The following is a 72,089-nucleotide window of genomic DNA, read 5'->3' on the forward strand; positions in this document are numbered from 1 at the left end:
CTGCCCTTCTTTTTTTTTTATTTTATTTTATTTATTTATTCATTTGACAGAGAGAGATCACAGTAGACAGAGAGGCAGGCAGAGAGAGAGAGAGGGAAGCAGGCTCCCCGCCGAGCAGAGAGCCCAATGCAGGACTCGATTCCAGGACCCTGAGATCATGACCTGAGCCGAAGCAGCGGCTCAACCCACTGAGCCACCCAGGTGCCCCCTCCTGCCCTTCTTAATGTAAAAACTCCTTTACCTTAATTGCTAGGGCATGTGACCAAGTTATTCACAGAGTAATACCCCAAAGCTTAGTAAACTAGGTGAAGGGAAATTCTGAGTTTTTTTTCACCTTCTTTAAGATTCAAAGAAAGTGCAAATTTAAGTGTTATAGGTGAGAAAAAACAGAGAAGATAACAGAAAAAGCTGATTTTCATGATTCTAAACACTGAACTTTAAGGAAATACATAAAATGTGAAACTGTACTTTATAATAACTATAGATTTTAACTTCCAAAATCCTCTTCGAGAATGAGGATGATACTAGCTCTCAGGTATATCATAGCCCCAGTATAAGCACTGTTGAGAGAATGCATGGATGAACATTATTCAACAGGAAGTTTTAAAGGTACAGAAAGGTTGATAAATATGGATTTATGACACGCAATGAAAATACAGAAAGAGTGTCTTCACAGAATCTCTGAATAAATTTTCCATAAGGAACTTTAGATATTGGCAGGAAAATAGCTGATTCTATTACATAATTAAAATAATACATAACCAGCTGGAATCTCTTTGCTATTCAGATCCCTCTTCTCCTGATGACCTTTTCATAAGCCAGTATAAGCAACCGAGAATCCTGACAACAAAACATTCTGACCTAATTATATACCATTTGCAGCTGTTTCAAACTGAGATTATGCTAGACCCAGTAAACAAAATAAAACAAACATATAATTTATTTAAGAAATTGGGATATCTAACAATGTTATGTTCCCTATAGATATGTACCTCTGTATTATTTTATGAATATGATCTAAAATACCAGATTCCTTTGAATTCAGAACGTTTGAACCTTTGCAGACAGCACTAGGTCATCAACCTTGCATTAAATTTCATGATGTTCATTAGGTCTTAGAACCAGAAGCTCTTGACAGTCCTTCTTTTTCAAATCTTTCATCAGTTCATGCTTACATGACCTGAGTAGAGCTAGTAATTTGCATGCCAAGTTGCCAAAATGCAGCTGTTACCATTTCCATGACTGTACATAATTATCTCAAAATACAGGTTCTTCCAGTGAGACATAAGAAACTATAGGGTTGAAAATGGTCATTCATTCTATGCTTCTGTCTGCATATCAGCTTCACCTGCATCCCTTACTCCTTGTTATTCTCTTAATCCATTTTCTGTGTAATGTTCTTTTGCAATAAAAATATCTAATTTCCTTTTAAACTTATTTATACCATTGGTTTTAATTGCCATATGTTCCTTCTTATTTCTCATATTTATTACCCATTGAGAAAAACCTAACTCAAATCATTCAGAATGAAGTAATGCATGCACAAGAATAAAATTTTGCATGTCCTATCTCATTCCATTGAATATGTATGACCACATTATCATATGGGATATATAGGTATAATATATATATTTATATATGTATAGTTATAATATGTGATATATAGGAATATATATATATATATATATATATATATATAGTTATACTTATATAGGACAATACTCTTCCCCTTTTCTTGTCCCACTTAACCAAAGGAACTACCTGATAAATACAGACACTACAAAATTCCAAGTGGTTTACAAACTCCAAGGCCTATTATTAAGTTGGCTATCTTGCAAAGAAAGAGCAACTGCTTCAATGTCCTGTGATTTTCTCCTTGGGCCATGAATAAATTAAGTAATTAAAATAAATTTTTAAGTGTGATTGTAGAAAACATCCATCAGTCACACATTCGTGTTTCAGAAGGACAAATCCTTTGCTTTGTTGGATAGGTAAGGACTTATATTGATCTCAAAACAAACACGCTAGTGGACTTTCTACCATCTCCCAATGGGAGAAGAATTATTAAATTAGGCAATGCAAAAGGACATTTTTTTACAAAATAAAAAAAATTCATAACCAAGAATTTTATTAAACATGAAGTAGGACATTCTTCCCTCAATTTTTCAGGGCCAACTTCAGTGAGACCTGACAGAAAACAACTTTTTTTTTTAGTTTGTCCTGTGCATCATCTCACTGGTTAATACACTGAGTTAATATCCTTCCGTTCTAAAATTAGGAAATAGGACATTTTATAGTCATAACATTACTGGGGACATCTGGCAGCTCATGTTAATTACAGAGTAAGAGTTTTGACATGTAGACTGTCAGTACTAATTTTTTAATAGATCTGGAGATGATCAAGGATTTTTGTAAATCAGACACAACTAATGGCCATCACACTAACAAAAGAATTGAGCCAGTGTGTTGTGCTCAGGAAGAAGTAGTTTAAGAGGATAAAGGAATTAAATGTTAAGAAGAGGGACTCAGGTTCATACAAAAATTGACACATATACTTAAGTGTGCATGCAAAATCTGCCCATATTTAGTATAATTTCACAAATCTCTTCTCCACAAATTCTTCACACAGTCTGTTTTATCCATATAATGACTATCACGAAAATTAGCTAAGGTTCACACCTAATTTTTTGTCTCAACAACTGGAAGATATTACCTCAGTTGACCTTTCCAGGAAGATATTCTGCCTCTAAGAATGGGAGTCATTGATCAGGGGAATTAAGTTAGGCATCAATATAGAATATATAATTTACCGTTCTAATACCAGATCAGAGTTTGAAACTCAATTTCTTCGATTTAGTTAAAATTTGCATGTGTTCCTTCATTATTTAAACCATGAAGGTACAATAATCTAAAAGGTAATGATAGACCATATTTCTCTCGCTTTAGAAATTCAACATTTCAGCCCCTGCTTCTTGCATGCACATTGCTGGAATTGTCTAGTTTATAGTTTTTCAGATATTTTGCCAAGTCAGGAATAAAATATGATTCCATAATTATACTTTTCTTACCTTGACATGTTTGAGTAATGGGTGGGTTTTATTAAAGATATCAGCAGGGTTAGGCATTGTAGAGTACTTTCTGGTTTATAATACAATACCAAATATACATAATTAGCTGAGGTTAACTATAGGACAGAGACCTAGATTTAAACATAACTCATCTTAGTTTTTTCACTTATCTTTATTTTTCTTTGTTGAGAATTTTAAGCATCTGACAAAATAACCAGCACAGTTTTTTAAAATAAGATTTTAAGAAAATGAAGAAAATCAAATATCTAGCATGAACACAATTCTGGGAAGGATGCTAGAGTGCAGCTATTGAAGCTGAGATATTGGGTGGAAACCAGGGAACAAGAAATTACTTACTGTCAGTTACATTCCACTAGTCAATGTGTACATTCTCAGGAGTAACATTGACAAGTTGAGTAATACATTAATTCTTTGAATCTCCTAGCCTCCCTTTAATAATACAACACTAGTTTATAAAAAGAGATCTCAGTGGACAAAAAAGATTTTATTTTACTTCCAAGGACCTGACTTACTTCTAAAGATTAATGCATATACTGGAGAAATTCAGTTAATTATTAAACTGGTCATTTTTGTCTATAGCCAATGAGTCTGCTCTCTTTGAAAGAAGATTGGTAGTAGGGACTGTTTACAATGTCCCTAATTATTTCAAATTATCTTGAAATCCCTCTGTTAAAGCCAATAATAAGTATTAAATATAAAATTATAGTGACAAAGGTGTTTGTTTTGTTTTTGTCTTTTTTTTTTTTTTAAGATTTCATTTATTTATTTGAGAGGGAAAGACACACAGCAAGAGAGGGAATATAAGCAGGGAGAAGCAGGGAAAATGGAAGAGGGAGAAACAGGGAGAGTGGAAGAGGGTGAAACAGGCTTCCCTCTGAGCAGGGAGCTCAAAGACCTGGGGCTGGATCCCAGGACCCTGGGATAATGACCTGAGCCGAAGGCAGACACTTAAAGACTGAGCCACCCAGGTGCCCCAAAGTTTTTGTCTTTTTTTGAAACTCATGCTAAAATACCTTTACAATGTAGAAGATACTCTTCCTCCTTTTCTTATTATAATAGAGTATGTTTACAATAGAGTCTCAGGTGACTCCAACACTTGCAATATAAAATTATCTGTTCAACTACAGCCTCTCCAAAATAAACTGGGTTTTAAATTCCCAATTTAAGGAATCAATTAAGTAGAAGATATAATCATAATCAAAATAGTCTTTGGTAATTACATGTGTGGTGCACATAAAATTATCAGGTATTATATTAATGTATCTGGTTATAAAACTGTTTTGGATTAGAACAATTAAACCATATCTGTTGCCAGGAATCAGTTTGTTGCCAAGAATCTTAATTAGGCATGACAGTAAGTAGTAAATGTGATTTTTTTTCCTACTTGTATTTCTAACTATAGTGTTGCTATAGCTCTATTCATGCATTTTGTCTTGTTTTCCTACTATTTATCCATTGATGTTAATATTTAGTCAAATTACCAATCTTAGAGCAGTCTCATACTAACACAGCTTAAGGAAGAGATTCTTTATTACATAGAGTCTGGACCTGATACTCACTTTGAAAGGTGATCAAGCCTAATTTGTTGTCTCTTATAAGATCAAATTTAACACATTCTAGAAAATTTTTTGATTATCCTTAAATGTATGTAACATAATTATAGGAATTATTCTTTATACTAAATATTTATGGCAAACCCAAACCATTTATGTTGTGGTTAACCTCAGATTCCTTTAATAGATATTAATCTCAAAAATAAATATCTCATAAAAATCTTATCATCATTCCTTCGTTTCAGATTCAGTTGTATATTTCTAGGAGAAATATATTTAGTATAATCAGAAGGATGCAACTTCCTTCTTTTTCTCCTTCATTTCCTACCATTTTTTTTCTTCATTTTCCTACTCTGTATATATGACAGTACAGGAAATAATAAAAACCACCAACAAAAGTGAATACATAGATAAACATGATTGTTAACTACACAAACAATATCTGTAATCTTCAAATGTTTAAGTATATGCTAAATAAAATAATGTAAAAGTCAAGAGCAGGTAAGTGGAGATAAAATTTGAGTGTTCTAGTGATGTGGAATAGTAAAATATGTATGTTTTACATTTTCATATATATATTTCATCTTTTTACACACACACACGTGTGTGTGTGTGTATAGATAGATAAATAGATAGATTAGAGAGTCACAAAACATTTTCCTATGATATCTTCCTAATATAAAGCCGAAAGCCAAAAAAGGGGGAAAGAATACAATTTCAATAATGAAAATACTAATTTAACTTAAATGGAATAAATTCAATTAAAAGAAATTAAAACCAACTGTAAAAACAAATAAACCAAACAAGAAAACTATACAAAATAAAACAATGATTTTCAGACCCAAGACAACAGGCAGTACAGAGATAAGTCCTGAGAAACAAGAAACAAGAAATCAACCCTACATTTATTGCTGCTTCCTTCCTCAGGCATTCTCTGGACTACAGTGCATATAGGAAAAAGCCAAGTAGAGAATGGTGGCCTCAGAGGAGACAGAAACCAGTGTCTGTAGAGAATGGAACAGAAATTGGAGGGATGATTATTGGTGAGAAGGAAACTATACAGAGATACTTAATAAACTATGGAAGGCTTGAAATTTTATTCCAGTTGCACATTCCTATATTCATGACTTGCAGCATCAATAAGAGAACAGCATAGAAGCAGAAACACTCAGCTGGGTGTTTTGGTTAAAGAAAATGAGATGGTCTCGAGGATACTACATAGTAACTTCACCTTAAATACTGCCCACAGATTTCAGTATTACTTGAATATTTGAAAGAGAATTATGGGTGTTCACAGTATTAGTTGATCTAAGGTTCAGTGGGTGTGCAGGAAAAAAAAAAAACCCATACACTTGAGCAAGGGTATTTTCTTTCCTTTTTTTTTTTTTTTTAAAGACTTTATTCATTTATTTGACAGACAGAGATCACAAGCAGGCAGAGAGGCAGGCACAGAGAGAGAAAGGGAAGCAGGCTCCCCGCCGAGCAGAGAGCCTGACATGGATGAAATTTAACCCCAAGGCAACCAGTATTAAAAAGGTTTAGACAAATCAATAGTAGAGGGAAAATAAAATCATAAAAAATGATTAAACTAGGATGTGGCAGAAAAAGAGGGGAAAAAAAACAAGGAACAGATGTATAAATAGAAAAGGAACTGGCAAATTGATATGTTTTAATCCAATTACATTATTAATCAGATTAAATCTGAATAAGCTATACTCAAGAATTAAAAAACCTATGTTTTTATTAGATGAAAAAGTAGGATTCAAATCTATGCTGTTTATCTGTTGATATGCTTACATGTTTATATGTCATTACTTTAAATGTAAATATATATTTCTATAAATATACATATATTTATATAAATATAACAGCACATTAAAAGTAAAACGTTGGAGAGGTGCCTCTGCGGCTGGTTAAGTAACTGCTTCTTGATGTTGGCTCAGGTCATGATCTCAGGGTTGTGAGACTGAGGTCCACCTTGGGGTCCATGCTGGGTGTGGAACCTGCTTAAGATTCTCTCTCTCCCTCTCCTTCTTCCTATGTCCCTCCTCCCCACCTTTCCAAATAAATAAATAAATAAATAAAAATAAGAAAGAAAGAAAGAAAAGAAAAAGGATAAATTCAAGAACTATCTAAAAGTAACCTAGAGTAGCTACTTAATATCAGAAATCTAGAGTTTATAAAAAGATGTTGTCAGGAGTAAATACCTTTAAAATGCATGAAACAAAACTGATCTGAAAAAAACAAAAACAAATTTGCAATTGTAGTGAGAAACATTAACATTCTGTAATGACAGAAACAGTGAGAAGATCATTAACGATATAGATGACTGTACACCACCATCAAGAAAGTTAACCTACTAGGGGCGCCTGGGTGGCTCAGTGGGTTAAAGCCTCTGCTTTTGGCTCAGGTCATGATCCCAGGGTCCTAGGATCGAGACCCACATCAGGCTCTCTGCTCAGCAGGGAGCCTGCTCCCCGCCCCCCTTCTCTGCCTGCCTCTCAGCCTACTTGTGATCTCTCTCTGTCAAATAAATAAATAAAATCTTAAAAAAAAAAGAAAGAAAAAAAGAAAATTAACCTACTTGATATTTATAAAATATTCCCCCAACGATAGCAGAATATACATTAATTACTGGTACACATAGAATAGCCACATTAGAGACTATATTCTGGGCCATAACTATAATTTGCCAAATTTTAAAAGAATAGAAATCCTACAAAGTAATTGCATTACAATATAAATCAATTTTTGTATAGAAATTATATACATGTATATATACATGTATATATATACACATACATGAGAGAGAGAGAGTGAGAAAAGGGAAGGGAAAGGAAGACTACATTGCTGTGACTCACTCCAGTTTTCAAAGGGTGTCAATACTTCCCTGGGACTATCAGATGGGATCTTAGCGTGATCTTGAACCATTCCCACACATTTTAGTTTCTGCGCACCCCATCTCCTTTGAACAAAGACTATGTGAATTAAAGAGGCTTTTAATGAAAATCAAGCAATTCCTAAGCATTGCATTTCCTTTCACCTTGTTTGCTCTGCTGCCTGTCTGAAGCAGATGGCTGGATGACTGGTACCTTCTCACAATGTTAATAGTCATTATCACTGTGTCATTTGAAGTGTTGCTTCCATCCTGTTTATTTCTCTTTCCTTCTCCCTTTATGCACATTTCCTTTTATGTGTGCCACAAATCCCTAATATTCTTTCATGCTTTTCTTCACTTGCTATGGAAATCCTTTTTGATATGGAAAGAAAAAGTAATAATGAGCCTGTGATGTATGAGGCGACTAATGAAGTGTTAAACTCAACAACTGCTTTCCTTAAAATTCTGGACGCATGAAATGTGTATTTTTCTCATCAGCAGTCATACCAGTGGGATTACCACTTAAAAATTAAGATACTCAGGGCAACGTTTCATTTTATGACACTTAAAGAAACCATCTATAAGGGCGCCTGGGTGGCTCAGTGGGTTAAGCCGCTGCCTTCGGCTCAGGTCATGAACTCAGGGTCCTGGGATCGAGTCCCGCATCAGGCTCTCTGCTCAGCAGGGGGCCTGCTTCCCTTCCTCTCTCTCTGCCTGCTTCTCTGCCTACTTGTGATCTCTCTCTGTCAAATAAATAAATAAAATCTTTAAAAAAAAAAAAAGAAACCACCTTTAAGATGTTTATTCTGTGACATGTATTGCACATACAACGTAAAGGCGACTTACTTAATTAAATGATACTGAATCAAAGCTAATTCATAAATAAAATTGCTAATTTATGAATATTTCTGAATCTTCCACTAACCTGTCAAATCAGCTCTTGAAAATGCAATATTTGGTACTAAATCTTATGTCCTCATGTGTTTTTCCTTCTTTTCAGTTCCTCTGTTGGAAAATCTGTCAAATAATGAATGTGTAAGTTCCACTGTTGGCAAAATTTACATGTTCTTTTGTGGCAGAATGTTCTAAAAAATATCAGGTCTAATATACAATGTCATTTTAAGGGAAAATGCAGTCAATTTGGGAAAAAATGCCCGACGTATAGGACTAGAGTACGAGTGTGCTAGAACGCATATGTGAAAGTGGATAATAGAGAGCATGCCTCACAGTCAAAAGGAATTAGATAAATGGAAATACTGTGAATACAGCCACTGTCTCTTCTGAGCAAATCTAAAATTCACAAATCCTATCATTGAAATTTTCCTCTGATGTTTAGCATAGAGGTGACATGCCCAAGTAGTTTTAGATATAAATTCTTATAATAATATTCACTACTAATACTGATGATTATGCTATTTTTAACTCTTTATACAGGATTGTAAAACAATTTTTATGTATCCTTTCTAATATAAAACTTTTGTTATGAAAATTATTATCTGTTAATCTTCATACTTAATTGCAGTCTATGGTTTTCTTTTAAATAATCATAAAATAATAAGTATTTTAAATTATTGTTATAAAATTTGCAACCCATTAATCAAGTAAATGCTACAACTTGGCAAGGCAGAGTTCATATCTTCTATGTGATCATTTATAGCAGTTTTCTAAGCTAGGCATGCTGTGCACATTATACAATGAGATACACAATGTATTTTAAAAAAAAACCCTTAAAAATATTAAAAATGCCAAGCTTGAATTACAGTTTGAAGAAAATTCAATTTATACAGGTAGCATGACCAATTAACAAAGTAAATTTAAATATGAATAATTTATTCCTTAAAAGTGAGTTAAAGTATACTTGTAACCATGTTACAGCATTTGATTGATTTCTATCTTTAAAAGATTTTCTAATAGAAAAAAAATCTCATAATGAACCGATTTTAAATAAGTCCACTAGAAATAAACAATGACTGTGGAAAAAAGTAGATTTTTATGGTCTTCAAAATCAAGCCCATTAAGACAAATTAGGGATTGTCTACTCATTTAAATGCTATGAAAAAAAATTTTAAATTTTATTTATTTATTTATTTATTTTAAAGATTTTATTTACTTATTTAACAGAGAGCTAGCACAAGTAGGCAGAACAGCAGGCAGACAGAGAGAGAGAAACAGGCTTTTCACTGAGCAGGGAGCCTGATGTGCGGCTCAACCCCAGGACTCTGGGATCGTGACCTGAGTGGAAGGCAGCCACCTAACTGAGCCACCCAGGAGCCCCTGAAAATTTGACCTGAAAATTCAACCTAAACTCAGAAACACAAATGATATTCTAATATATCTGTTAAACTTAACCTGAAATATTTCGATAAACTAGTTTAGTTTAGAGAATTCATACAGCTTTCTCAATTTGCTGATTTAATAAGTACATACATAACTTTCATGAAAAGACACAGCAGGCTCTTTTTCTCTTTTGGATTGTTTTTGTTTTTAATTACTTACATACACTCCTAATTCTTATAGCAAAAAAAAATCTACTGGATATTTTTGCAGTTGTAATTTTGCCTTTGCTAATGAGCAAAAACTTTCATTCTAGAATTATTCATAATTTTATTACAATATGTATATGTAGTATAGTCAAATACATTAGTACAATGTATGTATTATAGTCTATAATGTAGTCAACATACATTAATACAGGAGATAAAGATATTTCAATGTGTTGGGGGAAATGATTGAACTAAGGAAGAAGAAATAAAGTGAAGTGGGAAAATGAGGAATCATAAATAAGCACCAACATGAATAGAAAGACCATGCAGTGGTAAAGATGGAAGATAATTTGTAAAGTAATGATTCAAAAGAAGAGCTGCTTATCAAAGACTTTATGAGACATAAAAATGGATCATAGAAAAAGGAAGAAAGAAAAGATGCAGGGAGGTAAGAGATTCATGGAAATTTAGCAGTGGATATTCTTGGGTACTAACACTTGGGTACTTTTACTCAACTATGGCTCTCTATAAATTCTGCTTAATCTATTTAAAATGGGTCCTCAGTCTTTGTGAGAACATATCTTATGAACATGATTGGGGAAATAGAATATACTCCTTATTATTATCTCTTCTTAATCATGGTGTTTTTGAGAAGATACAACTCCTTATCTAGCATCTTCCATATAAATCTCCATTTCTTTTATATATTATGGTTTGGCCTGCTAGAGGGAATTTGGTTTTTCTATATCAAAAACAAGAAATTAGCTCAATTCTTTCTCGAAAATTATTTCTGAACTGAGATATCACTCATGTTTTTTAAAGATTTATTTATTTGAGACACAGAGAGAGAAAGAGAGCGAGCGTGAGAGAGTGCGGTGGGCGGCAGGGTAGAGGGAAAGGAAGAGAGAATTCTTAGCTGACCCTGTGCTGAGCACACGGCCCATTCGTTGCAGAGCTCAATCTCACAACCCAGAGATCATGACCTGAGCTGAAACCGAGAGTCAGACACTAACCAACTGTGCTGACCAGAGGCTCCCTTTTCTTTTCTTTCTTTTTAAAGATTTGCTTATTTTTGAGATAGAAAAGGAAGAGATAATACTCAATTTTTAAACAATAAATTGCTTCAAATTAAGCTTAAATTTTATCAATATAGTTTTCAAGATTAATTTTTCATAAGCTTCAATTGGTTTGGTTTGTATCTTTTTATTGGTTTGTACATTATCTAATATAAACAATTTAATTTAAATCAGTGTTCAATATCAGAACCAAAATAGCTGAATATAGTTCAATCAAAATAGTTTATTTCTGACTGGCATTTTGAATTAACTTTATTACTTTTCTCAAACAGAATATCCTAAGAGAATGAAACACTACATTAATCAAAATGCATGTAACTCACAATATAACAACCTAATCATCAAAATTGGGTATGCTCATGGGAATTACTCTTCTGAATATGTGAGAAAAAATAACTATTAATCTAACTCATTAACAGAAAATTCTATAAGACTGTTGTATACCTGGTTTTGTGTATGTGTTACCCACCAGAACTTTGCCTAGACAAAAAATGTATTAGTCTTCTATAGTCCTTCTAACAAATTGTCAAAGACTTAGTCAATGAAAACAGGAAACATTTATGATCTCATTGTTCTGTAGGTTACATATTCAAAACAGACCACATTGGGCTAAAATCACTACAGTGACAAGATCACAGTCCATCTTGGCAGTTCTAGGGAAGAATCTATTTCCTTGCCTTTTCAGTTTAGAGACTGCCTACATTCCTTGGTTTTTCACCACTTCCTCTATCTTCAAAGATAGCAACTTCACAATTTCTGACTGTACTGTGTGATGTCTGTCTGTCTCTGACTGAAAATAGGAAAGGCTTTTAAGGACTCATAATTAGATGGTATGCTCCTTGATAATGTTGGATTATGTTCCTATTTCAAGGTTCTTAACCTAAGTCACTTTTGACATGTAAGGTAACATATTCATGAATTTTGGGGGATTCAGACACAAATGTTTTTAGGTGGCCATTATTTTCTCTTTTCCAGTAAAACACATTAAATCCCAGTATGTTTATTTGGCAGGATTTGAAGGTGATTTGACACAATTTCGTTTCTGAAACAAAGATTTATTAAAATAGCATAATTTCCATTATTCAATAAAGGAATATGCTATTTTGTCCACAATGCATACATATTACTTTAGCAGTACAAAAGCCATGGACCATGTGGCAATGTGGTGTAATCTTATAGTGCTGTCAGGTTTTTAAAAATAAAATAGAATAGGAAAAATGTTTGCTGTTAAAGGTTCTTTGCTGAGAATGAAAAGATCAGTCATTGCTAGGTGCTAGGGGTAGGGAGAGATAAATAGCCAGAGGATGCAGGATTTTTAGGACACTGAAACTATTCTGTTATGATACTTTAGTGGTGGATACATGTTATTATACATTTGTCAAAACCCATAAAATGTGTAAGACCAAAATGAACTCTAATGTATACTATGTATGTTCATGGACTGTAACAAATTTATAGTGGGGAAGACTGTACCTATGTGAGAGCAAGAGGTATATGGGAAATCCTTATTCTATTACTTTTGCTTTTCTTCAAATTTTTATTAAAATTTTAGTTAATATATAGTGCAATATTGGTTTCAGGAGTAGAATTTAGTGATTCATTACCTGCATATATCACCCAGTGCTCAACACAACCCATCACCCTTTCAGCCCATCCCTCACCAACTTCCCCTAAATCAACCCTCAGTGTCTTCTCTATAGTTAAGAGCCTTTTATGTTCTGCTTCCCCTCTTTTTTTCCTTCCTCGTTCATCCCTTTTGTTAAATTTGACATATGAGTGAAATCATATGGTATTTGTCTTTCTCTAACAGACTTATTTCACTTAGCATAACACACTAAGCTCCATCCACATCATTATAAAAGGCAAGATTTCATTCTTTTTGATGGAAGAGTAATATTCATATATATATATATGAATATATATACATATATATATATATATATATATACATATATATGCCATCTTCTTTATCCATTCATAAGTCAATGGACACTTGGGCTCCTTCCATAACTTGGCCATTGATGATAACGCTGCTATAAACATCAGAATGCATGTGTTCCTTCAAATCAGTATTTGTCAAATCAGTATCCTTTGAGTAAATGCCTAGTAGTGTAATTGCTGAATCATAGGGTAGTTCTAGTTATAACGTTTTGAGGAACCACCATACTATTTTTTACAGTGGCTGTCCAGTTTGCACTCCTACCAACAGTGTAAGAGAGTTGCCCTTTCTCTACATCTTCACCAACATCTGTTGTTTCCTGTACTGTTAATTTTAGACATTCTGGCAGGTGTGATGTGGTATCAACATCATTGTTTTGATTTGTACTTCCTTGATGATGAGAGATATTGAACATCTTTTCATGGTCCTGTTGGCCATCTGGATGCCTTCTTTGGGAAAATACCCATTCATGTCTTCTGCTCATTTCTTAACTGGATTATTTATTTTTGGGGTATTGAGTTTAAGTTCTTTTTGGATTTTGGATACTAACTCTTCATCAGATATGTCCTTTGAAAATATCTTTTCTCATTCTGTAGCTGCCTTTTAGTGTTCTTGATTGTTTCCTTTGCTGTGCAAAAGATTTTTATCTTGATGAAGTCCAAAATGGTTGATTTTTGCTTTTGTTTCCCTTGCCTCCAGAGACAGATATAGTTAAAAGTTGCTACAGCCAATGTAAAGAGCTGGCTGCCTGTGTTCTCCTCTATGATTTTAAAGGTTTCCTGTCTCACATTTAGGTCTTTCATCCATTTTGAATTTATTTTTGTGGGTTCTGTAAGAATGTGGTCCAGTTTCATTCCTCTGCATGTTGCTGTCCAGTTTTCTCAAAACCATGTTTTGAAGAGACTGTCTTTTTACCATTGGATATTCATTACTGCTTTGTCAAAGTTTGGTTGGCCATAGAGTTGTGGATCCATTTCTGGGTGTTCTATTCTGCTCCATTGATCTATGTGTCTGTTTTTGTGCCAGTGCCATACTGTCTTGATCACTACAGCTTCACAGTATAGCTTGAAGACTGGTTTTGTGATGCCTCCAGCTTTGCTTTGCTTTTTCAAGATTGCTTTGGCTATTTATGGTCTCCTTGGTGCCATACAAAATTTTGGATTGTTTGTTCTAGCTCTGTGAAAAATAGCTCTGTGAAAATCTAGCTGTTGGTATTTTGATAAGAATTGCGTTAAATGTGTAGATTGCTTTGGGAAGTATAGATATTTTAATATTTGTTCTTCTAATCCATAAGCATGGAGTGTTTTTCCTGTGTGTGTGTGTGTGTGTCCTCTTCCATTTCTTTCATAAGTGTTCTATAGTTTTCAGAGTACAGATCTTTCACCTCATTCCTAGGTATCTATGGTTTTTGGTGCAATTATAAGTGGATCAATTCCTAAATTTCTCTTTCCGCTGCTTCATTGTGGGTGTATAGAAATGCAACAAATTTCTGTTCATTGATTTTATATCATGCAACTTTAGTGAATTCAAGTGTCAGTTCTAGCAACTTTTTGATGGAGTCTTTCAGGTTTTCTACATAGAGTATCCTGTTATCTGCAAATAGTCAAAGTTTTGCTTCTCCCTTGCTGATTTGGATACTTTTATTTCTTTTTACAGTTTGATTGCTGAGGCTAAGACTTCTAGTACTATGTTAAATAACAATGGTCAAAGTGGATATCCCTTTCTTCTTCCTTATCATAGAGGAAAAGCTCTTAGGTTTTCCCCACTGAGGATGATAGTAGTTGTGGCTCTTTCATATAAGACCTTTATGATGTTGAGATATGTGCCCTTTATTCCTACTTCATTGAGGGTTTTTATCAAGAACAGATGCCGGATTTTGTCAATTTTTTTTCCTACATCCACTGAGAGGATCATATGGTTCTCATCCTTTCTTTTATTAATGTGATTTATTATGTTGATTGATTTGCAAATATTGAACCACCCTGCAGCCCAGGAATAAATCCCACTTGATTGTGGTGAATGATTCTTTTAATGTACTGTTGTATCAAATTTGCTAGTATATTGTTGAGAAATTTTGCATCTATGTTCTTCAAGGATACTGGCTTATAATTGTCCTTTTTCAGCAGGGCCTTTGTCTGATTTTCGAATTAAGGTAATATTGGCCTCAGAGAATGAGTTAGGAAGTTTTCCTTCAATTTCTATTCTTTGCAACAGTTTGAGAAGAACAGTACTAACTCTTCTTTAGATGTCATTAGAATTCTCCTAGGAAGCCATCTGTCATTAGACTTTTGTTTGTTGCGAGGTTTTTGATTACTGGTTCAATTTCCTTGCTGGTTATAAGTCTGTTCAGATTTTCTATTTCTTCCTGTTTCAATTTTGGTAGCTTGCATGTTTCTAGGGATTTTTTTCATTTATTCCAGATTGCCCAGTTTGTTGGCATACACATTTTAATAATATTCTCTTATAGTTATTTGTATTTCTGTGATATTTGTTGTGATAGCTCCATTTTCATTCATTATTTTATTTATTTGTGTCCTTTCTGTTTTCATTTTGATAAGTCTGGCTTCGGGTTTATCAATTTTATTAAAATCTTTCAAAGAACCATCTCATAGTTTTGTTTTTTGTTTTTTTTTTTAATCTGTTCTACTGGGTTGGTTTATTTGTTTGTTTCTATTTATTTCTGTTCTACTCTTTATTATTTCCCTTCTTCTGCTGGCTTAAGGCTTTGCTCTTCCTCTTCTAGATCCTTTAGGTTTAATTTAGGTTGTATATTTGAGACTTGCTTCTTGGGACAGGCCTGTATTGCTATATATTTTCCTCTTAATTCAGCCTTTGCTGCATACCAAAAATTGTGGACTATCACATTTTCATTTTCATGTGCTTCTGTTTTTAATTTTTTAAATAATTTTTATTTTTTTAAATTTATTCTTTAATTTCTTAGTTAACCCATTCATTCTTTAGTAGGATGTTCTTTAAACTCCATGTATTTGTTGCCTTTCCAAATTTTTCTTCAGGTTGACTTCAAGTTTCATAGTGTTGTGGTCTGAAAATATGCATGGTTTGATCTTGATCTTTGTGTACTTATTGAGGGCTGTTTTATGACCCAGTATGTGATCTATTCTGGAAAGTGTTCCACCTGCATTGAAAAAGAATATGTATTCTGCTGCTTTGGGGATGAACTGTTCTGAATATACCTGTTAAGTTCATCTGTTCCAGTCTGTCATTCAAAGCCATTTTTTTTCCTTGTTGATTTTCTGCTTAGATGATCTGTCCATTGCTGTATGTGGGGTGTTAAAGACTCCTATTACTATTGTATGTAATGTAAAATGGTTTCTTCCATGCTCTTTTCAAGCCCAGATAGTATCATTATGATTGTTCTTTTAAAATTTTGGTTCAGACATAGGACATATATCTATATTGATTAGCTATCTGGCTGTGACTTCTTCTTTTTTCTTTTGGGATGAATTCCTTTGTCTTGGCATTTTATTAAGGACTCTCTTAATAAAGAATAAAGAAAAGCCTGTGCCTGGTCATATTTCTACTAGAGCTGAAGATTTGCAGTACTCTCTAAATAATAGACCTGGTGCATGAAGGGGGTGATGTTTTTCTGGGAGGGGTCCGCTGTTGTTCTGGCTCTCAAACACACTTGCCCTACTAAAAAAGACACCTGCAGAGCTCAGAGGGGGAGGGCTTGGTGTAAGCATTTCAATGTCTCCACTGTGGGGCACTCTGCTGATGGGTGGGGCTGTTCTTCCCCAGAGAAGGGAATTTGTGTTCCTTCCTGCCCAGGAAACCCTCACAGAAGAGCAATGCATCTCTCATCTTGTGCCCCAGGTTTTCATAAGATACCTGCCTTCACCCTGTCCATGACAGCTGCCTGCTCCTGTGCTTTATCTGAGGTGCACAGCTGAGTTTCAATACTCCAAATTTTAGGGACCAGTCATGGGACAGACTTGTACTTATCCTTAGGGGAGGATGTCACTGTGCTGGGGCTGTTGTCCATTTGTTTCAGAAGGGCAGTCACATGAGTGCACAGGGGACAACACTGAAAAATTTGGCACCAGGTTAGACACCCTCAATAGGCACCTGTGCTCATATGCTAATGAATGGGGCAACTTAATGATGCCCACCAGCTCTTTTGTCCTCTGAGAGGTGGTTCTACCTCTCTCAAATGCACTCCAACAAGGGGAACTCTCTCTTTCAGTGTGACCTAAGGGATCCTCAGAGCACACTGCTGCTTCTGGGTCTCTGCCCTCCTTCTTCACAGGAGAACCACTACACTCATCAGGCTCCATCTGGTGATGGCACAGATGTCTAAAACTTCAGATTTTAGCTCTGCTGCTTGTTAAAACTTTTATAATCGTCCCTCTTGTTTTCACAGTCAGTGGTCTTGGGGAATTGTTTTTCTTTGCAATCCCTTGTGTGCTGTTTTATCTCTCTCTCATTCTCTCTCTCTATCTGTACCACCACAATTCTTTTCTCCCCCACATCACATCTTTGCACCTCCTATCGTTCACAGTGGACCACTTTCCTTTCTCTAGTTATTCAGTTTGTTCTTTCAGTCTTCAGATCAATTTCATGCTTTCCTTTGATATTGGATGATGCCATTCAGGCCATGTTTTTATCTGAAAGTGGTGCCCAAAGGTAACTAATATGAGGATGTAGATGCAAACTTGAATCTGTTTCCCAATTTCATATACAGTGATTTTTTAAAAATTAGACTTTAAAAATGTGGATAATGAAACCCCTGCTAGCTGCTTCTGAGAAACACTCCTGGGAGGGAGCCCTTACCCCCTCCAATCTGTCTGCTTTGAAGAAAGTGGCTGGGGGGAAGTGGACAGGACCTGGGTAGGAGTAACTAGGTCCATCCATTCTGAGAAAAGTGCATAGGCTTCCCTACTCTTTCCATTCAATTTTGCTATGAACCTAAAACTACTCTACAAAGTAAAATCTATTTTAAAAGTAACCATAAATTGTATACATCCATATGTTATCATTTGTTAAAGAAAATCCAATTAAATATTCCTGACTAACCAAGAATATCTTCTATTCTCCATTCTATTCTCTTTAACCTGTTTCCATTCTATGCTGTGTCTCTCACTCACCAACTCACCCCTGAAACAAAACAAATAAAACTCCCTTGCACCAGCCTGTTAAGTTTTACTTTCTCCTTCACATGTTTATTATGCAGATTAAGCATCTCTTCTTAGGAGATCATTTGTTCTTTCTTCTAAATCCTATATGAGAAGGGAATAGAAATGGTTGAGTTTTTCAGGTAGATTGGTAATTACATTCTCTTTGGACCAGGGGTGAAGACTGGTAGAGAGAAGGAATCTGTGGCTATTTTTATGTTAATGTTTTTATATATTTTTATCTCAATAGTCAATGAACTGGATTCAGTTGTTAACTAAGAAAATGGTGACATTTCTTTCTTGAAGTGGCAAAAATAATAGTCCCAACTAGCCAATTCTTTCTTCTCTGGGTCTCATATTGAAATTTCTTCCATCTTTCTGTATCAGGGTAAGACTTTTGAAGAAAATATAACAAGATTAATTTAAAGTCTTCTGAGTCTTTTAGCAAATATGCTTTTTTTTCTTCTTTATTTTTTTTTCTTTCTTTGGACAGTAAAGCTATAATGCTGTGTCTCTTATTCTAAACTGAATAGTCATAATCCAATTCTGCCCTTTTTAGTGACTATTTTTTCCCCCTTACTGGAACAGCAGCTTCTTTTGTTGTTTTCTATATTCTATGGATTGAAAAACTGCTTTAAAGCATTTATTTTGAAGGTAAAGCCCTTACTACTCAGAGTCTAATGGAGAAAAATGGTCCTTCCAATCCAAAGAAACAGACACTGTGGTATTTTTGTTAATGAAACATCATTAAATATTGCCCAAGCAGCAGTTCGTAAAGAAAAGTTCAAATTCCTTCATCTTCCATACCCTATTCAATATTGTAAAAGAGGAGACCATGAGACTGCAGCAAGTATTTTGGAAGAATAATAAAAAATGTTAGAGTGTATTGAAGGTCTTTAAAATGAAGAACAGGGTGGATGTTTGCAACAAGGAAGAGAAGTAGAATATAGGAAAACATCTCAGACTGTAGACATGATAAAGGGTTTCACATCAAATAAATAGATGGCCCCATCCTAAAGGTCCCTGATACACTCTAATTAGCCAAATAAGTGACAAAATTGTGCATTTATTTGGGAGAAAATCAGTGAGGAGCTCTTGAGTAACTGCATGCAGCAGTCATTTTGTCAGCGTTTCTAGGGTGGGAGTAAATTGGTTACAGACCCTCCTCTAAGATATACTGTATCTGTATCTCTATATCTCTCTATATTAGATTTATGTGTATGTAGATAGATATCTATATATCTTACACTGCTAGTTATCTCTCTATATATGGTACTAGATATCTATATACTATATACTACACGCTAGAGGAGGAGGAGTACACATAATAGTTTTGGCCCTGAAATATTATAGGAGTCTAGAGAAGGAAAGAATTCTACTTGGAAGATCAAGAAAAGCAACCTTTAGCTTTAAATAAATAGGACTGAGACATCTTGAAGTAGAGAGAGAACAATTTAGGGGGATGAAAAAACTGGAGAAAAGGCAGTAATACATGAAACCGTTTACCTGCAAATATGGATAAGGGGTGTGTATGAGGGTGCCTCAGGCTGCAGTAACAGAAAACTATATTCAACCTGACTAAACCATAATAGAATTTACTGTTTCACATAACAAAGGGTCCAGAGGTAAGCAGACCCAGCCAGAGGAATTTAGTGTTTCAGCTATATTTTCAAATAGTTTCTCAGGTTTGCTCTTTTCAAGAAACTGGTCTTTCCTGAAGTGGATGTCCTTCGTGGCTAAAATGGTGGCAATCAGCCCCTGGGGCATTACACCTGTTTGCTACTTATCTCAATAAGTTGGTGAGAAACTCCACATCCAATCATGAAATACAAACTCTTTCATGTAGTTGTCTTGGCTCAACTTATATCCCTTGACTTCCCAGGGCTAGTAACTGTTGGTCAGGTATTTATTCCCACACTTATATGCTTAGACACTAAGGTGAACCATGTTCTGGAGACAGGCAAAGTTAGGCACTAATTTAAAAAATTAAAAAAAAAAGAAAGAAATTTTGTAAGAAAGGTGTCCATATTTATAGGACATAAACAGTGCCCTCATCCAAAATAGTCTGAAGCCATGTTATGACCAATCTGAGATACCAAGATAAAGAGTTTGTGTGCATTTTTAAGTATTACGTTGCAGATTATTGGGAATGGAATGGCATCTCAAAATGTCATTTACTTTTAAAATACTAACATGGCTATAAGGCATAAGATTAATTAGAGTTGGTACAAGGAGGTGAGCTTGGGGCAGATAAAGCAAAACAATGAACCAAGAATGAAGGAAACAGTTTTAGTCGAGTCGCTATGAAAATGGAGAAGATAAGGCAGATGCAAGACATTTTATGGAAAACAAACAACAAGAGGATTTTCAAACTGATTCAATTTGGAAGCAAGGAAAAGTAAAAGAATATATTTTACTGGCAGGATGGTGAGGCAGTTATCCGAGACAGATGCCATAGAAAGGGAGGGCCTGTGGCAGAGGGGACATGATGAGTTGGTTTTGGCTCACTGAACTGGAATGAAAGGGGACTCTTTTGGCATTCCCTTGGGGTGAGTCCACAGACTCTTGGAAAAGGAGGAACAATGACAACAAAAATTAAAGGGGAAAAGACCATCAGAACATGGTGATTTTGAGGGAAACTCTGAACGAAAGCCTGAAACTTGGAGAAGGAAAATAAGAAAGAGTTTTCTTAATGGGAAATAGCTCATTACAGATTTATTAAATGTTCTTTAATACTCTTCTTATCAGGGACATAAGTTGTATATGACACACAAACAAATACGTGCATTTTTTAATAAAGATAAATACAGAAAATAAGACCGAAAATTGTGTTTATATTCTGATTTCCAAATGAAAATGAAGATTGAGGGTTTTTTACTCAGCTTAATTTTATGGTTTTTATCTCTGCTTTTATGGAATATCTTTATTCTAATTACAATAACACAATTACCTATTTCTTTTATGCTCAACATGAATGTAATAATTTCAAATAGCAATATCAATTTTACCACAAAAAAAAGAGAGGCTAATAAATGCAGTTCAAGCAGTACTCATCATTAGGATTTATTTAAAAACATGTGTATAGTTTTTAATTTATATATATAGGATTTGTTTAAAACATGTGTATAGTTTACAGATCGTTGCTTCTCCTCGTGATTATGGCACCAACTTAATACACAATTAGGGTCATATATTTCTTTCTTTCTTTTTTTTTTTTTTTCTTAATTCTTTTGTCAGAGAGAGAGAGAGAACGAGCAGGGGGAGAAGCAGGTAGAGGGAGAAGCATGTTCCCCGTGGAGCTACCCAGGTTTCCCAGAGTCACTATTTCTATTTGAATTCTGTTAATTTTAGAGGAAGCTTTTTCTTTCTTTATTAATTTCTCATATAAAAATATAAAATTTAAGTAAATATAAAAATAATTGTGAAGCCTACATTCAGAGATATCTAGCTTACATTCAGAGATATCTAGCTTCTGTACATGTCCACTAAGGTGTGTTACTTTCATCCCATGATATACAAACACTTCTATTAGTTTTTGGCTTATCTTTTAATTTCTTCTTTTGAAAATATAAGCAAATGAATATCTTCACATACAGAAACACATACATATATATACATATATTTTATACCTTCTTATGCATACTTAGTATACTGTTAAAATATTCTGCAGGGATGCCTGGGTGGCTCAGTTGGTTGAGTCTCTGCCTTTTGATTTTGGCTCAGATCACAATCTCAGGGTGGTGGGATTGAGCCCTGTGTTGGGCTCCAGACTCAGTGGGGAGTCTGCTTGAGATTCTCTCCCTCTCCCCCATTCTGTTCCCCCCAAATTAATCAATCAATCTTTAAAGAAATATTCTGCACTGTTAACTCAACACTATGTATTCATATGAACATATATATTCATAATACTGATGTGGGAAACAAAGGCCAAAGGAATGTAGCTTAAATTAAAATCTTATAGTTTGTAGCCCATTGATGGATACCTAAATGCAGAGCATGACCTTTCTCAAGGAACTCGTGGCTGCCTTAGTGACTTAAGGCCCTTACGGTCCTGAAATTCAACCTTGCTTCCAGATTCCTTGGAGACTTGCGCTATCCTTAACCCCACTAATTAAAAAGTATAAAATCAGTCACTGCTCACAATCCCAGTATAGCTCTTTCTGCCACAGGTCCTGTCCTGTGAATAGAGAAGGAGTGAATGTAAAGGCTGGAGAGATAGGAGTGCCCTGACCTTCCTGACTAGGCTTCAGAACTGTTTTGGCAAGTGGAGATGCTGATATAGAGCAGAACAAGAGATAAGGGAACAAACCAAGACAGCACAATAATCTCAAGGCCACAAGCTTTCTACTAAGTTCTCCATAAAAGACTGCCACTAGAGCCTTCAGTTGGCAACCCTTTAGGGATGCTTCTCTAGAGAGCTTTTTCTTTCCTCTCTGCTCTCACCTTCACTTAGTAAATTTTCACTTCACTTTACCCTTTTGTGTCCATGAGATTCATTCTTCCACTGTGTGAGACAAGAGCCCTGCAACCCTGCAACAATATTATACTATTTACTATGCTATGATATCTTCCTCATTCATTTTTCAGTGACATTGCTATAGATAGACCATAATTTATTAAGCCACTCCTTTCTTTTCTTTTTTTTTTTTTTTAAGATTTTTAAAATTTATTTGACAGACAGAGATCACAAGTAGGCAGAGAGAGAGGGAGAAGCAGGCTCCCTGTGAGCAGAGAGCCCGATACGGGGCTCGATCCCAGGACTCTGGGATCATGACCTGAGCCGAAGGCAGAGGCTTTAACCCACTGAGTCACCCAGGCACCCAAGCCACTCCGTTCTTAAGGGGCTGTTGAGTTACTTCCAGTCTTCTGCCATTAAAAGTAGTGTACCATATAAGATTTTTGCATATGGTTATTCCTTACTTTGAGCTGGGATAGGTTCCTAAACTAGTTATTCTGGGTCAAAGAAAATTCATACAAAATATTGCTAGATAGCACCAAATGTGCAGTTTCTATCGGACTATATGCCAATAGGGTAAGTTGTCAAACTTTTGGAGTTTTGCCATATAGATACATAAAAATAGTTTAGTTTAGTTTAGGGACACCTGGGTGGTTCAGTGGGTTAAAGCCTCTGCCTTCAGCTCAGGTCATGATTCCAGGGTTTTGGGATGGAGCCCCACATCGGGCTCTCTGCTCAGCGGGGAGCCTGCTTCCCTTCCTCTTTCTTTGCCTGCTATTCTGCCTACTTGTGATCCCTGTCTGTCATATAAATAAATAAAATCTTTAAAAATAATAGTTTAGTTTAAATTTAAATTTATCTTGAGTGAACTTGACCATCTTTTCATGTTTAAAGATTTTTTTGTTTGTTTGCAGTTCAGTCTGTCCATTTTTATCACGGTTTGATGGGCTTTTTCTTCTCAAGGTTTTTATATATTATGCATAATAACCCTTTCTTTGTGATGTATTTTGCAGGTTTTTTTCCTTGGCTTGATAGCACTAATCCTTTCATCATTGTACTCTCTTTCTCCCTTTCTTGTACACCCACCCCATCGTCCTCACTATAAGAACTCATCTTCCAAAGCACTTGGCTCTGAGCAAAATGAACAAACAAAAAAATAACAAATAAACTGATAACCCTCTTTTATTGGAATTTTGTGATCTTTACAAGTCAGGGGATATGATGAGCAGCATATGCATTACATCTGGTCCAGTTTATGTCTGTTTCTTGAAAAAAAAATTATAGTTTTCTTACACTGACTTCACTCAATTCATTTTGAAAGTTTTTTATTTTATTTACAAAATGAGTACTTCATTTATATTTTATCAGGTTATTATTATTATTTTTTTTAATGTAGAAGCCCATGATTTCATTACTTTGACATATTCAACTAAATTTTCATATTGCTTACGGTAGTTTTTCATTGATTCTATTCATGTTTTCAAAATATTTACAAATAATATCCATCAACAGAGATAATTTTACATTTTTCATTTCATTTTTTTCCCATCTGATTGCATTGTCTACCGCCTCAAAATCAAGATAATGTATTACTAAAGAAAAAGACATCCTTGATGTATTCCTGAGATGATTCTGATATTTCCCCATTATGGAATCATTGCTTGAGCAATTCAATTTCATAGGGTCATATTGAATAAATTCACCTATGAATGGTGTCAGCTTACAGGTAGTTAAATTTAACCAGATAGTTACTTTGGGGGGACATGTACATGTAACGGAGGTAAAGAGCTTGGCTATATTCTCTATCATCACTTGCAACCTCCCTCCCCCACACCATGTTTTTGCCTTTCCTGAGCTCTTACACCAACTACTTCTGGATGAACATTCAGGACCAGGGACACTGAAACAGTCTGTCTATGTGGCTTTCTCTCACTATCTATGTTTCAAATACCAGAAATATGGTGTAATAGTGTAACCAGTGTAACAGTGTTGTTTCAGAGAAAAGAAGTAGTCCCTAGGGACCAGAGATGTCATGGAGTTGAGAGCAGAGCACTTGCCCATCTGTTAAGAAAGTTTTGTTTCCCATTTGTGTGTGTATACATGCCTCAGAATCCTTACACAGAGATTAGGTGACTGAAGTAAAAAATGGAATTATTATTCCAAGATTCCCTTGCTCAAAACATATCTTAACACTCACAAATCCTCCTGAAACCAGAGAATTGCATGGAGATACATGTAATAATCAATCATGAGTTGAATTTAACAGCTATCAAATCACTAATTTTATATAGATCTCCAAATTCCTTATGCTACTCAAATGTCATTCTTCGGATGCACTTAACCTCACCTATCCTACTGGAGGGAACATCATTCCATGTTTTTGGCTGTGACAGCATCTCTAGATTCACAAAATATATGATGATCAAAATAGTATATTGTCATTGGTACCATCTCTGTTTATGCTTAGCTTGGAGGGTTAGTTTAAATTGGCTCATACTTATGTCCTTTGTTCATTCACCCTTTGGTGATTAAAATGGAAAACCAGAAAGCTGATTCTTGTTTCTGTTCTATTTATCTATGTCATATGTCATATGTGTATATATATACATATACATATGTGTGTATGTGTATATATTATATATATATATTTTATATATATATACATATATATATGAAAGACAGAGAGAAAAAGAGAGTGTGTGTGTGTGTGTGTGTGTGTGTGTGTGTGTGTGCAAGTGGAGAAGGGCAGAAGGAGAGAAAAAAATCTTAAGCAGGTTCTACATCCAGCCCAGAGCCCAAGGAGGGGCTTGATTTCACAACCCTGAGATCATGACCTGAGCTGAAATAAAGAGTCAGATGCTGATCTGACTGAGCCACCCAGTTGACCCAGCATATAATTTTTTAAGTTAACCTCTATGTTCCTAACTTTTAGGAATTCCTCTAGTAGTTCTCTTTCTCCAAGAATGTTACAGAGTAATAATCCTGTTATACTTAAATAAGGTTGTTCACTTGTAATATTTTTAGGCAGAATGCTAAAAATACTACAAAAATACTTTATTCATTTTTATTTTATCAGGCATAGTCATTTTTCCATGTATTTATCACTTTCTATGGGAACAATATTAATACAATTAGTGTGAATATGGGGAACTACCAAGGCATTTAGAGGAAATAAGCAGAGAAACAAACAAACAAACACTGCTCTAACCACTAGAAAGGAAAAATACAGTAGTGTTATTATCTGAAAGGTATACCAACATACATGAAGTAAGAGTGTCAAAATATATATATTAACATAGCCATATATGTAAATGTATATGTACAAAATACATCAATTTTATAATTATAAACATATATTTATTTATATGTATAAAATATATCAGTTTTATATGTTTATAAAATATGTATTATATATTTATGTTTTATATTTATAAATATATATTTATAAAATACATCAACTGTATAATTATATACTATATAAAACTATAAACAAAACAATTTTGCGTGTGTCCATATATATTGTATATGCAATATATATATATAATATATATAGCAGAGCATGTACTTCTTAGGCCAACACAAGCAGAAATTCCTGTATTTAAAACTGTTTCTCATTTATTGTCTTTGACAATATTACTAACTTCACCAACCTGAGTCAGCTATTATCCATAATTACAAAGCCTATGTCTTGATATCTAAAACTTTCCCTTAGAGTTTCCTCTCAAATCTATATATTCCTTTCAAATATATTCTTTTCAAATAAATATATTTTCTTCAAATATATCCTTTAACACAGCTAATACATATAATATTTATTACCTATATACAATATATTTATAAAATATATGAACTGTATTTACAATATGTAACTGTAAACTACCTAAAATTGTAAGTATAATGTGTGTGTGTTTGTGTGTGTGTGTGTGTGTTTAGCAGGACCTTTATTTCTTAGACTAACACAAGCAACAATTCTGTATTTAACAATGTTTCAAACTACCCTAAATCAGTAATTTTTCATAATTACAAATCTTATGTCTTGATATCTAAAAGTTTCTGTCAGAGTTTCCTTTCAAATACATCAGTTCATTTAACATCTAGATGGAAGTCTAAAGACCTTCTAAGAAAATGGATCCAGGTGTTTACATTTTTTTTTCTTTTCTTCCTCCATTTTTTTAACTGCCTAGAACTGTAACATATTATGATGCTGAAGATCAAGATGAGTTAAGGCAGTATGGTTTGCTTCCCATTTTTTCTGTAATCCATAGTTGAAATTGTGAAAGCATTGGAGAATATAAAAAATGTGCTTTTAAAGTAAAAGAAATGGGGCGCCTGGGTGGCTCAGTGGGTTAAGCCGCTGCCTTTGGCTCAGGTCATGGTCTCAGGGTCCTGGGATCGAGCCCCCGCATCAGGCTCTCTGCTCAGCAGGGAGCCTGCTTCCTCCTGTCTCTCTGTCTGCCTCTCTGCCTGCTTGTGATCCCTCTGTGTCAAATAAATAAATAAAAAACCTTTAAAAAAATAAAGTAAAAGAAATAATCATTAAAGGAACAAAATGTCAATATAAAATTTCCTGTCATCCTCTATTTTTTTGAACCAAAATAGAACATTTAGGTGGGAAAATGAGACACTAAGGCATTGCTATCATGATTAACTGTTAACTTTTCATTATAATTCATAATTCTCTTCATAAGAACTGAAGCCTGGAAATGGGAAACAGAAACAATCATCTCTTTTGGGTTGCTATCATTGTCAATCTAACTCTTTCTCTGCTCCAGTGAACCTAAATTACTGAAAGTAATATAACGGGATGGGTAATTCAATGGTGTGAACAAATGTATCCCAATGCAAATGACCTCACATTGTAAGGTGGCTTTTTCTTGCCCCTCAAAGTACCCTTCGATTACTACTTGGCCTGTGTTTGATTGCCGCCACTGTAATCTTCTACTTGTTGCAATCTGAAGTTAGTTCTAACCTAAACAATACAAAATTTAATTCCTTTCTATCATGCTATTTCGGAGATTTACTCAAACTGTTTGACTCACCAGTAATATTCAATTGAGCAGATAAAAATATGAAGATACAGTTGTTTGTTTTATAGAAACTGTACCTTTTCTATTCAACACTAGGCATTCTTGGCCATACCTTGTGAAACTCAAGGCTGAGGTGAAAAGAACTTGCCTTTCAAAAAGTGGAGATAATCTGTCTCCTATAATCTCCACATCTCTCTCTCTTAACTTTACTCTCCTACTCTTTCTTTTTCTTCTCCTTTCTCCACTCATTATCTTTCTTTTTCATCTTCTCTTGCCTTCCTTTTTCTTCTGTTTGTTTGTTTGTTTTTTTTTTTTTGCAATTTATTTTCAAATTCCTCTAGTAATTAATTTTGAAATACAAGGTTGGGTGGTATGACTTAAGGTTCACTGAGGGATGAATCAACAGTTACTGGGAGAGCTCCTGGGTGGCTCAGTGGGTTCAGCATCTGCCTTGGGCTCAGGTCATGATCCTGAGGTCCTGGGATGGAGCTCCTTGTCTGGCTCCTTGTTCAGAGGGGAGCCTGCTTCTCCCTCTACCTCTGTCCCTTACCACTGCTCATGCTCTCTCTTTCTCAGACAAATAAATAAAATCTTAAAGAAGAAAAAGTTACTGGGAAGTTTGGTATGTGAAGGAGAAAGGAAAGGGAAGCAAGTAAATGCTTGTTATAAAGCTGAAGGGCTAGGACATAGACAAATGTGAAATTAAACGATGAGGGGGTTTGCCAAGAACTTCAAGAGTTTTGGCTTAAATCAGTGAAAATTTAATGGATTTGGAGTATACTATACATGTATATGTAAAGACAAAAACTGCATCTGTTACATTGTTAAAGAAAGGGAAGCATATGTTTTACACCAAGGATGTGGCAGTGTTACCAACAGGTAGTATATTGATACTCAAATTAACCTGCTCATACAATGCAAGTGTTGGTACTTCCTGTATTTCTATAATAAAGAGAAATAAAAGATCACTAAAGAGACATCAGTAATGTTAATATAAGCAAATGAATAAATGGAAAAATAAATCTGAAAATTCTTTCTCAATGATAAGAAATTTCATATATTTGCAAATGGCACAAAGTAAGACAAGAGCAGTTTGATATGAGGATGGATAGTTAGGAGGAACTGGGCTTAAACAATATGGAATGTGGTTATTATGAATTAACTTTTCATAACTTAAACCACTGAATTAAATGAATATCTCAAACAGAATATATCTAAACTATAAATGTTTTATATTTTTATTTTAATTCTATAATCCTATTTATTAAACTACTTTACCTCAGATATTAGCAATAATCGCGCCTCGGATAAACCTCATTGGCTACGATACTGCCACTGCGCAAAGCTCAGATATTATATAACTGGGATATGATAACCTATGAATTAAAGTTTTAGGGAATTTTTTTAAAATATGAAAACAATATTTGGAGAGTTTAAGACTTAAGTAATGTTATACAAATTTTAAACTATTGAAGATTTCAAGGAAGTAGAGAAACAACAAAATATAGTGGAAATTAAACACTTAGAGAAAAAATATTTAAAAAAATTAAAGATTGTTCATGATAGTAATCTAATCTTTTTTTTTTACTTTATATAGAGAGGAATAGCATGCATGATGAGAGCTGGGGAGGGGAGGATAGGGTAGAAGGAGAGGGGGGAGAGAGAGAATCCCAAGCAGGCTCCCTGCCAGAGTGGAGCCCCAAACCATGTTGATGCTACAACCATGAGATCATGTCCTGAGGCAAAATCAAGAGTTGGATGCTTAATGAACTGAGCCACACAGATGCCCCAAATCATCATGTTTTGTTTTGTTTTGTTTTTAACCAAAAAATAAACTCTATGGGGAACAAATTGTTGGTTACCAGAGGGGAAGTGGGAGGCAGATTGGGTGAGATGGTGATGGGGATTAAGAGCACACTTATCTTGATGAACACTGATGAATGTATAAAACTGTTTAATGCTTATATTTTACATCAGAAACTAATATAACAGTGTATGTTCATGACACTGGATTTGAAACAAAACAAACAAATAAAATAAATAAATAAACACTATAATAAAATACATTTAGTTATGTTGTGAAATATTTACCATTACTCTTTAGATTTTCCTAGGAAATAATCATGTAAGCCAAGTTTTTAAATGTGCTAAGGCAAACTAAAATACTATTTTGTGTAATTTTTTGTTTGTTTTCCTTTAAATGTCATATTTTCTGTTGTGTTTGGAAACATTTTTGGAAACTTAGACAACTAAATCCATGTCTAGTAAAGCTTAACACACTTTAAATCCAAAATGATGGATGATAAAACTAGAATAATATGTGCCCAGAGTAAACCCTAGTCATATATTATATACTGATGGAATGCTAACAATAGTAAGTACTATTTGCTATATTGATCACTGTTGCACAGCAATGATTCAAAATGTTTAGAAATGTTTTTGATATAAATAAATATCTTAGGCTACATTTTCCTATTTTCAGTCTCATGCTAGCTAGTCTGTCATATTAAAATTTGTTGCTTTTATTTTTTAAAAGGTTATTTCAAAACTCCATGTAAAATATTATATTTTGTTTATTGATTCATCAACCACAGAAATTACCCATTTACTCTTCAATATGAAAACCATGTTTTAATTAATCCTTTCTTAGTCAACATCTGCTAGTATACATGTTAGGTTTTCTATTATTTTTAAGAGTATAATTCTATTAGTAGAAACAAACAAAAAATCTTCTAAGCTCTGACCATAAAATGGCTTAAAGCCTTAGAGCTATTAATTTATGATAATGTGTGAGGATTACATTTTATTTGCTTAAAAGTTTCTTCTGGATTGAATTTTATTCTTCTTAAAATACATGTATTGAAATCTGAACCCAGTTCCTCAGAATGTGATTGTATTTAAAGATATTCTTTTAAAGAGGTTAATTATTTTAAAACAAAGCCATGAAGGTGGGTCCTGATCCAATCTGATTGATGTGCATATCATAAGAAATTTGGACACCCAAGGAGACATGAGGGATGTGCATGCACATAGGAAAGACCAGTGAAGACAGCAAGTAAATAAAAACAAAAGCAAAACAAAACAAAACATCAACTGTAAGTCAAGGAGATAGGCATTAGAAGATACTCATACAACATCTAAATATTGGACTTCAGCATCAAGAACTGTGAGAAAATAGATTTCAGTTGTTTAATTCACCCAGACTGTGGTATTTTGTTATGAGCCCCAGCAAAATAATACATGTTCTACATTCATGCCACTAAACAGAGCATTTTACCAGAGTCACAAAAAATCACTGAGACATGATCTCTAGTAAATTGTTTTCCATAGATTTTCTTATAGAGTTTTCAAATCTTTTCTTTTCTTTCTTCCTTTTTTTTTTTTTTTTTTTTTTTTGGCATTACTTGCCATTGTCACACCCTTAAATTTTAAATCTCTTAGACATAAATAACATAAAATAGGTTTTTTTGTTGTTGTTGTTCTTGTTTTCTTTTCCATTTCTCAAGATGCTTTTCCTACATCTATCACACCTTCCTGTACTGTGTAGGTTACTCTTCAGGTCTGTTCCAGAGCTCTCATCTGGAATACTATATCTGGACCACACTGCATTATAGACATCATTACCAAGACCCATGTCTTCTTATTTCTTGATTTCCAAATTTATTTCCCTGAAGTACATCTTCAAAGAATTTCTAAATATGGAACATGGTAGGTAAATTTTCCCATCTTTGTACAATTGTAAACTTTTCCCTCGACATTTACTTATGCCTTGGGAAGATAAGTAATTCTAGGTTAAAATATATATTTTTGATGTTTGAAGTTTTTTTTTTTTTAAATTTTCTTACATCCTGTTAAATTGCCATGCTGCAGACACTACTGATATCACTTGAATAAAAGAAAGTTTAATTCTTTCCAGAAAATGTCAACACAAGAAGCATTGTATTTGGATATGTACAAATCTTATTCAACTTCTTCAGAGAAAAAGACTAGTGTTTATCTGGGTCCATAATCTAGAAAACAATTCATGTGTTTTAGGTATTGACTGGGGATAGAGGGGAGAGGTGTAGTATAAGGATGGTTATAGATGCAATGTAAGGATAACATGATGGAGGTGCCATATAAGAATCTGTTATCCCATGTATATATATAAACCTTCATCTAATCCTGTTCTCCACTGCTCACCTCCACCAACCATGGTTCCTGGGGCTTAGCGGTCAGAGCTTTTCCAGTGTCCTGCTTGGTGGATTAGTTTCCAATAAGTCTACAAGTTCCCCAGATGGTTAATTTAGTTCATATGTTCCCCTTTCCTTCCAAATTAGCTTTATTATGAAATCTGAAATCTCACTTACAGAGTTCCCAAAACTATTTGGGTGGGTCATGTGGAATATATATGCATATATATGAATACATATTTCAAATATAAATATATATACTTGGAATTTAAATATAAATATGTGTGTGAGGTGTGTGTGTGTGTATAGCAACCTACACAGAGCATATTTATATATAGAAAGAGATTTATATATATATATGCACATTATAAATTTATCTATAACATATATTTAAATATATATGTATATGACATGTATATGCAAATAGTAACTCATCATTATTATTGGCATGAATCTATCCTTAAACTAGATCCATTTAATTCTAATTCAAAATTGTTTCTATGGCATATTGTCACTGGGATCTCATGGAATTTTAGAACTGAAAAGAACCCAGGGGACAGGGATGGTTGAAAAACAGTAATCTAGAGATTGAAAGCATAGCTCACCAAAGTCTCACACATTAGACAAATAATGTCATTGTAAAATATATCTGAGTTTTAACCAAGGAATCATAACTTGGATAGTGAAAAATGTGAGGGATAGAGGGAATTATAAAAGAACCAGAAATATCATGATGTAAACAAGTTATGGAGGTGATAACATATTTTCCCCCTCTTTTTATGTTGTTTTGAATTTTATTTATGACAACACAAAGATAACCTTTTTTTCAAACCAGAATTTCTATAGCTGCCTTTAGAATGGTAATTGATTATTTCTGTGGCTCATAAAAGCTATACAGGTTAAAATTTAACACAACTAAGGATAAAAGGCTATATTCTGAAATTATATCTTGATCACATTTACTTCACTTGTAATAATTAAAACAAAGAATACCCCAACTGAATTCCTTAACCTACTGTGAAATTTTCCCAATAAAACTTTAGCTAGTATGAAATGATAGATTAAAAAATCATGCCAGCTGCTTACACATCCAGAATCAAGTATTCATTTGAATTCATCTATTTTCATGTCTTAAGTTTTCCACAAGTTTTCAACATTGTTTATATTAAGTAAGAGGGTTTTTTTTTCCATTAAGAATATTAAAATATCTTATAGTGGGAAATACCTTGAATCATTAGCAATATTGCTGCTTTGGAAGATTTGCAGGCTTGATTGCACTGTAGTAGTTTAGCAAGCTAAGTGCTACACATTGTTGGTAGTGTGTATAACTATTAGTATTATTACCTCTTAAATTTTTTGTTGGACCAGATTCTTTTTATTGTTCTCCTCCCTAAATCTACAACATTTTATAATTTTCTTTAGACAATTTCTTACTGTTGACAAGTCCAAACTAGAACAAATATAATATAAAATTCATTATGAGAGGTTTTCAGTCTCTTTGAACTCAGGAAACAATAAATACTATGTTATTAAATCCTATTAAAATGGGCTCCTAGCCCAAAATATTACTCTTCAACTGAAAATATGTAATGTTGCTTAATGATCAGGGTGTTTGAGCTTCGATTTTGACTGTAAAAAATAATGATCTTTCATTATAATAAAATATTCCACTATTGCACTGTCTGTATTTTATGAATTACTCTACACATACTTTGTGTCAATTAGAGGCCGTGTCAATTAGAGGCCGTAGAATAAAAGGTAACACTTCAGCCTTCAGGCTGAGTCATTTATTTGGAGTTCACTGATGTGTTCTTAATTCAATTTGAAGTCTCTCCCCACCCATAGTTTGTGGAGAAAGAGATGCAAACATTTTTCTTCATTGACAATGACTGGAGAATGCATCAACGTGACAAATATTTTCCAGGAGGAAAAAATAAAAAAGGTATACTGTGTGAGTAACAGTCTCTCTCTCAAAGAAAAAATAAAAAAGATAATCATAACAATATTTATAACATTTCTTTTATCTCAAAGGAACCTCCAAGCACTTTAAAAATGTTAACAATGATCTGGTTCTGTGGGATTCACGTCTCCTATCACTGAAGAGGATTCATATTTAACAGTGCATGGGGATGATAGACCCTGCAGAAAGCTCAGTTGGATTTATTATCACATCCATAAGGCTGAAGGGGAAGTACTGCTTATTTCAAACTGCCCATGTTAGAACGTGTATCCATCACAGAATCAAAGGCATGCACTCCCTGCATATGTGAAATGTGATGGATAGCATAACATTCACCTGCTCTCAGATAAAAGTATTGATGAGGCATCTGCCCGACACCATATGGTAAGGTAGACAACATTATGACTGTTAATAAGACATTAGTAATCATTTAAAACCATATAATGTGTTCATGTGAATTAATATTATTTTTGTTTCTTCCACCTATTTAAAAAAATCAGTGTTCAGAATCCTATATTAATACACCTATAGAACAGTACAAGCATAACCATTTTTCCAATACAGAAATATTTATGTGTCAGTGCTGAATTCCCTCATGTAGATTATATGGCTGACTTGAAAAATGATGATATATTGCAAATTCTACAACAGTGAGTGACATCGCTTGCACAATAATTAACAGGTGTTAAAATTTTCTAAATGCACATGTGTAGTCATGTACATGTATATACTTAACATACATCAGAGAGTTTTATCATATACTATTATTTGGTTTATACTGTGTACTATTGTTCACTTTAAAACTACTATTTAAAAACAGGAAGAGGAAGGAGTCAAGATGGCGTAGAAGTAGCAGGCTGAGACTACTTCAGGTAGCAAGAGATAGCTTATCTAAAGATTGCAAACACCTACAGATCCAACAGGAAATCGAAGAGAAGAACAGCAATTCTAGAAACAGAAAATCAACCACTTTCTGAAAGGTAGGACTGGTGGAGAAGTGAATCCAAAGTGATGGGAAGATAGACCCCGGGGGGAGGGGCCAGCTCCCGGCAAGCGGCAGAGCAACGGAGCACAAAATCAGGACTTTTAAAAGTTTGTTCCGCTGAGGGACATCGCTCCAGAGGCTAAACTGGGGAGAAGCCCACGTGGGGTCAGCGTGGTCTCAGCTCCCACAGGGTCACAAAAGGATCGGGGCTGTCTGAGTGTTGCAGAACTTACAGGTATTAAAAAGCAGAAGCCGGCTACAGAGACAGTCGGAGTGAGCTCACAGCTCAGGGTCGCAGGCTCAGTGAGCTCGGAGTGTGGCCGGAGATCAGGGAGACGGGAGTAATTGGGTGCTCTTCTCTGAGGGCGCACTGAGAAGTGGGGCCCTGGGCTCTCGGCTCCTCTGGGCCGGAGACCGGGAGGCCGCCATTTTCATTCCTGTCCTCTGGAACTCTATGGAAAGCGCTCAGGGAACAAAAGCTCCCAAAAGCAAACCCGAGCGGATTACTCAGCCCGGCCCCTGGTAAGGGCAGTGCAATTCCGCCTGGGGCAAAGACGCTTGAGAATCACTACAACAGGACCCTGGACCCAGAAGATCAGCAAGAGATCCAGCCAGGACCACGTTCACCTACCAAGAGTACAGTTTCAATACCAAAGAGAGCAGCGGAATTCCAGAGGAGGAGAAAGCAAAGCACAGAACTCATGGCTTTCTCCCCATGTTTCTTTAGTCTTGCAGTTAATTTAATTTTTTTTTTCTTTTACAATTTTTTTCTCTTCTTCTGCTAATTTTTCTTAACTTTTATGCTTTTCTTTTTTAACTTTTTTAACTAGTTTATGTAATATAAATATATTTTTTATACTTTTTTCTTTATTCATTTTCTCTTTTTAATTATTTCTTTTCTTTGCTTTTTTTTTTTTTTCCTTTATGAACCTCTTTTTATCCCTTTCCTCCCCCCTCACGATTTGGGATCTCTTCTGATTTGGTTAAAGCGTATTTTCCTGGGGTTGTTGCCACACATTTAGTATTTTACTTGCTCCTTCATATACTCTTATCTGGACAAAATGACAAGGCGGAAGAATTCACCACAAAATAAAGAACAACAGGCAGTACCAAAGGCTAGGGACCTAATCAATACAGACATTGGTAATATGTCAGATCGAGAGTTCAGAATGACGATTCTCAAGGTTCTAGCTGAGCTCAAAAAAGGCATGGAAGATATTAGAGAAACCCCCTCAGGAGATATAAAAGCCCTTTCTGGAGAAATAAAAGAACTAAAATCTAACCAAGTTGAAATCAAAAAAGCTATTAATGTGGTGCAGTAAAAAATGGAGGCTCTCACTGCTAGGATAAATGAGGCAGAAGAAAGAATTAGTGATATAGAAGACCAAATGACGGAGAATAAAGAAGCTGAGCAAAAGAGGGACAAACAGCTACTGAACCACGAAGGGAGAATTCGAGAGTAAAGTGATACCATAAGACGAAACAACACTAGAATAATTGGGATTCCAGAAGAAGAAGAAAGAGAGGGGGGAGCAGAAGGTGTACTGGAGAGGATTGTTGGAGAAGATTTCCCCAATATGGCAAAGGGAACAAGCATAAAAATCCAGGAGGCACAGAGAACCCCCCTCAAAATCAACAAGAATAGGTCCAAACCCCATCACCTAATAGTAAAATTTACAAGTCTTAGTGACAAAGAGAAAATACAGAAAGCAGCCCGGGAAAAGAATCTGTAACATACAATGGTAAAAATATTAGATTGGCAGCAGACTTATCCACAGAGACCTGGCAGGCCAGAAAGAGCTGGAATGATATATTCAGAACACTTAGGGAGAAAAACATGAAGCCAAGAATACTATATCCAGCTAGGCTATCATGGAAAATAGAAGGAGAGATTAAAAGCTTCCAAGGACAAACAAAAACTGAAAGAATTTGCAAACACCAAAACAACTCTACAGGAAATATTGAAAGGGGTCCTCTAAGCAAAGAGAGAGCCTAAAAGTAGTAGATCAGAAAGGAACAGAGACAATATACAGTAACAGCACCTTACAGGCAATAAAATGACACTAAATTCATATCTCTCAATAGTTACCCTGAATGGAAATGGGCTAAATGCCCCAATCAAAAGACACAGGGTACAGAATTGATAAAAAAACAAAACCCATCTATATGAAACTCATTTTAAGCCCAAAGACACCTTCAGATTTAAAGTGAGGGGGTGGAAAAGAATTTACCATGCTAATGGACATCAGAAGAAAGCAGGGGTGGCAATCCTTATATCAGATCAATTAGATTTTAAGCCAAAGACTACAATAAGAAATGAGGAAGGACACTATATCATACGCAAAGGGTCTGCCCAACAAGAAGATCTAACAATTTTAAATATCTATGCCACCAACGTGGGAGCAGCCAACTATATAAAGCAATTAATAACAAAATCAAAGAAACACATCAACAATAATACAATAATAGTAGGGGATTTTAACACCCTCCCTCACTGAAATGGACAGATCATCCAAGCAAAAGATCAACAAGGAAATAAAGGCCTTAAATGACACACTGGACCAGATGGACATCACAGATATATTCAGAACATTCCATCCCAAAGCAACAGAATACACATTCTTCTCTAGTGCACATGGAACATTCTCCAGAATAGATCACATCTTCGGTCCTAAATCAGGTCTCAAACGGTATCAAAAGATTGGGATCACTCCCTGCATATTTTCAGACCACAATCCTCTGAAGTTAGAACTCAATCACAAGAGGAAATTTGGAAAGAGCACAAATACATGGAGACTAAACAGCATCCTTCTAAAGAATGAATGGGTCAAACAGGAAATTAAAGAAGAATTGAAAAAATTCATGGCAACAAATGATAATGAAAACACAATGGTTCAAAATCTGTGGGACACAACAAAGGCAGTCCTGAGAGGAAAATAGATAGTGGTACAAGGCTTTCTCAAAACAAGAAAGGTGGGGCACCTGGGTGGCTCAGTGGGTTAAGCCTCTGCCTTCAGCTCAGGTCATGATCCCAGGGTCCTGGGATCGAACCCCGCATCGGGCTCTCTGCTCTGCAGGGAGCCTGCTTCCTCCTCTCTCTCTGCCTGCCTCTCTGCCTACTTGTGATCTCTGTCAGATAAATAAAGAAAAAATCTTTAAAAAAAAAAAAAAGAAACAAGAAAGGTCTCAGGTACACAACCTAACCCTACACTTAAAAGAGCTAGAGAAAGTGCAAGAAAGGAACCCTAAACCCACCAGGAGAAGAGAAATCATAAAGATCAGAGCAGAATTCAATGAAATAGAAACAAAAAAACAATAGAACAAATCAATGAAACTAGGAGCTGGTTCCTTGAAACAATGAATAAGATTGATAAACCTCTGGCCAGACTTATCAAAAAGAAAAGAGAAAGGACCCAAATAAATAAAATCACGAAATAATTAATATATAAATTAATATAAATAATATGTAAAATGAAATAATAAATAAAATGAGGAGAGATCACAACTAACACCAAAGCAATACAGACAATTATAAGAACAAACTATGAGCAACTCTATGCCAACAAATTTGACAATCTGGAAGAAATGGATGCATTCCTAGAGACATATAAACTACCACAACTGAACCAGGAAGAAACAGAAAACCTGAACAGACCCATAACCAGTAAGGAGATTGAAACAGTCATTAAAAATCTCCAAACAAACAAAAGCCCAGGGCCAGACGGCTTCCTGGGGGAATTCTGCAAAACATTTAAAGAACTAATTCCTATTCTCCTGAAACTGTTCCAGAAAATAGAAATGGAAGGAAAACTTCTGAACTCATTTTATGAGGCCAGGATCACCTTGATCCCAAAACCAGACAAGGATCCCATCAAAAAAGAGAACTACAGACCAATATTCTTGAACACAGATGTGAAAATTCTCACCAAAATACTAGCCAATAGGATTCAACAGTGTATTAAAAATTATTCACCACTACCAAGTGGGATTTGTTCCAGTGCTGCAAGTTGGTTCAACATATGCAAATCAATCAATGTGATACAACACATCAATAAAAGAAAGAACAAGAACCATATGATACTCTCAATAGATGCTGAAAAAGCATTTGACAAAGTACAGCATCCCTTCCTGATCAAAACCCTTCAAAGTGTAGGGATAGAGGGCACATACCTCAATATTATCAAAGCCATTTATGTAAAACCCACCGCAAATATCATTCTTAATGGAGAAAAACTGAAAGCGTTTCCACTAAGGTCAGGAACACAGCAGAGATATCCATTATCACCACTGCTATTCAACCTGGTACTAAAAGTCCTAGCCTCAGCAATCAGACAACTAAAGGAAATTAAAGGCATCCAAATCAGCAAAGAAGAAGTCAAACTATTACTCTTTGCAGATGATAAGATACTATATGTGGAAAACCCAAAAGACTCCTCTCCAAAACTGCTAGAACTTGTATGGAAATCAGTAAAGTGTCAGAATATAAAATCAATGCACAGAAATCAGTTACATTTCTCTACACCAACATCAGGACAGAGAAATTAAAGAGTCAATCCCATTTACAATTTCACCTAAAACCATAAGATACCTAGGAATAAACCTAACCAAAGAGGCTAAGAATCTATACTCAGAAAACTATAAAGTACTCATGAACGAAATTGAGGAAAACACAAAGAAATGGAAAAATGTTCCATGCTCTAGGATTGGAAAAATAAATATTGTGAATATGTCTATGCTACCTAAATCAATCTACACTCATAATGCAATTCCTATCAAAGTACCACCCATCTTTTCCAAAGAAATGGAACAAATAATCCTAAAATTTATATGGAACCAGAAAAGATCTCGAATAGCCAAAGGAATATTGAAAAAGAAAACCAAAGTTGGTGGTTTCACAATTCCAGACTTTAAGCTCTAATACAAAGCTGTCATCATCAAGACCGCATGGTACTGGCACAAAAACAGACACATAGATCAATGGAACAGAATAGAGAGCCCAGAAATAGACCCTCAACTCTATGGTCAACTAATCTTCAACAAAGCAGGAAAGAATGTTCAATGGAGAAAAGACAGCCTCTTCAATAAATGGTGTTGGGAAAATTGGACAGCCACATGCAGAAAAATGAAATTGGACCATTTTCTTACACCACATATGAAAATAGACTCAAAATGGATGAAGGACCTCAATGTGAGAAAGGAATCCATCAAAATCCTTGAGGACAACACAGGCAGCAACCTCTTCGACCTCAGGCACAGCAACATCTTTCTAGGAACATCGCCAAAGGCAAGGGAAGCAAGGACAAAAATGAACTATTGGGATTTCATCAAGATCAAAACCTTTTGCACAGCAAAGGAAACAGTTAACAAAACCATAAGACATCTGACAGAATGGGAGGAGATATTTGCAAATGACATATCAGATCAAGGGCTTGTGTCCAAAATGTATAAAGAACATAGTAAACTCAACACCCAAAGAACAAATAATCCAATCAAGAAATGGGCAGAAGACATGAACAGACATTTCTGCAAAGAAGACAACCAGATGGCTAACAGACACATGAAAAAGTGCTCCATATCACTCGGCATCAGGGAAATACAAATCAAAACCACAATGAGATAGCACCTCACACGAGTCAGAATGGCTAAAATTAACAAGTCAGAAAATGACAGATGCTGGCTAGAATGTGGAGAAAGGGGAACCCTCCTACACTGTTGGTGGGAATGCAAGCTGGTGCAACCAGTCTGGAAAACAGCATGGAGGTTCCTCAAAATGTTGAAAATAGAACTGTCTTATGACCCAGCAATTGCACTACTGGGTATTTACCCTTAAGATACAAACTTATCTTTGTGATCCGAAGGGGCACATGCACCGAATGTTTATAGCAGCAGTGTGTACAATAGCCAAACTATGGAAAGAACCTAGATGTCCATCAACAGGTGAATGGATAAAGAAGAGTGGTATATATACACAATGGAATACTATGCAGCCATCAAAAGAAATGAAATCTTGCCATTTGCGATGAAGTGGTTGGAACTAGAGGGTATCACACTTAGCGAAATAAGTCAAGCAGAGAAAGACAATTATCATATGATCTCCCTGATATGAGGAAGTGGAGATGCAACATGGGAGGTTAAGATGGTAGGAGAATAATAAATGAAACAAGATGGGATTGGGAGGGAGACAAACCATAAGTGACTCTTAATCTCACAAAACAAACTGAGGGTTGCTGGGGGGAGGGGGGTTAGGGGAAGGGGGGTGGGGTTATGGACATTGGGGAGGGTATGTGCTATGTTGAGTGCTGTGAAGTGTGTAAACCTGGCAATTCACATACTTGTACCCCGGGGGATAAAAACATTATATGTTTATAAAAAATAAAGAATTAAAAAAAAATTCATTCACTTTGACAAATGTAAATGCCTATTTCTTTAAACTTTTTTTTACCTGTATTAAGAGGAATGAAACATTTTTAATTAAGCAGTTTTCAAGTAAGTTTTCATATTATATAGAACTTACAACTTTTCCAAATAACTGCAGCTATAGAATTTCTCAGAAAAATTAAATCTAAAAGAAACTATGTATTTGACAAAAGTAGCATATTTTGAAAAATATTGTCAAAGATATTTTTTCATTGTATGAGTAATATGCCATTGTAAAATGTTCTTTAAAATTTTATTAAATTTATTTCATTTTAATTTATTAGATAAATTTTAAAATTAAATTGAAATTTAACGGCAATTTAAATAAATTTGTTATTTTATTTTATTTTATTTTAATTTATTTTACTGGTCAGAGAAAGAGAGAGTACAAGCAGAGAGAGCATTGCTCTGCCGTTTGCTGGGAGCCAGCCCCTCCCCCCGGGGTCTATCTTCCCATTGCTTTGGATTCACTTCTTCCAGATTGTCAAATTTGTTGGCATAGAGTTGCTCATAGTATGTTCTTATAATTGACTGCATTTCTTTTGTGTTAATTGTGAACTCCCCTCTTTCATTCATGATTTTATTTATTTGGGTCCTTTCTATTTTCTTTTTGATAAGTCTGGCCAGGGGTTTACCAATCTTATTAATTCTTTCAAAGAACCAGCTCCTAGTTCTGTTGATTTGTTCTATTGTTTTTTTGGTTTCTAGTTCATTGATTTCTGCTCTGAACTTTATGATTTCTCTTCTCCTGCTGGGTCTAGGGTTTCTTTCTTGTTCTTTTTCCAGCTCCTTAAGGTGTAGGGTTAGGTTGTGTACTTGAGACCTTTCTTGTTTCTTGAGAAAGCCTTGTACCACTATCTATTTTCCTCTCAGGACTGCCTTTGTTGTGTCCCACAGATTTTGAACCATTGTGTTTTCATTATCATTTGTTGCCATGAATTTTTTCAATTCTTCTTTAATTTCCTGTTTGACCCATTCATTCTTTAGAAGGATGCTGTTTAGTCTCCATGTATTTGTGCTCTTTCCAAATTTCCTCTTGTGATTGAGTTCTAACTTCAGAGGATTGTGGTCTGAAAATATGCAGGGAGTGATCCCAATCTTTTGATACCGTTTGAGACCTGATTTAGGACCGAAGATGTGATCTATTCTGGAGAATGTTCCATGTGCACTAGAGAAGAATGTGTATTCTGTTGCTTTGGGATGGAATGTTCTGAATATATCTGTGATGTCCATCTGGTCCAGTGTGTCATTTAAGGCCTTTATTTCCTTGTTGATCTTTTGCTTGGATGATCTGTCCATTTCAGTGAGGGAGGGTGTTAAAATCCCCTACTATTATTGTATTATTGTTGATGTGTTTCTTTGATTTTGTTATTAATTGCTTTATATAGTTGGCTGCTCCCACGTTGGTGGCATAGATATTTAAAATTGTTAGATCTTCTTGTTGGGCAGACCCTTTGCGTATGATACATTTCTTATTGTAGTCTTTGGCTTAAAATCTAATTGATCTGATATAAGGATTGCCACCCCTGCTTTCTTCTGATGTCCATTAGCATGGTAAATTCTTTTCCACCCCCTCACTTTAAATCTGAAGGTGTCTTTGGGCTTAAAATGAGTTTCATATAGATGGGTTTTGTTTTTTTATCAATTCTGTACCCTGTGTCTTTTGATTGGGGCATTTAGCCCATTTCCATTCAGGGTAACTATTGAGAGATATGAATTTAGTGTCATTTTATTGCCTGTAAGGTGCTGTTACTGTATATTGTCTCTGTTCCTTTCTGATCTACTACTTTTAGGCTCTCTCTTTGCTTAGAGGACCCCTTTCAATATTTCCTGTAGAGTTGTTTTGGTGTTTGCAAATTCTTTCAGTTTTTGTTTGTCCTTGGAAGCTTTTAATCTCTCCTTCTATTTTCAATGATAGCGTAGCTGGTTATAGAATTCTTGGTGCATGTTTTTCTCGTTAGTGCTCTGAATATATCATTCCAGCTCTTTCTGGCCTGCCAGGTCTCTGTGGATAAATCTCTGAAACCCTAAACCCAGCAGGAGAAGAGAAATCATAAAGATCAGAGCAGAAATCAATGAACTTGAACCCCCCCCCAAAAAAAAATAGAACAAATCAACAGAACTAGGAGCTGGTTCTTTGAAAGAATTAATAAGAATGGTAAAACCATGGTCAGACTTATCAAAAAGAAAATAGAAAGGACCCAAATAAATAAAATCATGAATGAAAGAGGGGAGTTCACAACTAACACCAAAGAAAAATAAACAATTATAAGAACATACTATGAGCAACTCTACGTCAACAAATTTGACAATCTGGAAGAAATGGATGCATTCCTAGAGACATATAAACTATCACCACTGAACCAGGAAGAAATAGAAAACCTGAACAGACCCATAACCAGTAAGGAGATTGAAACAGTCATCAAAAGTCTCCAAGCAAACAAAAGCCCAGGGCCAGATGGCTTCCTTGGGGGAATTCTACAAAACATTTAAAGAACTAATTCCCATTCTCCTGAAACTATTCCACAAAATAGGAATGGAAGGAAAACTTCCAAACTCATTTTATGAGGTCAGCATCACCTTGATACCAAAACCAGACAAGGATCCCATCAAAAAAGAGAACTACAGACCAATATCCTTGATGAACACAGATGCAAAAGTTCTCAGCAAAATACTAGCCAATAGATTTCCACAGTACACTAAAAGAATTATTCACCAAGACCAAGTGGGATTAATTCCAGGGCTGCAAGGTTGGTTCAACATCCACAAATCAATCAATGTGATACAACACATTAATACAAGAAAGAACAAGAACCATATGATACTCTCAATAGATGCTGAAAAAGTATTTGACAAAGTACAGCATCCCTTCCTGATCAAAATTCTTCAAGTGTAGGGATAGAGGGCACATTCCTCAATATTATCAAAGCCATCTATGAAAAACCCACCACAAATATCATTCTCAATGGAGAAAAACTGAAAACTTTTCTGCTAAGGTCAGGAACACGGCAGGGATGTCCATTACTGCTATTCCACAAAGTAATAGAAGTCTTACCCTCAGCAATCAGTCAACAAAAGGAAATTAAACGCATCCAAATCAGCAAAGAAGTCAAACTATCACTCTTTGCAGATGATATGATACTATATGTGGATAACCCCAAAGACTCCACTCCAAAGCTGCTAGAACTTGCACAGGAATTCCATAAAGTATCAGGATATAAAATCAATGCACAGAAATCAGTTGCATCTCTACACCAACAACAAAATAGAAGAAAGAGAAATTAAGGAGTCAATCCCATTTACAATTGCATCCAAAACTATAAGATAACTAGGAATAAACCTAACCAAAGAGGCTAAGAATCTAAACTCAGAAAACTATAAAGTACTCATGAAAGAAATTGAGGAAAACACAAAGAAATGGAAAAATGTTCCATGCTCCTGGATTGGAAGAATAAATATTGTGAAAATGTCTATGCTACCTACACATTTAATGCAATTCCTATCAAAATACCATCCATTTTTTTTCAAAGAAATGGAACAAACAATCCTAAAATTTATATGGAAACAGAAAAGACCTCGAATCGCCAAAGGAATATTGAAAAAGAAAGCCAGAATTGGTTGCATCACAATTCCGGACTTCAAGCTCTATTACAAAGCTGTCATCATCAAGACAGCATGGTACTGGCACAAAAACAGACACATAGATCAATGGAACAGAATAGAGAGCCCAGAAATAGACCCTCAACTCTATGGTCAACTAATCTTCAACAAAGCAGGAAAGAATGTTCAATGGAGAAAAGACAGCCTCTTCAATAAATGGTGTTGGGAAAATTGGACAGCCACATGCAGAAAAATGAAATTGGACCATTACCTTACACCATACATGAAAATAGACTCAAAATGGATGAAGGACCTCAATGTGAGAAAGGAATCCATCAAAATCTTTGAGGACAACACAGGCAGCAACCTCTTTGACTTCAGCCACAGCAACATCTTCCTAGGAACATCGCCAAAGGCAAGAGAAGCAAGGACAAAAATGAACTATTGGGATTTCATCAAGATCAAAACCTTTTGCACAGGAAAGGAAACAGTTAACAAAATCAAAAGACAACTGACAGAACGGGAAAAGATATTTGCAAACGACATATCAGATCAAGGGCTAGTGTCCAAAATCTATAAAGAACTTAGAAAACTCGACACCCAAAGAACAAATAATTCAATCAAGAAATGAGCAGAAAACATGAACAGACATTTCTGCAAAGAAGACATCCAGATGGCCAAAAGACACATGAAAAAGTGCTCCATATCACTTGGCATCAGGGAAATACAAATCAAAACCACAATGAGATATCACCTCACACCAGTCAGAATGACTAAAATTAACAAGTCAGGAAATGACAGATGCTGGCGAGGATGCACAGAAAGGGGAACCATCCTACACTGTTGGTGGGAATGCAAGCTGGTGCAACCACTCTGGAAACAGCATGGAGGTTCCTCAAAAAGTTGAAAATAGAACTACCCTATGACCCAGCATTGCACTACTGGGTATTTACCCTAAAGATACAAACTTAGTGATCCAAAGGGGCACATGCACCGAATGTTTATAGCAGCAATATGTACAATAGCCAAACTATGGAAAGAACCTAGATGTCCATCAACAGGTGAATGGATAAAGAAGAGTGGTATATATACACAATGGAATACTATGCAGCCATCAAAAGAAATGAAATCTTGCCATTTGCGACGACGTGGATGGAACTAGAAGGTATCATGCTTAGCGAAAAAAGTCAATCGGAGAAAGACAACTATCATATGATCTCACTGACATGAGGAAATGGAGATGCAACATGGGAGGTTAAGGTGGTAGGAGAATAATAAATGAAACAAGATGGGATTGGGAGGGAGACAAACCATAAGTGACTCTTAATCTCACAAAACAAACTGAGGGTTGCTGGGGGGAGGGGAGTTGGAGGGAGGATGGGGTTATGGATATTGGGGAGGGTATGTGCTATGGTGAGTGCTGTGAAGTGTGTAAACCTGGCGATTCGCAGACCTATACCCCTGGGGATAAAAACACATTATATGTTTATAAAAAATAAAAAATATAAAAAATAATAATAAAAATAAAAACAGGAAGAAAAGAATAAATGGAGATATATTGCAAGGCTTTTTTCTTATTCCATCATTATCTCTGTTATTTTGTGGCAAAGTTTAATTCATTTATGTCTTTATTCACTCAGCAAATATTTATTCAGTATTTATTAGTCCCTATACTAGGCACTAGGTATTTAAAGAGACATTTGAAACATTCTTTATCTTCAGCAAGATAATACTCTTCTGGGAGAGATAAATAAAAAACAAAACAATATAAAACAAAACAAAAAACAAAAAACAACCCACATAAATAGAGTGCCATAAGACCAAATATGTAGCACATAGTTTTGTTAAAGAAGAGGAAGGGGCAATTTTATAAGGAAGGCAGCATTTGAATTGGGCCTTGGAAGCCGAGTAGTAGAAGTCAGCCAAAACAAGTATTCTTGTCAAGGTCCTAATTATAAAATTAATTTCTAGCACATTTCTAGCACTGACTGCAAAAAAGAGATAGTCCCAGTAATATCAAGTTTGAGTGAGTGAAACATAACCTGAGTTTCAAAATGTAAGCAAAGCAATCTATTGATGCACAACATACCTTATTTTATTTTATTTCATTTTTTTTGCACTTTGCAAATATTGCTTTTTTTTTTTTTTAACAAATTGAAGGTCTGTGGTAGATCTGCATCAAGTAAATCTTTTGCTGGTATTTTCCCAACAGTATTTCATACTCCATGTCTCTGTCACATTTTGGTAATTCTTCCAATATTTCAACCTTTCACTATTACTATATGTGTTATGGTGATCTCTGAGTAGTGATCTTTGATGTTACTTTTGTAATTGACTTGAGACACCACAAACTGTGCCCATAAAGGATGATGAACTTAATAAATGTTGCATACATTTGACTGTTCCACCAGCTGGCTATTCCCCCATCTCTTTCTCTCTCCTCAGGTCTCCCTACTCCCTGAGATACAATATTGTAATTGGGTCAATTAATAACCCTACGACGGCCTCTACGTGTTCAAGTGAAAGGAAGTGTGCATATCTTTAAGTTTAAATCAAAAGCTAAAAAAGATAAAGCTTAGTAAGAAAGGCATGTCAAAAGCTGATAGGCCAAACACCAGGCCTTTTGTGCTAGTTAACCAAGTTATAAAGACAAAAGAAAAGTTCTTGAAGGAAATTCTGTGAACATACAAATGATAAGAAAGTGAGATAGTTTTTTGCTCATATAGAGAAAAGTTTTAGTGGTTTGGATAGAAGATCAAATCAGCCACAACATTCCATTAAGCCAGAGCCTAATCTGTAATCCAGATCAAGACCCTAACTCTCTTCAAAGCCATGAAGGATGAAAGAGGTGAGGAAGCTGCAGAAGAAAAGTTGGAAGCCATCCAAGGTTGGTTCATGAGGTTTACATAAAGACACAGACTCTGAACTATAAAGAAAAATCTGATGTGTACCAGAGGGGAGGTGGAGTGGGCAATGGGTTAAATAGGTGATGGGCATTAAAGAGGGCACTTATGATGAGTACCGGGTTATTGTATGGAAGTATTGAATACTATATTGTCCACCTAAAACTGATATTACACTGTATATTAACTAACTAGAATTAATTAATTAATTAATTAAAAATATATATTATATATACACACACATATAAGATTTTATTTGACAGAGAGAGACTCAGCAAGAGAAGGAACACAGGCAAGGGGTGTGGGAGAGAAGAAGCAGGCTTCCAGCCAAGCAGGGAGCCTGATGTGGGGCTTAATCCCCGGACTCTGGCAGACACTTTATGGCTTTACACTTTACAGCCACCCAGGTGCCCAACTAACTGGAATTTAAATAAAGACTTAAAAGAAGTAAGGAAAGAAGCAAACTCAATAACATAAGAGTGCAAGGTGAAGCAGCAAGTGGTGACAAAGCTGTAACAAATTATCTGAAAGATCTTAGATAATAAATGAAGGTGACTACCCTGAACAACAGATTTTCCGTGGTTATTAAACAGTTTTCTCTTTGAAGATGCCATTTAGGACCTTGATAGTAGAAATGAATGCCTGGGTTCAAAGCTTCAAAAGGCTGACTTTCTTGTTAGGGTTTTATGTAGCTGGTGATGTTAGGTGGAAGCCAATGCTCATTTACTATTCTGAAAATTCTAGGGCTCTTCAGCATTAAGTTGAATCTACTTTGCCTGCACTCTTCAAATGCAGCAACAAAGCCTGGATGACAGCATACCTTTTTACAGTATGGTTTACTGAGTATTTTAACCCCATTGTTGAGAACTACTGCTAAAATAAATAAATAAATAAATAAATAAATAAATTCCTTTCAAAATACTACTGGTCATTGATAATGCACCTAGTCACCCAAGAGCTCTGATGGAGATATACAATGAGATAAATGTGGTTTGCATTCTGCAGCCCGTGGATCAAGAAGTAACTTTGATTTTCAAGTCTTATTACTTAAGAAATACATTTCATAAGTCTATAGGTGCCATAGACAGTGATTCATCTAATGCATCTGGTCAGAGTAAAATGAAAATCTCAAAAGGATTCACCATTCTAGATGCCATTGAGAAGAAGTCAAAATGTCAACATGATAGGAATTTGGAAGAAGTTGATTCCAACCCTTATGGATGACATTGAAGATTTCAAGACTTCAGTGGGGGAAGTAACTGCAGATGTGGTGGAAATAGCAAGAGAACTGGAATGAGAAGTAGAGCTTGAAGATGGAACTGAATTTCTGCAACCTTATGACACAACTTTAATGGATAAAGAGATGCATCTTATGGATGAGCAAAGATAGTGATTTCTTGAGATGGAATATACTCCTGGTTAAAATGCTATGGAGATTGTTATAATGATAAAGGCTTTAGTGTATTAAGGAAACTTAGTCAGTAAAAGAGCAGCAGGGTTTGGGAAGAAATGGGTAAAATGTTTTCAGACAGCATCACATGCTTTGGAGAAATCATTCATGAAAAGTAGAGTCAATTGATGTGGCAGACTTCATTGTTGCCTTATTTTCAGAAATTGTACCCCAGCCTTCAACAACCACCACCCTGATCAGTCAGTGGCCAACCACATCAAGGCAAAAGCTCCAACAGCAAAAAGATTACAAATTGCTGATAGCTCAGATAAAAGTTGGCATTTTTTAGCTATAAAGTATTTTTAAATTAGGGTATATATATATATATGTATATATATATATAACATATGATATATATATTATTAATTTCACACTTAATAGACTATAATGTAAAAATAACTTTTATATGGTTTAGGAAACAAAAAAAATCATTTTATTATCTTTATTGTAATAGTCATTTCATTATTGTGGTCTGGAACCAAACCTGTAATATCTCCAACATATGCCTGTACACTGTCCCCTTTCTTAGACTTACACATACCTAAACTCAGATTGAATAGGCTAGCATTAGACAGTGTTTTATTTTCTCTTTTCTTGTGGGTGCTGATACATGCCTTTAATACCTCTGCTGTTTTGTTAGGAAAGAGTATAATTTACTTGGACCTTACAATTCTCTCTGCCTAAAAAAGAAACAAGAATCAGATCTCTCAGGGCTCCACACAGGAACTTTATTCCAGGCTAATACTAACACACAAGAAACCTCTTGGTTTCAGGGCTGCTTGGCAGTTAATTAGGAAGTCAGAGAGAAAAACTAAGTTTGGTATGCCTTCTTTGTTTTCCTCGATGTTCAGCGTACTTCCCAAAGGCTTCTTGATCCCTCATGTCAAAAGATTATTGTCAGGTCACAAACTGACCAGGTATAATAGGCAGAACTGAAATCCCAAAGGAAACAGAAACAAAATATAGATAGATGTTATGGGTTGAATTCTATCTCCTCAAAAATTGTTGAAATAGGAGAATGTGACCTTGTTTGGAAATGGAATAGTCATGAGGTAATCAATTTAAAATGAGGTCCTTAGGATGGATCCTAATCCAATATGACTGCTATATTTAAAAAAAGGGGAAATTCACACACATAGACAGACTGCACAGAGGGAGGATGATCTGAAGAGATAAGGAGAGAACTCCATGGAAATATAAGACTGGAGATTGGAGTGATGTATCTATAGTCAAAGATGGCCAGCTGAACATCAGAAGGTAGGAGGGGGACAAGGTAGTCTTCCTTCTAGCCTGCAGAAGAAAATTACCTTGACAACATTTTGTGATTTCAGACTTTTAGCCTCCAGAACTGTGACATAATCAATTTCTGTTGTTTAAGCCACTCGGTTTGTGGCACTTCATTGTGGCAGTCTAGTTACTAGCAAACTAGTACAGTAGATGGTACCAGTTCCACCTCCCTTTCTTAAACATAGTTTACTATCCTACATTATGGAAATGAGTCTCTGCCTTCCTTCCCACTAGACTTAAGATTAAGAAGTGGAAGGTACTGGGGTGCCTGGGTGCCTGGGTTGCTCAGTGGGTTAAAGCCTCTGCCTTCAGCTCAGGTCATGATCCCAGGGTCCTGGGATGGAGCCCTGCATCAGGCTCTCTGCTCAGCAGGGGGCCTGCTTCCTCCTCTCTCTCTGCCTATCTGCCTACTTGTGATCTCTGTCTGTCAAATAAATAAATAAAATTTAAAAAAAAAAGAAGTGAAAGGTATTGCATCTATACATTTATGTTTCCTTGTAGCTCTAACCTATTGTTTTGCTCACTACAGCAATGGAATTAATTTTTGCTAAATATATTTTAAAATAGAAAAATAATGCACTGTAGCTATTGAATAAAATATTCTTAGTTTCAGAAGGAAAGAAAAAACAAAGATAAATCGATGTAAACAGTCATGGGAAAACAAAATTATTTACTTAATTTTGTTTAATATATATCTCCATATATACACATATTTTCCCAAAATCATTAGTATTTATGACTATGAACTTTCAGTGAAAGCAGATATATTTTATAGAAATACCCTAATGCCTATATATTTATAATTTTACAAGAGCTTATTTATTTCATGAATATTAATTATAGTTTTAATCTCACTCTATATTAATGTGACTGAAAATACAATGTTGATTATTACATTGTTTTGTATTACATCATAATACTTTTTTAGCATCAATAAATCTAGCCTGATTTAGAATGCATTAATACAAGCAGAACAACAAATTAATTTAAAGGTTAGTAGTGAAATATATCAAAACCACAATGCTACAGACTAATAGGCCCTTCTGTACTATGAATTGTCTGTATTATTATTACTGAGACTTCTATTAGCTCTCTTCTAAGCATACTTATTTGACTGGAAAATTGGTTCAATACTAATGCATCACCTATTATGCTGTACTTTAGAGAAAGGAATATTATACTGATGCAGGACAATTGTGAATAATAAAGATGGTGATATATGGTTTCTTAAAAGAAATCTGAGGTGATTTGCAAAACTAATTTTTTTCACACAAAAGTAAATACCTCACTGACGCTATCTATGTGAACAACTGCTTTAAATACTTTAAATACAAAAACTGTTTAAATATATAATTATACATCTTGAAAGAGAGTTTAGAGAAGGTCAATTTATTTTTTTTTAAAGATTTTATTTATTTACTTAACAGAGAGAGCGATCACAAGTAGGCAGAGAGGCAGGCAGAGAGATAGGGGGAAGCAGGCTCCTTGCTGGGCAGAAAGTCCATTGCCAGGCTCTATCCCAGGACCCTGAGATCATAACCTGAGCCAAAGGCAGAGGCTTAACCCACTGAGCCACCCAGGCACCCTGAGAAGGTCAATTTTAAAACAAATCTTTGCAATTAATCTATAATGCTATCTGACTAAACTTCTAATTTTTAGTTATCTCTTTCTGAAATTACATGGCACAGCCAAAAAAAAAAAAAAAAAAAAGGAAACCTTATAATATATGGCAGTGTGAAGCAGTAGAGGATGAATACTATACGGAGGTAATTTTTTGCTCTATGATCCTGGTTTCTTTTTTTAGTACAAGGTCAAATATTCAGCTATTTTTCCTGAGTTTGAAGTTCAAGTGAACATTTGCTGAAGCCATGGCCTGAATTCATATCAGAAAATCTTGAGACCACAAATCAAATCAACACCTATAATTAGGTATATCATGTAGGTAAATTAAATTTTTAATAAGTCTGGTTGTGTAAACTTACAACTAAAGTGAAAATTATTTAAACTCTGCTTTTTACCTTAAAAAAATTAGAGGAAAATAATTTGATTTCTGATTGGCAATGATGAAAGGAAGAAATCAAACTAAGGATGACTACTGATTACTCTGGAAATTATTAACATGCTTTCCCTGAAAACTTAATGTATACTCCATTTTTATTGAAGGTCTACTCTGAGCTGTTATAATAGATGATTGGACATATAAAATAGACAATTGAGACAAGTTCTATTCAAATGCAATTATTAGAACACAAGGAAAATCAATGCATAAATGAGATCTGTGTAGTTCAGACTATAAATGTTTTGAGAGAATATTCATCCACTAAATTCCTTATAGGGCTTTCATCTTTTGTAGAAGGAACTGAGTTCAGACCTATACAGTACATACAAATTAATCACAATCACTGTTCTCAAGGATCTTACAGGGTAAAAGTTAGAAGACTTACCTGTATACATAATTACACTAGGAAGTGGTTTATTGTACATTTCATAAGAAATGTAGAAGGAGAAGAGTGAAAAGGGAATTCAAATGAGTGAGAGGTCACTACTGGCTGGGATGATGATACAAAATACCTTAAAAGATACAGTAAATCTGGAACTTGCCAAATGGGGGATGGGTGAGGTGGATAATGTCATTAAAATCTTTCTCCCTGGGCACCTGGGTGGCTCAGTGGGTTAAGCCACTGCCTTTGGCTCAGGTCATGATCTCAGGGTCCTGGGATAGAGGCCCGCATCAGGCTCTCTACTCAGCAGGGAGCCTGCTTCCTCCTCTTTCTCTGCCTGCCTCTCTGCCTGGTTGTGATCTCGCTCTGTCAAATAAATAAATAAAATCTTAAAAAAAAATAAATAAATAAAAAATAAAATCTTTCTCCCTAAAGGAACTCAAAGGATCTGAAATCATAATCTGAATTCAAATTATCTAAATTATTTTATGTGCAATCAGGACACAAATGTAGTGAATAATTAATGGACAGAATTTTGAACTGGGTAGTTTTATCAGAGCCTATATACTTAACTCATGATGCTTTTCAAAAAGCTCAAATTCCCTAATTATCCTTCTTTATAGCATCATGTTTGCCTTTGATTTGAGGGTAGAAAAATTTATAACACAAATTATAATTTCATATGACAAACCAAGAGCATGCTATTATATATCCTCCTAGTCTGAGAACTTCAGTAAAAACTTCAGCAAAAACTGGCATGTTGCAACATAAAAATGGACTGTATCATATTACTTTTCATTTTAGTTTAATGAAAACACTCTATCTTGACCTGTAAGCAATAATTTCCTTTAAAAGTAGATGCAAGATTCCATACCTCCAAAACAGAATATCCTTCTGTATTTTTCTCATTACCTTTTGCTTTATTACACTCTTTATAGTCTACATTATTTTAATTCCTAGGCTTTGATTTTAGTTATTATATGAATCACATGTTTGATCACTATGTTTGAATTATTTATTTCTTGATGTTTAATATACTTATATATATAATATTTAAATATATATAAAATAAATATATTTATTTATTTATAATATATAATTTATATATTTATATATTTATTTATATATATAAATTTTTATTTATATTTATATAATATTTATATAAATATTTATTTATATATATATATTTATTTATATTATTTATATATATATTATATTATATTATATATATTATATTATATTATATATATAATATATATTATATATATTATATATATTATATTATTTTTATATATATATTTATATTATTTATTTATATATATATTTATTTATTTATAATATATAATTTATATATTTATATATTTATATAATATATAATTATACAAATATAATTTATTTATTTATTATATTATATAATATATATAATAATTTTATATATATTATATATAATATATAAATATATTTATATAAATTTATATATAAATTTTAATGAATATTTAAATTTAATAAATATATAAATTTATATTATATATTATAAATATATATTATAAAATATATAATATATAATATATAAAATGTATATATAAATATATATATATATTTAATATCTCTTCCAAGTTTATGTTGTGTGACTTTGAGGAAGTAGCTTCAACTGTTGTGGCTCACAGTTTCCACAAAGGATTGATCTGCTCTGAATAATTTCCACAATCCCATTTACCTCTGAATGTTATATTCTAAATCACCTCCTTCCCAAAGAGGTGAGATCTAGACTCTTTTGACCGCTAAGGAGATTGAATTCCTATGAGAGAAATAATGTATATTTGAACAAGAATCTTTATACTTTAACATTTTACTATTCAATGGACCCTATTTACTGAAGATAAGCTTAAATTTCCTTAATCTCTATATAAGAGAGTCCCCCTCTGCCCTACTGATAAAGCCAAAATTATATTTTTGCACTACCAGTATCAATAGATATATTAGGGTGGGTAATATCAACCTCATAAAAAATTTGGATATTAAGAAATTTGCTTAAGGAGATGAAGAACACTCTGCACTGGGGTCTATCCTCTAGGCATGGAGCCAGGGAGAGAGCGGGGAGCTCAGAGTGCTGGCTTTTAGAGATGAGTCAATGCAGTCAGTTATTATGTATACAATCTAAAGAATAACCCATTCTTTTCTAGATTAGTAAACAGAATTTTTGTGAATTTTATCTAATTTGTAAGTCTGTTCCTTGTTTACTTTACCCCATGGACTTTTACTAACCAGGTAATGTTAAATAAACTGATGGTCAAATAAATAAACAACTACTATAAATAATCTTTGACAAAATATAATTGAAATTATTATTTGTTATTCTGTTTTATCTCAATTAATCTTATTAAGTTTGTATCTATTATGTTTGTGAACACTTAGAATTATCCACTTTGTACATGTTTTACAGTGAAATACTTTACCTGTCGGCATCTCAAAGCCATATGCTAAAATGTTAAATAAAGGGACACCTTGTTGGCTTATTTGGTTAAGCATCTGACTTCAGTTCATATCATCATCTTGGGGTCCTGGGATCAACCCCATGTCAGGCTCTGCATTCAGTGGGGAGTCTGCTTATTCCTCTTCCTCTGTCCCTTCCTCCACTCCTGCTCTCTCTCTCTAATAAATAAATAAAATCTTTAAAATTTTTTTTAAAAGTTAAATTAAAAAAATGAAATAAAGATAATAGGATATATAAAGCTAGATTTTGGTAATTATAAAAGGTTCCTATGTGTAAACCTATAAATATGTGCAACACACACACAGAGAAACACACCTGTCCTCATGAACTTAAGCCAAAATTATATTTTTGCACTACCAATATCAATCTAAGTATTAGGGTGATAATATCACACCTTATATTAAATTTGGATATTAAGAAGTTTGCTTCCTTTCAACAGTTATATATCAGCTGAAATATTTGCCATTAGTTTATTTCTGATTAGGCTAATAAACATTTTAATCATTATAAGGCAAACTGAAAGGTCAAGAGATTAAGGTTTTGAGGCCCAAGTGAGTTAACTGGGGTTCTCTGAGGCAGGACAAGTTATATTTTATATGAAACTATAAAATGCCTATCAGTAACTTAGAGTAGACATCTTATACATCTTGATTAAAAGACAAAAAAAAAGGTTGGAGGCAGACAAAAGGAGAAGAACAAAGTTGAGAGAAAAAATGAAGAGGAAGGCCGAGACAAATATGAATGACAATGAAGATGTGAGGTTAGGTAAATTCTTGCTTGCTCTTCACTGCCCTGGATCACATCTCTCCAACTTAAAACTGGTTCTCCATTACTGTTTAAGCCAAAGCACCTCTTCACCCATCTTCATCACCGTTATCTATTTAACTCCTTGTCATCTTTCTTCACTTAGTAAAGGGTGCACCCTCTTTCACAGTTTTCATCTCAAGTTCTATAAAGCTAGGTGACTTTGACACACAGGGGGTAAAGCTCCACATATGGCCTCACATTCTGGTTCTACCAACCTGGCATTCCTATATCTTTAATGCCTTCCTTCTTAGTTTATTCGATAAGAAAATGACTGTGGGAATGTGTTTTATAATTATTCTATATCACTAACATCGTTTTTCTGTACCCTGTTAAAATGGCATCCTCCACTGCACTTACCTCTTCATAAGTGTATTGGAAACTTGTGTTTGGACCCTCTAAATAAGGGTACAATGACAGATTTGTTTTAGCTGCACTTCTAAAAGACGAAAAAAAGTCTATTTCTTGACATCCAAAGTAGCAACATTATAACTACATTTCAACTATGTTTAATTGTTATGGTTGTCATTTCCTGTGCCAGCATCACATTGTTATAATTACTGAGAAGAAAATTCCAAATTCCAATTCCCCCAAATTATTTTCTAATTTATTATTGGGATTATTTTTACATATTTATTCATCTTGATTAATTTTAGAATATTTTCGCTCATGTTTTAAAATAATCATAATAGGGCGCCTGGGTGGCTCAGTGGGTTAAGCCGCTGCCTTCCGCTCAGGTCATGATCTCAGGGTCCTGCGATCGAGTCCTGCATCGGGCTCTCTGCTCAGCAGGGGGCCTGCTTCCTTTCCTCTCTCTCTGCCTCTCTGCCTACTTGTGATCTTTCTCTGTCAAATAAATAAATAAAATCTTTAAAAAAAAATCATCATAAAATTTCAAGTAAAACTGCATTTTGTATATAGACAATTTGGGGGCAATTGGCATCCTTTTTTTTTTTTTTCTCCCAATTTATTTATTTTCAGAAAAACAGTATTCATTATTTTTTCACCACACCCAGTGCTCCATGCAAGCCGTGCCCTCTATAATACCCACCACCTGGTACCCCAACCTCCCACCCCCCCGCCACTTCAAACCCCTCAGACTGTTTTTCAGAGTCCATAGTCTCTCATGGTTCACCTCCCCTTCCAGTTTACCCAAATTCCCTACTACTCTCTAACGCCCCTTGTCCTCCATGCTATTGGTTATGCTCCACAAATAAGTGAAACCATATGATAATTGACTCTCTCTGCTTGACTGATTTCACTCAGCATAATCTCTTCCAGTCCCGTCCATGTTGCTACAAAAGTTGGATATTCGTCCTTTCTGATGGAGGCATAATACTCCATAGTGTATATGGACCACATCTTCCTTATCCTTTTGATAATGAGTCTTCCATTTTAATAATAAAGTTTCTCTGTGTACTCAATACTTCATTTATGACATACATTTTATTTTTTTAAGTTTTTATTTTAATTCCAGTTAGTTAATATACAGTGTTATGTTTCAGGTGTACAAAATAGTGATAACACAATTCCATGTATCACCCCGCAGTCATCATGTCAAGTACACTCCTTAATCCCCACCACCTATTTAACCCATTCTCCCATGTCCCTCACCTCCGGTAACAATCAGTTTGTTCTCTGTAATTAAGAGTCTCTTTCTTGGTTTGTCTCTTTCTCTCTGTTTTCTCTTTGCTTATTTGTTTCTTAAATTCCACATATGAATGAAGTCATACAGTTTATTTATTTTTCTCTGACTAATCTATCTTGCTTAGCATTACACTGGCTAGATCCACGTTGTTGCAAATGGTAAGATTTCATTCTCTTTTATGGATAAATGTCCATTGATTGAGATTATACACACACACACACACACACACACATACATATATATATATTCACAACTTCTTTATCCATTCATCAGTCAATAGACACCTGGGTTACTTCCATATCTTAGCTATTGTTAATAGTGTTGCTATTAACATAGGGGTGTGTGTAGTCCTTTGAATTAGCGTTTTTGTTTTTATTCTTAATTTTTTGAGTAAATACCCAGTAGTGCCCTTGATGTATGGTGGGATAGTTCTATTTTTAACTTTTTGGAGAACTGACATACTTTTTTTCCAGAATGGCTGCACCAGTTTGCATTCTCACTAACAGTGAAGGAGGGATCCTTTTTCTCCACATCCCCACCAACACCTGTTATTTCTTGTGTTGTTGATTTTAGCCATTCTAATAGGTGTGAGGTGATATCTCATTACAGATTTGATTTGTATTTTCTTGTTGGTAAGTGTAATGAGCATTTTTCATGTGTCTGTTGGTCATCTATATGTTTTTGGAGAAATGTCTGTTCATGTCTTCTTACCATTTTCTAATGTGAGTATTTGTTTTGGTGTTGAGCTGTATAAGATTTTTACATATTTTGATACTAACTCTCTATTGGATATGTGCTATGCCTATAGCTTCTCCTATTCTGTAGGCTGTCTTTTAGTTTTGCTGATTGTGACCTTCACTTTGCAGAAGCTTTTCACTTTGATGTAATCCGAACAGTTTATCTTTGCTTTTATTTTCCTTGCCTCAGGAGATGTCTAGAATTTATTATGGCCAGTGTCAAAAGGGTTACTGCCTATGTTTTCTTCTAGGATTTTTATGGTTTCAACATGGTCTCACATTTAGGTATTTAATCCATTTTGAATTTATTTTTGTGTATGGTGTAAGAAAGTGGTCCAGTTTCTTTCACATGTTACTGTCAGTTTTTCCAATGCCATTTGTTGAAGAGACAGTTGACTTCCCATTGAATCGTCTTTCCTGCTTTGTCAAGGATTAATTGATCATATATTTATGAGTTTATTTCTTGGTTTTCTATTCTTTTCCATGAATAAATTTGTCTATTTTTGTTCCAATACCATACAATTTTCAATACCATAGTTTTGTAATATAACTTCAAATCCAGAATTGTGATGTCTCCAACTTTGTTGTTGTTTTTCCCCCTTAAAATGCTTTGGCCATTTGAGATCTTTTGTGGTTCTGTAAATTTTAAAATTGTTTCTTCTAGTTCTGTAAAAAATCTCATTTTGGTTTTGGTAACTTACATGTTTCTTTTGAAATTTTGATAGGGATTGCATTAAATGTGTAGATTGCTTTGGGCATTATAATCATTTTAAAAATATTTATTCTTCCAATCCATGAATGTAGAGTGTCTTTCCATTTCTTTCATCAGTGTTTTATAGTTTTCACAGCACAGGTTTTTTACCTCTTTAGTTAGATTTATTACTAGGTACATTACTTTTTATGCTATTTTAAGTGGGATTATTCTCCTAATTTCTCTTTCTGCTGCTTCATTATTTGTGTTTATAAACACAGCAAGTTTCTGTATATTGATTTTGTATTTTCTGACTTTATTGAATTCATTTATTTGTTTTGGCAGTTTTTTGGTGGAGTGTTTTTGGTTTTCTGCATATATTGTCATGTCATCTACAAATAATGAAAGTTTTACTTCTTCCTCACCAATTTGGATGCTTTTATTTCTTTTTGTTGTCTGACTTCTGTGTCTAGGATTTCCAGTACTATGTTGAGTAAAAGTGGAGAGAGTGGACATCCTTGTCTTGTTCCTGATGTTGTCTTGCTCTCAGTTTTCTCCCATTGAGGGTGATGTTAGCTGTGAATTTTTCATATACGGTTTTTATTACACTGACATATGTTCCTTCTAAAACTATTTTGTTGAGGGTTTTTATCATGAATGGATATACTTCATCAAAATTTTTTTTCTGCATCTATTGGAATGATCATATGGTTCTTATCCTTTTTCTTTGTGATGTAATGTATCATGTTGATTGATCTGCAACTATTGAATCACTCTTGCAACCCAGGAATAAATTCAACTTGATCATGGTGAATGATTTTTTTTTTTTTAGTGTACTGTTGAATTTGGTTTGCTAGTATTGTCTTGGGGATTTTTGCATCTGTGTTCAACAGGAATATTGGCCTATAGTTCTCTCTTTTTAATGGTGTATTTATTTGGTTTGGGAATCAGGATAATGCTGCCCTCATGGAATGAATTTAGAAGTTTCCATTCATTTTCAATTTGGGGGAATATTTTGAGAAGAATAGGCATTAATTCTTTAAATGTGTGGTATAGTTCACCTATCAAGCCAGCTGTCCTTTTGCTTGTTGGGAATTTTTGATAATTGATTCGATTTCTTTGCTGTTTATTGGTCTGTTCAAATTTTCTATTCTTATTTCAGTTTTGGTAACTCATATATTTCTAGGAATTTCTCCTTTTCTTCTAGGTTGTCCAATCTGTTGGCATACAATTTTTCATAATATTCTCTTATAATTGCATTTCTGTGGTATTGGTTGTTATTTCTCTTCTCTCATTTGTGATTTTATTTATTTGAGTCCTTTTTTTTTCTTTCCTTTAATAAGACTGGATACACGTTTATCAATTTTATTGATTTTTTTCAAGGAATGACCTCCTGGTTTCAGTGATCTGTTCTATTGTTTATGTAATTTCTGTATCATTTATTTCTGCTCTAATTTTCATTATTTCCTTCCTTCTGCTGGCTTTAGGTTTTGTTTGTTGTTCTTCTTCTAGCTTCTTTATATTTAAGGTTAGGTTGAGATATTCTTGCAAAAATGTTATAAACTTCACTCTTAGAACTGCTTCTGCTGCATCCCAAAGGTTTTGGACCATTGTGGTTTCATTTTAATTTGTTTCCATGTACTTTTTTTATTTCCTCTTTTATTTCCTGGTTGATCCATTCATTGTTTAATACCAAGTTATTTCACCTCCACTTATTTGTTGTGTTTCCAGATCTTTTCTTGTGGTTGACTTCTAGTTTCATATCATAGTCAGAAAAGATGCATGGTATGACTTCAATATTCTTGAATTTGCTGAGGCTTGTTTTATGGGCTAATATGTGATCTAATCTAGAAAATAATCCACATGCACTTGAAAAAAGTGTGTACTTCTCTGTTTTAGGGTACAATGTTCTGAATATATATGTTACAATATGTCATTCAAAGTCCTGTCTTCCTTGTTGATTTTATGTACAGATGTAAGGGGGGGTATCAAATTCCCCTACTATTACTGTATTCCTATGAAATATTTCCTTCATGTTTATTATTAATTGTTTCATGTATTTGGATGCTGCTATGTTGGGTGCAAAAATATTTACAATCATTTTATCCTCTTTTTGGATTGTCACCTTTTTTATTATATAGTGTCTACCTTTGTCTCTCGTTACAGTCTTTGTTTTAAAGTCTATTTTTTAAAAAGATTTTATTTATTTATTTGACAGAGGGAGACATAACAAGAGAGGAAACACAAGCAGGGGGAGTGTGAGAGGGAGAAGCAGGCTTTTCGCCAGGCAGGGAGTCCAACGTGGAGCTCAATCCCAGGACCCTCGGATCATGACCCGAGTCAAAGGCTGGTGCTTAAAGACCAAGCCACCCAGGTGCCCCTTAAAGTCTATTTTTTTTCCAATTTATTTATTTTCAGAAAAACATTATTCATTATTTTTTCACCACACCCAGTGCTCCATGCAAGCCATGCCCTCTATAATACCCACCACCTGGTACCCCAACCTCCCACCCCCCCGCCACTTCAAACCCCTCAGACTGTTTTTCAGAGTCCATAGTCTCTCACGGTTCACCTCCCCTTCCAATTTACCCAAATTCCCTACTCCTCTCTAATGCCCCTTATCCTCCATGCTATTTGTTATGCTCCACAAATAAGTGAAACCATATGATAATTGACTCTCTCTGCTTGACTTATTTCACTCAGCATAATCTCTTCCAGTCCCGTCCATGTTGCTACAAAAGTTGGGTATTCATCCTTTCTGATGGAGGCATAATACTCCATAGTGTATATGGACCACATCTTCCTTATCCATTCATCCGTTGAAGGGCACCTTGGTTCTTTCCATAGTTTGGCGACTGTGGCCATTGCTGCTATAAACATTGGGGTACAGATGGCCCTTCCATTGAGATCAGGAACAAGACAAGGATGCCCACTTTCACCACTCTTGTTCAACATAGTATTAGAAGTCCTAGCAACAGCAATCAGACAACAGAGAGAAATAAAAGGTATCCAAATTGGTAATGAAGAAGTCAAACTCTCTCTCTTCGCAGATGACATGATTCTTTATATGGAAAACCCAAAAGACTCCACCCCCAAACTACTAGAACTCATACAGCAATTCAGCAAAGTGGCAGGATACAAAGTCAATGTGCAGAAATCAGTGGCTTTCTTATACACTAATAATGAAAATACAGAAAGGGAAATTAGAGAATCGATTCCATTTACTAGAGCACCCTTAAAGTCTATTTTGTCTGACCTAAGTACTGCCACTCTGGCTTTCCTTTGATATCCATTTGCATAACAGATATTTTTCTGTTCCCTCACTTTCAATCTATATCAATCTGTAGGTGTGCTTAGGTCTAAAATGAATCTCTTGTAGGCAGCATATAATGGGACTTGCTCCCCCCACCTTTTTTTTAACCCATTCTGTCACCCTATGTCTTTTGATTGGAGTGTTTAGTCCCTTGATATTCCAAGTAATTATTGATAGAGATGTATTTATTGCCATTTTATTACTTGTTTTGTTCTTTCTGAAAGTTTTTTTCTGATCCTTTTTTGCCTTTCTCTCTTTCATGTTTTGCTGATTCCCTTAGTGATATATTTGGATTTTTTCTCTTTAGCATATTTATTAGTATACATTATTTTTAATATATGGATACCATTATGCTTGTATAGAATTTCTTCTGCATATAGCAGTTTTTATTAAGTTGCTGGTCTTTTATGTTTGAACCCATTCTTTTTCTTACTCTCTGCATGTTTTAGGTATATATTATTATATTTTATATACATTTTTTGTGAATTCCTTGATTTATATTTTACAGAAATATTCATTTTTACTCCTTTTGTGTTTCCTACCTTGTACTGTCACTTTTGGCCTCTCTTTCCAACTCTTTGAGTGGAAAAAAATCACTATTATTTTGCATATTTAATTATAATATGTCTTGGTGTGTGTATGACATACATTTTATAACATATTGGTTCTGGGCTTTCCTTCTTAATTTCTAGACTTTTTTTTTCTATTGGAAATGACATGTTTTCTCCATTATATTCTCAAGGGCATGCTTTTTAATTTACAGGGTAGAAAAAAAAATGTGTGTATTTATGTTTAACTACCTTACTAAATTTTCATAATACATCTGGTAGTACAAGTTGTCAACTGTATCACCAGCAAAGAATAATTATTTGCCTTTTTAGAAGTAATATCTATGTTTTTACTAGATGTCATATTGACTAGGATTGTCAAATAATGTGATTGTCAGGAGTCATAGTGGAAATTTTCTTTTGTTTCTGGTAATAATTGAAATGGTTTTAGATATGTACTATTAAGAAAAATGTTGACTGATAGTTTTAGGGAGACTTTATTGTATTTTTTTAATGGGTGTTATTAATGCCTACTTTACCAGCTTTTGTTGTTAGTTCTAAGATGAAAGAATTCTAAATTTTATCAAATACTTTTTTAGGTCCTGAGACATTTCAGTTTTACTTTGGCTTACTATTGCCCATGGATTATACTAACATATTTCCTAATCTTGAATAATAAATATTTCACTCTCAAATAAATTTCCATAGCTTTTAAATATTTTTGTTAGCTTAGTTTCTAAAGTTGTACTTAATTTCACATAAATATTAATAGATTATATTTATGTAGTATCTTTTTCATTATTATAGGTTTTCACTTTATAATATGGGAATGTTGACATAACTTCAGAATTAGTTATTTTAAAGATTTATAATCACTTAGCACAGGGATTTCTCTAAATATAAGTAGACAAAATTAATTTGTTCAACAGTTATGGTGTTAAAATTCAAATCTATAATGGTATTCTATCTAGGTGTCTGTTTTTTATTCATTTCACTCAAACCATAATGTCCTTTTTGTTATTTCTTAAATATGTCAAGTCATTATGTTTTACTGTCTGAAACTGCTCTCACCTCTACCTATAAATTTTATCTCTAGCTCTATTTGAGTAGCTCACTTTCTCTCTTCAGATCTCTGACTTAATATTATCATTTTAGAGAGTCTTTCCTTAACCATTATTCTATTTAGAGCAACATTTTTCTTTGTTTAAAGTCCTTTCCTTTCTTTCTTTTTTTTTGTACATTTCCCCATCAATTTTGAAATCAGTTTTAGAGTATATTTCTTTGAAAGAAATACATGCTATTGATACTTAATTATGTTAGCATTATGAGTAATCTAATATTAGAAAGAATGTAATACTACTAAAAGTTGTACATTCTTCCCCAAGCATATATGCATATTAAGATAGCCTTTTTCTTGTTAAGAATCTTATATTTCACTTCTCTTTTATTTAATAATCAAACTTCAAAAAATATTATTTTTTTATGTTTTTAGTCTTTAGGATTTACATAAATATTACATTTTATTATTTTGTATAAATGTCTTCTCTTATTTTCTCTCTTTTCTTATGTTTATTTTGATGACCAGTTGACCTTTTAGTTCCTTTAAGTTGTTTTTCCTCTTATGAGCACTTAATACATATAGTTTTCTATAACAAATGATTGGATTATACCCCATACTTTGTATAATGCTGCTATCTTTTTATTTTCAGAATAGTCTATAACATGTCATTGAATTTCTTATTTAACAAGAAAGTTATTTAGGAGAGTATATTATTTTTGCACTTCCATATAGGTTTTATTTGTGCTTATGTCAGAAAATGTGGTTGGCATTTTGTCTATGTATAATTTATTTAGGTTTTCTTTAACTTATAAAAATATAATTTAAAAAATGTAAAAAGCAAATACATATATATGAACACTTCTCAAAGCTTTTCATTAACCCATTAGTTGAACCAGGTATATGCTAAACTAATCTCAAGAATATTTTAAAAGGTAATTTAATAAAGTAATGTTGGGAAAACCATAGTGGCTTAAATATAAAACTGATTATTGACTAAGGGACCCCAAAGACCACAGTCACTGGGGTGATTTGCATCTTTGCCAGACAAAATCTACAAATTAAACTCCGCTCTGAGGAAAAAAATCAAGGCCAAACCAGTAATTTATTGTGTTTATTTCCAAGTTTTGCATAATTAACCTTCTTGTGGGAGAAGTTAAGAAACAGCCACAGGCCCACAAAAAGTCCAAGATTTAATCATAAGATTACAGAATGATTCTCCTCCCTCACATTTATCACCGCACAAACAGGGCTCCAATGTAACTCTGAATTACAGCTGAAAGCACTGCAAAAAAGAGACTCCATCTAGAAAGGAGTTTTTAGGGAAGCCCAAAGATAATGGGGGCCATAAGAGGAAGGGCAATAACAGAATTTCTAGCCTCTCTGCACCTACAGGTATATACAGTACTTAACACAGACTGACTTCTAGTCAGATTAACAAAATACCTTACATTAAACACATTATTACCTCAGTTCCTATACCTAATAAATGATATCTAACTTTTAACAACAATAATAACAAACAAATACAAGGTATACTAAAAAGTAAGAAGAAACACAGTCTGAAAAAAGTAGGCATCAGCACAAGACTCAGTTATGAAGCCGATGTTGGAGTTATCAGACAAAGAATTTAAAAATAACTGATTAACATTTTAATGGCCATGGTGGTAATGTACACAACATGCAATAACAGATAGTCAATGAATGTACAGATATGGAGACTCTCTGGAAGATTCAAAGGAAATAGTAAGAATCAAAAGCACAGTCACAAAATGAAAAATGCCTTTGATGGGCGCAGCTCTAGACTGAACACAGTCAAAGAAAGAATAAGTGAGCTTGATGATTTTGATAAAACACACAGATCCCAGAGAAAACTATTCATTAAATTGGGCTGTACTGCTTAAAAAATTTTGAATTATCATGGCTGAACTTAGGTACAATAGTTTATAGAAACAAAAAATAAATTCTCCTTTATGGACTGTTTTTGTTTGTTTGGTTGGTTTGTTTTGCTTTTCTTTTTTTTTTTTAAGATTTGATTTATTAATTTGACAGAGATCACAAGTAGGCAGAGAAGCAGGCAGAAAGAGAGGAGGAAGCAGGCTCTCTGCTCAGCAGAGAGCCCGATGCGGGGCTTGATCCCAGGACCCTGGGACTACAACCTAAGCAGAAGGCAGAGGCTTTAACCCACTGAGCCACCCAGGCACCCCAGTTTGTTCTGTTTTCTGATTTCAACTTCAGAACAATATTTTTTCTTTTGCGAAACAATTACTTTTACTCCTTTTCTTAACCAAACAGGTGCTGAGTGTTAGTATTTTTACTTATTTCTATTTGTTTATTTAATTCATGGAGTTTGTGAATGAAATCTTTTGAAATATTTTCAATACTAAATATAATTTCAAAGGGTGAATTAGCTACCCCATTATCATATATACTAATTTTATGCAATGTTGCTTTTGAAGATAAGCACCATCAGGTATACAACCCTTAGAAAGATGATGACATTGTGCAGAGCACAGGTGGAACTGATTCCTGGGCTTTAGCAGTAATGTAGGATTAAGCTCAGGCAATAATTTTATTTGTTTTAGTGTATGTTTTCATCCCAAAACTGGTTGTCAATTGTTACGGAAAAATAATTTTCTAAATTGCTATGTAAATTTGCAATAAAAATAAAAAATGATATATGGGGGAGGGGGAAGTATTATGGAAATTTCCCATTTATCTTGATATTTAGAATCTGAAATATATCAAGGGTAATGTGCACAAATTCAAAGACAAAAGAGCAGAAGCAATTTTTTAAATGAAGTCTAAATTATAGTTTTAACTCTTTTCAGAGGTTTAATAGAGATATTTTCCTCTAACTGCTTCCTCCTATAGTCGGTTTATCTGATACTTCTTCCAGTAGCTACACTTCAGGAAAATGGAACAAAATTTTGTACTGCCACTACCCTAGTTGAGCATGTGAGTAATTCTGGGTCAGTCCTTATACCAGCAGACACTACATTATCACTCTCACATGTTTTCATTTATTGTTCATTATATATACATATATATATATATATATATATATATATAGTTATCATTCTCAAATGTGTTCATTTATAGTTTTGTAAAGATAATGCATTACAGCAAATCTCCACTAATCAAAGAAATCCACATCATTATTTTCTTCCCACCAAATCTAAGAGAAATACCACTCGTTTCTGACTTATTTTCACTCATTTTTTCCTATTTTTTCTTTTTTCTTTTTCTTTCCTTTAGAAAGAGAGAGAGAGCTAGTGAGCAGATGAAATAAGGGGAAGAGGGAGAGGAAGAAAGTATCTTAAGGAAGCTCCGTGCCCAGTGTGGAGCCCAGTGCAGGCTCAGTCTCAGGACCTTGAGATCATAACCTGAGCTGAAATAAGGAGTCCAGCGCTTAATCAACTGTGCCACCCAGGCACCCCCACTGTATTTTTTTTTATTTCTTTAGATATTCTCTCCTGCAGGATGTCATTTAATTTCTTTTATGTTCCCATGCTTTTGAAGGTCAAATATTTTTAGTACCTTCAATATTGTACTGGGAGCCAGACTAAGTCCTGTAAAAAGCTTCTTTGTTCATACCATGGCTAGGAATAAAAGCTCTATGCAAAATATATGAGTAAAATAAAAGCACATGCAGCAATTTAAAATGAGATCTGAAATAATAGATCACTGACTATATGAATTTCAATGTGATTTTTCATTTATGCATAAATGTTATATGTTTCATTACATATATAAATATATTTTATTTATTATATGTAAATATATTCTATTATTATATATAAATTATAAATAAATATTATATATTATTGTATTTATATTTACAACATGACTTGGTATATGTATATATTGTGAAGTGATTACCATCATAAAATTAGTTAATACATCCATCACCTCACATAGTTACCTTTGTGTGTGTGTGTGGGGTGAAGACATTTATTATTCTCAGCAAATTTCAAGTATATAATGTTAATGCATTTACTGTGCTGTCCATTAGATCCCCATAAATTATTATTCTTATTATTGAAAGTCTGTTCACTTATTAATTAATTTTGTCACTTAATTTTTGGGGCTTCTAGTATATATGAACTGAGAATCTGACACTGTCCCTTCTGAACACCTAGGGGGATAGAAGGCACAGTTTTGAGACAAGTTGTAATAATGGTAAATGCACAGTGTTTTATGCTGAAAAGTCTGTCCAAGCTCAAGGAAGAGAGCAAATGGATTAAAAGAAGAGACTGTGTTTCTATAAATTATATAAAGCTTTGTTATAAGTATTTTAATTATTTGTTATTACATAGCTTTATCTCTTTAAAGCTTCTAAAAATATACAGAAAGGCCTCTCTTTTATAGAGATATTGATGGTTAAATTTAGTCTGTTTACTCATTTTAACTGATAAACTCCTATCTCATAAAACAGTGTCAAATGATTTATATAGACAATATTGAAAGTCTAATATCTTAAGCACATGCTTTTAGTTTTGATATATTTTTTCTCATTTTTAAAGCTAGGAGCCTAGAATTTATAATTTCAGTTATCTAGTTGCTTTGCATCTAGCATAACTCACAAAGCTCCAAGTGAAAATTAATAATGTTCATGACAGTCTCAATGTCTTAATACTCAAGAATGTTCAAATTGTCATAGATGAAAGTTGAAAAACATATGTTTCTTCTAAAACTTATATTTACTTATTGTTTTCAAGGCTTACACGTCCACAAACATATGCATTTAATTCTACCCATTTCACTTTTGCTCACAGGAAACGTTTTAAAACTTCGGTTTTCTCAGACTTTCATGATGACTGCTCTTCTTCCCAGTCTCTTGTATGCTTGCCTACCAGACCTGCATAAAGACCAAAGACTACATCTATTCATATGTTGCCAAGAAATGAAGCATCATAGGCATCAGGCTGAGTGCAACTTTTGGAACAAATGATTTGTGATTAGATTTGCCTCTCTTTTAGATGCTACCATTGGTGAATGCTTTGTTCAATTTGCGATTATAAAAGCCTGAAAATGATCACAAGGTGAATTTCAATAAATTGAATTTATGATGAGTGTGAAGGATAATTTGCTGACAGCTTTAAATGTAAGCATTTTTTCAATTGTAAATATATCCCAACTGCTTTGTTTTTCTCATAAGAGATTCAGCACCTTGAAACAAAGATTTGCTATAAAACAAGCTCTCCAACAAACATCTGCTCCCTGTCTCTAAAGCCCCGAGACAGGTGAAATAGAACTCTGGATGTATACACTATGTTTTAAAGCTTTGGCAGTGGAGAGGAATTCATTCTTTACATTTGTATGAGTAAAAAGATTAACATTCTTTTTTAAAAAGTAAAAACACCAGACCTGTTTTAAATATATCTGTCTAGATTGGAGACATGGTCTGTGCCAATATAAATCTAAAACCATCTAAACCTGAGTAAAATATTTGAGGTTCCCATTTTCATGCTGCTTGAATATTTGTATGTTTAATGTTTTGGGAGATTTACCAGGTAGCTATAAAAAATGACTACATATTACAAAAATATTATAAAAATTAGCCTTCCTCTGGAGGGCTCCATAATCTACAAATATTCACTTGTCAATATTGTAGAAATGTAGAACGTTAACAGAAGATGCTATGCAAAAATTCTACTTAAACTAGCAAACATGAAAATGTACACATCACAGGCCTGTATGTGATGTACACTTCACAGTACACATCACAGGCTAGATAAATGCACTGAGATAGCACTATATATCATAAGATTAACCCAAACGGAAAAAAAAATAAGAAATAGAAACTATTAGAAAGGAGCAATTTGGAACTCTTATGCACTGCTGATGAAAGTGTAAAATGTTACAACCACTTTGAAAAACCATTTGACACGTTCTAATAAAGATGAAGATCGATGAAGATACATGACTCTCCACCCCTAGTCATACACCTTAAAGCAACTCTTTCAAAGAGGAAAATGCAAGTCTTATATATAAATTTAATTTTTAGGCCATATTAAAACATAATGATAGGTGATGCCAAACTTTAATAATATATTTTTGTTCAAATATCTAAAATATTATTTTAACATGTGATCAATACAAAATTATTTATGAGATTATTACTATTCTCTATTTTTTGTGCTGTCTTCAAAAATCAAGTGTCTATTTTATACTTAGAGCACACTCAAATTGTAACAACCGCATTTTAAGTACTTAATTGCTACATGTGGCCAATGTCTATTGTACTGGACATGCAGCCTTAGTAAAATTTGTCATATGTGCACAACGAAGCATGCACAAGAATGTTCATAGTGACTCTATGATTATCTATATTGCTCAATGCTGAGTCAGTAAAACAGAACCCATGGCTGTGGTCCAATTGAGGAACTGTCAAATACAAAGCTACTTACATTCATGTTGTAAGTGTTGAAAACCATCCAAATCAAGCAAGCAAGCAAGCAAGGAAACAGTGAGTCAATGCAGAGATAAATAATAGCAGTAAGCAGCTATATCTCTCAGGCTGATAGAAAAACAAAAAACAAAAAACTTGGTATCCTTTAAGTCCAAACTCCTGAGTCACATACAGAATTTTAATGGTCCTGCCATATTTATTTCCCCATTTTCAATGAAAAAAAAATTTCCTACTCTTTTCTATGTGCCAACTGTATCAACCTACTTGCAGTTCCCAGAATAAGCTCTTTTACTCTTTTATTTCACACCTTCCTGCCATTATGTCTATAGTGTAATTTGCCTGATATATCTTTGACTAACAGTCTTTACAATCAACTTTTGCTTTTAAACTTCTTCAATAAGATTGTGCCTATCTTCTCAACCCCCTTTTGCCACACTGTGTCAATCATACTTCTATACAACCCTAGCACACTTAAGCATTCTCTGATTTAAACACTTCTCAGTGGGGCACCTGGTGGCTCAGTTGGTTAAGCATCTGACTCTTGGTTTCTGCTCAGGTCATGATCTCAGTGTCATGAGGTTGAGCCCTGTGAGAAGCCCCGTAATGAGCCCAGCATTGGACTCTGTGCTCTGCATGGTGTTTTTTGTCCCTCTCCCTCTTGTCCTCCCCTAGCCATTCTCTCTCTATCTCTAAGATAGATATATGATAGATAGATAGATAATAGATAAAATATTTTTAAAAATAAACACTTTTTCAAATCTTTTTATAATATTGGCCTTACTATATCATAATGTACTTAAGAACAAGCATTTCAGTAATTTCTGTATCACCAGCTGTGGGACATAGTAGGTATGAAAATAATTAGGAATAAACTAAACAATTGAGATGTTTGTTCAAATGAAAAAATGTAATACAAACACACTTTTGAATGAAAATAACTTGGTTTATAATCTGCTTCCCCAAAATGTATTAATTGCAATGATATCGGACAATTTCTAGTGTTAGCCAGATCATAACTAGCCAGAACAGAGAAAAAGTATAATGAAAATTATAGTTAATAAATATAACCTGCACACTATAATTTAACTTAGACAATAGTAATTCTTTATTTGATGTATTTATAACTGCATGACTCATAGTTTATGTATTACAAGTAACATAATATGGGAGAAAACATAAAGTAACTTTTACATAGTAGAGAAATAAAGAAATACTACAATTTCCTTACAGCTCTGACAACTACCCCAAAAAAGTAAATAGTAAAAGGCTGAATTTGTTTTTGAAACCTTTAAAAATATTTCATTTCATTTTATTTTATTATTTTTGTAGTTTCAAGTTTTTATTTAAATTCCAGTTAGTTAGCATACAGTGTACTATTTGTTTCAGGTGCAGAATTTAGTGATTCATCACTTACATGTAACACCCAGGAGTCATCACAAGCATCCTCCTTAATCCCCATCACCCATTTAATCCAACCCCTGCCCTCTCCCCTAATAACCCTCTGTTTGTTCTCTAATAGTTGAGTCTGTTTCTA

The 72,089-nt window shown here is 34.2% G+C and overlaps 1 pseudogene; it reads right to left on the bottom strand.

Annotated features, from left to right (window-relative positions):
- Nucleotides 1-28,821: 28,821 nt before the first annotated feature.
- Nucleotides 28,822-28,980, bottom strand: LOC122910923 (annotated as a pseudogene).
- Nucleotides 28,981-72,089: the final 43,109 nt, after the last annotated feature.

The sequence above is a fragment of the Neovison vison genome, chromosome 6 (assembly GCF_020171115.1).
Source record: "Neovison vison isolate M4711 chromosome 6, ASM_NN_V1, whole genome shotgun sequence".
Taxonomy (NCBI): Eukaryota; Metazoa; Chordata; class Mammalia; order Carnivora; family Mustelidae; genus Neogale; species Neogale vison.